Below are 71314 nucleotides of genomic sequence, written 5' to 3'. Positions count from 1 at the left end.
TTCAAAAGTGAAACCGAATTAATTCGATTTCAACATTTCTTCAAACCGGATCGAACCGCATTTTTCGATTTTACTGAATTTTCGGTTCGATTCGTTTTTTGCAGTTTGAATGATCACTCCTAAATATAAATAACCATGGTAAACTCTTAGTTACATGTTCATTAGGTTGTTCGTTGTTCTTTACTCACCTCTTACTATGACTATTCAAGCTATTGTTTAAATTAAATTAAGAAACGTTGCCTTTTTAATTTTGTCTTTTGCAGTGTAGCTACGATGTTATTTCTTCTGACTTTTTAATGGCCTTTTCATCTTGTCATTGTTGTCTTTCTTTTGTGTAGTCTTTATTTTCTAGCCATTCTATAGTCTCATCCTATGATGTTTTCACGTCATGAGGTTTCATCGTGAATATAATTACGATGTATTTTTATCAATTCATACATTTTTCTCCTCAATCTCTTATTCAGGTTAATCGGATCACTAACCATTGTCTTTTTCTTATCCTATAATGTCGGCTTTACATTACATTAAATAACCTAGACACGTTATGAAAGCGTCTCATTAATAATTATTATATGAAGAAACATGAACTTTTAGTTACCTTGAAATTTATTTTAGCCCTTTTAAGTGCTTCGTTTACAACAATGGTTGTTTCTAGAGATGTCCAAGGGACCATGAATGGCTTCCCTTCTCCCATTTTCCTTCCTCGTCCCCGTCAAAGTCACCAAGGATCGGACGCGTGGATTTTTCACGGAGAATTTGCAGGAATCGAATTCCCTATGTGAAATTTTTCCCATTTGATTTTTTTTAAAAAGAAACCAACTAACATAAATCATTATTATGGGAAAGTTTTAATTAAATGGTTAACTTTTATATGGTTTGTTTCACATTGACAATTAAAATTTGAAGAGAAATTACTCAAAAATTTCAAGTTGAAGGAAATAATTATTTTAATAAAATCATTCATATGCATGATCTAAATTTATTAGAGTTCAAACATATCTTTCTTTTACATTAATTCAAACGTATTAATTATTTTGACTATTAAACAATAAATCTTGAAAGTTAAATATAATATTTATATAATAAAAATAAATAACATAAAATTAAATTATTATAATAAATATAAGAAAAAAAAGCCTTACAAGCGGGGGTGGGGAACGAGGCGGGGGTGAGGACGAGGAATTCCTCGTCCCCTTCCTCATATAGCTTTTGGAGAATTTTTTTCCTCCCTTGTTTGGGGTGGGGCTCCATAGGGAAAGTGGACATCTTTAGTTGTTTCACTCTTTTCTCTTTCTTGATCGTTTGTTCCTTGAATCGAACCACTTGTCATTGTGTTACTTGTTCTATGTATCAATTTGAATATACAACTCAGATAATATATAACTTTCAGTTTAACAATCACACTTCGGTTGTATATAATTCTTTATATATCCAATCGCCTATAACATGTAATAAATAACATTCCTATTAAAAAGAAACAATATACCTTGTCGTCACTATTTAAAGTGATCAGTGTTTCGATTTTTTTTAGGCATTCTTCTAGTAATTTTTGCAATACATAATCGATGACTGCTTCTTGTATTTTTATCTGTCTTATCCTTTATCACACCTTTTTATTAACATGAAGAGGAATTGAGTAGTAGTAAGGGTTAACTTGCCTTTAAAGGAATATAAATATTCGGTTTTGAATCTCTTAAATATCGACCATTATCAGTGTTTTTTTATTTAAAATGATACAAACAAATATTCAGTATTTTGAATCTCCAAAATCTCAAAGATAAATACTCCCCATCTTCTCCAGTTTCTTTATAACCCCTCATTTCAATTTTCTGTCAAATACATTTGGCAAACATATGTAGATTAAATGAAAAATGAATGCATGCGATACATTTCTTTTTGTAAGGCTTCTCGGTTACTTTGTAATTTGTAGGAACTTCGATTTGTCTTTCAACCCCTCATGAATATGTTTTAAAAATTTGAAGGTTTTATATTAAAGATTTCATTGAAAAGAATGATCGGAGCACGTCTAGTTAACAATCTCACTCTTTGGATTGTGGATTTTTATTATGAAGTTTACAAATATCGCTTGGTTTCCTTTGCGGTTTGGGTGGATCCAGCTTTTAGTTTTTTGGTTTATCGTGGAGTGGCTTTAAGGGTGTTCAAAAAATCTGATCAACTCAATCAAAACGCGTTTGGGTTGAGTTGGGTTCAAATAAATGAAATTTTTGTGGGTTGGGTTGGTTCATGGGTTCACCTAAAATGACATGAACCAACCTGAACTTATTATTAACTTTACAATATATATTTTTTACTTATGATACAATCATATATACATATATTTATTTAAGTTTTATCATTTTTTTTGGATAATTTATTCTCCAACAATTCCTAAAAACAGTTTTTTAGCACTTTGTAAATAAAATATTCATTATATAAATTAAAATTGAGTTGTTAATCTTAATTTAATATATAAAAATAATTAAATCAATTTTTTACATATTAACAACTTACTTTCTTTTAGAACAGAAATAACTCGATCAACCCGAACCAACCCAACCCAAATGTTTCATGGTTGGGTTGGGTTCATCTTTTAAAAAGGGTTATTTGGGTTGAAGAAATTAACAAACCGAACAATTGGGTTGGGTTCAAAAAGTCCTCCAACCCAACCCAAGAACACCCTTAAGTAGCTTGATAATCGAAAGGTAATCTATTTTGGGGATTATCTTAATACAAATCGAAGAGGGGGTAGTGGAGAGCTTTTGGTTATCCATTCAAGGATGGAAGTGATTGATGTGAAATAAAAAATTTGTTTCTTAGGAGGATGAATCGTCCACGGGGGTTTCAAATTTTGAATATCTTAACATATGTCCCGACCCATTACAGGTATGTTGATAATTTTAGGTAGTTTTAATTAAAATGTATTTAAGAATTTATCTTAATAAGGGTGATAACACATGACCGGATACTTTGGACTTTGCAGATTCATAATAATAAATAATTATTTTTTTAATTGAAAGTTGTTTCTATTTGGTTTTTATTTTTCCAAATGTAACATTAAAATTTGTCATTCATCTTGTCAAATTTGAAATCCTAGAAAGAATATTATTTAGATCTAAATGGAGATTTAAAACTAAGATTTGTACCGAAATATCTCCATGGAAAGAGAAAATTGATACAACCCTAATTATGAGTTAGATAGATTAATTACATGAGTTGTAACGGCATTTTAAGATTAATAAAAAAATGGATTTACGTGCATCCCATGCGTTTTGTTGTAATTATAAAAAAATTTGAGTTATTTTTCAAATGTAGGAAAATGGTTAACTTATCTACAAATATAATAAAATGTCAGTATCTAATACTATCTATGTCGATCACTGGTACTAATAAATGTCTATCAGTGTCTATGTTTATTAGTGATATTTTGCTATATCTGAAAATTTTTCTAGTAATTTTACCATTTAAAATCAGGGGTTTCTACATAAAAGACCTTAAAAATAAGTCTATATTACATTGATGTCTTGAACATTTCATTTTTTACAAAAATGATCTATTGGTCTTCCTATTTTCACTGATATCAATGGCTATTTACAATATAGTCTTCACTTATATATATATATATTATTCTCTCTCCACTATGCATTTTCTCTTTCCCTCGTGAATATTATCTCTCTCGCATTCATATATTCTCTCTTCTCATGTTTTAATCTCATTTCTTCCTCTTCCCTCTCTTTTCTCCTTCTATCGGTATGAGTTGCAGGTGGATGATGGACGGCGTGGGACGATCCAACGACGAGGCGAGCACAGGACGACACGAACGATGATGGTGGACTTAGATTGAACGAACGACAGCGGTAGACATAGAGCGGACAAAAGATAATGGTGGACTTGGAGCAAATGAACGACGAACCTGATTCAACTTTTAGTTTTTTTTTTTCCTTTTTTTTATATATACTGTGATATATATGTATTTTTTTTAGCTTTGGTAGGAAATTTGATATTACTATGGTATATGTATTCCTTTATTTAATATAAACGATAGTTTTTTAAAAAAAAAAAAAAAAATTAGACTTCATGTATTATGATATATACAAATTTTGATTGTTGTGATTTTTGACTACCTAAATGGTATATATGATATATATACTGTGGCGTAAATGAAATTTATGAAGATTTATATACTGTGATATATTTCATATATTGGTTTATAACGTGATTGTCAAGTATTGAGTCAATCTCTAATTTATAAACAATAGTATATTTAAAATATTGGTTAGAATTTTTTTAAATACCTAACAAAATATTATAAGGTATATTTAAAATAACCATGAATCTATAAAAAAACAAGTAAGTTGATACGTGAAAACCAACGTAAATAGAAAATAAAATTTCATTAAATAATTTTTTTTCTAAATTGGAAAATGGAAAAATATTAAAATAAGTGTATTTCCTCTCTTCAATTGATAAATGAGAAAACTCATATTAAATGCATTTTCTCTCTCTATGATAAATGCATATATCATCTCCCTCGTGAAAGTAGCTTCGAAACTAGGAAAAAATATATAAAAAATCGAATATAAATAAATGAAAAAAAGGTATAATTGTCCAAAATTAATCCTAAAAATCATCTTTGAAGAAATTTAAATTTTAAGAGGTCATTTTGATTAAGGTTTTGTAGATGCACGGGAATAAATGATGCTTGAGAATAGAATATCTTGAAATAAGATGTCTGAGAATCAAATATGTGTTTGGTTATGTATGAAAATGAGAATACGATATAAGGGAATGCGTTATACTTTTATGCAATTATAAAGTATTAAATTAATTAAAAAAATTAATTTTCGTTAAGTTAATTTATTTTTATCACATTAATTCATTAAATCAATTTTAAGCCATTAAAATTTAATGAAGTTTACCCACTCACCGTCCAGTTTAGTATATTTACTATTAATTAATTTTTTATTGCACATTTATATTATCATTTTTTATTAAAAAATATTAGTAATGAAAGAGTTAATTAACTAATTATTTAATGTCTATTATAAGCCCCATATATATATATATACACACACAAAAGAAGTTGATATAAACTAATTGATTTTAAATCATCAAATTTAATTAAAAAAAATAACTATAATTATAGATTAAAACTAGATGTATAAAGTGTATAAGATTCTTTTAATTGAAAAAAAAAACTTATTTTATTATTATTTAATTAAATAATATCTTTTAAAAACTAATTAATAATTTTAATAATAGTTTATGAGGTAAATATATATTATCATTTAAATAAATATAATTATGATTATTCATAATTTTTTTAAGAAAAGATTATGATATTCATATTAATTCACAATAATAGAATAAATTATTAAATGAGCATTATTATTAATAAAATTAATTATATATGTCAATTATAAATTTTAATTTAAATATATTTATAAAAGAAGAAAAATAAATAAAATGAAATGATAAAAAGCAAGAGAAAGAAAAATTATTGAAAATAGAGAAAATTCATCTATTTGGATGGTTAAAAAAAAATCGAATATAAAATGTCTTGTAATAAGATAGTCATTTAAGGTAAAAAAATGTGTACTAAAAAAGTTTCGGAGTTTGCTATATTTTCGAATGAAACGGTAATTTATGCTGGAGGACCCAATTTCCCAAGGGAAGGAAGCCCAAAATGTCCTATGTTTGTGGGCTTTGTTATTTTTTCTCTTTGGCCCAATCGGTTAGGATTCTACAGATTTCAGAATCCACGGCGAAAACTCCGACCGGCGAACGGCTCCGACTCCAAGGCTTTGGTGGACGCTTCGAGAAGCTCTTTCGATTACCAGCTGCTACAATTTTCCATTTTCTCTTTCTTTATCTTCACTTCTGCTTTTTTTTTCTGCTCTTCCATGGCCGATTCCTCCGGCAAGCACGGGCGCGATCAGCCTATGGTATTGCCATTTTTCTCAATCTGCTGAAATTCAGAGATTAAACGCTCTATTTCCTTATTTTTATCTTTTTTGCTTTTAAAACGAGGAGAATGAAGTTTTTTTCCAATTGGTTATAGCACTTGTAGCTTTGAGTTGAGTTTCCAATTGCTGCATAATTCATTGTCTGTGGAAACGAGGCGGACTCGCTAAGTATGCAGCTGCCTTGGCTATTACCACGTGGTTTGTTGAACATCGGGATTCTGTGGGGTTTGATTATGTGCAGTTCTGTTCACTTGCATTGGAGTGATTAATGAGCTGAATATATTTAAATAGGGATTAGGAATTGTCGTTCTTGGTGTGTTAAGTTAAATGCACGGTTGCTTTTGTTGGCTTTTCTTATTGAGTTGTATGTGTTTTGGGGTCATTCTTTTTCTCCAGGATTTCCAGGGATTTTTGAATGACTTGCAGGATTGGGAACTCTCCTTTAAGGGAAAAGACAAGAAACTGAAGCCACAGGCCATTAGTAAAGAAAAGGAGGTATTACTCTTATCAAATTTTCAGCTGCATAGTGAACTGCACATTTTCAAAAACAAGAAACTGCTATCTCGGATGTTTATATTTATATTGGTTTACGTTTTGAAGAAAAACCTGGTGCTCAGTTCTAGTGTTTTGGTACATCTTGTTAAGTTATAATTTTTAGATTTAGCTGCTTATTCTTTAAGATGTTTAAATTTTGTTACAAGTGTGCATATGTAGATAATAATTTTAATTATCTCTTCATGAAATTGGCTTCATGCTTGGTAGAGATGCTCTCGAGAATAGTTTTGTTACATTTTCTGAGAAATAATATTAGTACTGTTATGGATTATTCGAGGGTCACCTTAAGTGATGTCATAGCCAACCAGGGTAGAAGGCAGACAGAAAAAGCTTCAGCAGCTGATTACTTGAAGCACTATGATGCTGTTAACCGTCTATCAAGAAATTTTCAGACTGATCAGAGTTTTGTTGATGCCGCTTCAGAGAAAGAACAGGTAGGTTATATTCTTTTGTTCATGTTTTTATGATGGAGATATAATTGGTGTAAACCATGAATGAACTTGACCCTTGACTGCACAGTGTGTATGATATATCTTTGTATTCCAGGGCAATGAGTATTTTAAGCAAAAGAAGTTTAAAGAAGCTATTGACTGCTATTCAAGAAGTATTGCTTTGTCCCCAACAGCTGTAGCCTTTGCAAATAGGGCTATGGCCTACCTAAAAATCAGAAGGTAAGTTTCAGCCCATAGATTCTAAGCTTTCTTCATTTAGATGCATAGGTATGGATCTGTTTTTGATTTTCCTTGAAAATGGGTCTTTGCTTTTTGTCTGTCTATAGCTTACATTTCTTGGAAACAAAATAATACACCTATGTTTTCAAGTTGTTTTTTTCTGCTATAATCTGTTTTGCCAATAAAATAGTGCTCTTAATATGACAAGCTATGAGTCTATGACTGTTAAATGTGTTAAATTGTTTGTTTCTTTGTTATCCTCTTGTTTCCACCTCCATTGAGTCAGATATCAGGAGGCTGAGGATGACTGTACAGAGGCCTTAAATTTAGATGATCGATATATTAAAGCATACTCACGCCGAGCAACAGCTAGAAAGGAACTTGGGAAGGCTAAAGAAGCCTTGGAGGGTAAAAAAATAAGCATTTTAATTGCATGTGGATCTTTCTATGCTTTTTATTTGACTGATGTATTTGACTGATTGCAGATGCTGATTTTGCTCAGAGATTGGAGCCTCACAACCAGGAGATCAAGAAGCAACATGCTGAGCTCAGAGCTTTTGTTGGGAAAGTAAGTTTTGCAACATTAGTATTTCAGATGATTTTTTTAAATACTGGGCCTCTCTTGAACTATGTACTGGTGAATGTGGGAGAGGGAGTTATGATTTTTCAGATGAGTTATGTTGACAAGATGATTTCTTTAATTTTTCTTGTACATGTTATCCATCTCGTAGGCAATTCTTGAGAAGGCATCTGGTGCTTCGAGAAGCTCCACAAAAGATAAGGAGACAGTTAGAAAATCTGACTCTGAAGCAAAAATCAAGGACATCCCTCCTGTCTCTAGCAGCACACCAAGGACAGGATTATCGGCAGCTCGAGAACGTGTTGATGTAAAGGTTTCTAATTCGTTATTGCCCATGGTATCCTGAATTTTCCTTTTTAAAAAATGTAGAGAATAGTTGAGGTGCATCTAAATGGAGCAAAACACTCACGGATTTATTTTTTAAAAAAAAACCAACAGAAACAAATGATTATCATGTAACATTTCAGTGAAGATCCAACTGGCCTATATTTTTAATAATTTATTCAACAGATTTCTCGCTCTATCTTGTTTCTTAAGCTTTTTAGAAACTATATTTTGCTATAATAAACTAATATATTGCTACTTTATAACCCCGTCGTCCTATTTGTCTTTTTCTAGGACTGCGGTGTAGTGTAGTGTATTACTTTGTTGAAATTCTCACGGAGAGAAAATTTGCTGATAAATCACTTATACTGCTCATATCTTGACTGTGGTGTCCTTTTCTGTATTTGTGTTAATTTTCTTTCCTCAAATTTGACCAAATATGATGGAGCAACGCCCCCACCCCTTGGCAATGAATCTAAAGATGATAATTCTTATTCTGAAGCTTGGTATCAGCCATATGATGTTTGAGGCTTTTGACTCTGTTCTTAGGAAAATGGTGGGGAAAATGCCGCCAAGACATCAGCGTATTTAGAAGAAAACGAGGACAGAAGCACAGGAGCTGAAATCGCTTACAAAAAAGTAGCAACTAATGGTTTTCACAAAGACTCAAGTTCATATGCGGGGGAATTGGAGGTCTCTAAATATCTGTTTGAACTCTTTTTCCTGCCTTGTACACTGCCGTTTGATTCTTTCCCATTTTTATGTTAGTTAAGTATATACCATATTTTGTTCCAAAGAAACGCAATAAGATTGCACCATCGGTTTCTTGTTTGCAAACCATTGCAGGATCCATCTAAAAAACACCATTGAAATCAAATAGAAATTTGCTTATTTTTCTATTTGGGCTGTTCCTATCACATCCTGTGCTTTGTGCAGCTCATTCTATAACTCTTCCTTTAATCGTTCTATACTAAGAAAAAAAGAAAAGGGTAGAAGAAGTTCTGAAGTCCTAATGCTTATATTGATCTATTTAAGAAATCTGTGATATTTGATGAGAAGTTCATTATCATAAGAGTTCACATTCTGATTCACATTTTTTTTTTCAATGAAAGAAAAAAGAAAAAAAAAATCTATAATAATCAAGGCATGCTAGGATATGGAATTAGACTATTGGAATTTGAGTCATCGAAGAGGCTTGGGTCGATTGTCAAAGGGTGACTTAAGTAAGCCCCTCGTTTGGTAGTTTGAAAAGAGCTCTCTCGAGTGTAACATAACAATTGACTGAATAGGAGACTTCTAGCTCTGAAATTCACTGATGCAGGCCAGATATATTATATAACCAATTCTCTCACAAGTTCGGGTGTAACATAACAATTGACTGAATAGGAGACTTCTAGCTCTGAAATTGACTGATGCAGGCCAGATATATTATATAACCAATTTTCTCACAAGTTATGTGCAAAATGAGCTTCAATGCCAACTGTATGTTTAGTTAGGAATGAGGGCTAGGAATAAGAGTGCTCTCTGTCAACTTTCTTTGAGGGATTATTTTGAAGGTGATCTCTCACTGACAAGCTCAAGCCTTATTCAAGGAAGATTCAGAGACAATAGATTACCTTCATGATTATTGACTAGTCAAATTGAAGCTCGTCCATTCAACGTCCTAATGTTCCTAAAGGACTTTAAATCATAGTGTGAGTGGATGGGAAGGTAAAAGGCTTCTACTTAACCTTTTCTCTCACCCTTTACCAATTTGTGAACCATGTTGTCAGCTCACGGTCGTTTGGATGCCATAGCCTATTCCTAATCCCTATGTAACTTTGCTATGGTTTGTTTTTGACACAATGATGTCTAAATTCTTTTGTTTTCACACCTATTCCACTCCTGCCAATGTTTTACAGAGAGATTGTGTTCCAAGAAAGCAGGAACTGAAGCCGTCAGTGCAGGAATTTGCTTCTCTAGCAGCTTCTAGAAGCATGGTTGAAGCTGCAAAAAACATTATAGCCCCAACGACTGCCTATCAATTTGAGGTTTCTTGGCGAGGATTCTCTGGTGATCGTGGACTGCAGGCTCGTCTTTTAAAGGTATCTAATCTAATATAGACAGACTATGCTGTCCTTGGTGTTGTGTTCATTTGGCTATCCAAGATAATATGAACATTTGTAGACTAGTTGCATATATATAAAAATTGTTTGATAAATATTAGAAGCGTGCTGCCATCTGAAAGGCTGTTTGTCAGTCAGTCAATTGTTTGATTTTTATTCATCATATCATCAATTTGTTTCCCAATGGAGCCCTGGAGCCACTTGCCGAGTGTATTAATTTACACGCTAGTTTTGACTACCTGATATAACATATGATATAGGTGTCTCTGCGTTTTCTTCCTGTTGAATATTCAAATAGCCGATATATCTGGGTATTAGAAAAAGACTTCTCACTTTTGTGGCGGTGAGCACTCTGCATGTTGGCATGACATTGGCAGCAAAGAATTCCACTTTGATAGCAGTAAATAAGTGTGTTGGGAAATCCGTTGAGCACAACATACTTGGCAATTAATTAGCACCCCCCCGCCGCCCCCCTTTATTTATTTATTTATTATTATCTGTTTTTATTTCTTCTTTATTATTATTTTTTAACGTAATTGTTTTCCTTATTAGGCCATTGCTCCAGCCAAGTTGCCCCAGATATTCAAAAATGCATTAACAGCTCCAATTTTAGTAGACATCGTCAAGTGTGTGGCTATGTTTTTCACGTAAGTTGAAATTTTCAAACTTGTCCCGAGGAACAGTTAGAATATGATTTAAAACATCAACGGTTAACAGACCATACTGGCTACCAATTTGCAGTGAAGAACCGGCTTTGGCTATCAGTTTTTTGGAAAATTTAGCCAAGGTCCCAAGATTCAGCATACTCATGATGTGTCTTCCATCCTCTGAAAAGTTTGGTAAGTTGTAGAAACCCTTCCCTCTTTACCTCTTCTTGATTGGTAACCTTCGTTTGGTATTTACTTTTTCCCCATATTTCTAACCTTCTTGGTTGAAAGTTTAGCATCTACGTTTGCAAGCAAATTTGTTAGGTAAAAAAAATTGGTTAAGATTGATCCGGTGTATCTCACTTACTATGTCCTTAAACAACATAGGCGTTCACTCTGAAGCCTTCTGGTCATTTTATTACTCCTCTTTCTCTGATATATGTCAATTTTGATAGGTTTTTTGTATTCTTTATGGCTCCGTGGGTGGACTCCTTCCTTTTGCGTTTGCTCCTTTCTTTCTCTTTCTTTTCTTTTCATAATAATTTTTCTCAAACAATAAAAAGAAAAACAATATCCTGTGTGGCACCGCGATGCTTCAGGCTGAATATGGGCTATGCAGCCATATCGATTCATGTTTGAGCTGTGAATTATGATTACCCCCTATTGTTTTGTTATCAGCTGTATGCTGGTCTTGAATAAGTAATGACATGTCTGAATTCTAGCCTGTATCTTTATATTTAAAACCAATCTTCAATATAGGGTGAAGACGGTAAGCATGAAAAACATTCACTGTGAAGAGGTGAATGCAAAATGCTCTAATTTATATTTTATTGGATAAATTTATATAGAAACTTGAATGTTATAGAGCTTCCTGACATTTCGGCCCATAGACTTTGAGGTCCAAGACCGTAGATTTTGTTAGGAACTGAAAGGTATATCCACGTAGTTACCCCCAAATAATATCAGAGATCTGAGGGCTTATCATGGCGAAATGTTTCGTTGATTTGCACTAATTTTAGTGCTTTGTGAAACAGATCTCCTCAAGATTTGGGATGAAGTATTTTGTGATGAGGCTGTTCCAATTGAGTACGCAGAAATGCTCGACAGCTTGCGTTCAAAGTACTTCCTTAAACAATGACAGACGTTTCTTTAATGAGAAGAAGCACTTCACCTTCAAACTCTGCCTTCTTAAGCCAACCCAGCTGCTTATCTTCACTGTAAAGTATCCAATTATTCTGTTTTTGGGATCATAATATGGCATGTTGACATATCTTACTCACGCAACGAAGTTAAATGTGTCCTTGAGTTCTAAGATTAGTATATTGACTCCTAGGTAGTAGGGTCCTTGGAAAGGTCTCAGTTATCCTATGATGTATGTTGTTTTAGTGCACTGCCACATGCTGGAGGATAGTTGAATGGTCCTTTCTACTCTTCTACTGGACCATCCTCAACTCAAAAGTCTTTATGTGAATGTGATTTGCAATTTTCATTGGTACTTAAGATTTGCTGTTGCATCACAATCTAGTTGGGGTCCAGAGTTTAAAATGGCCTTGGACAAATCATATGCTCCATTTTGCAATCTATGATATATAGGTGTCTACATTGCTGTCAATCATCTTTTTGTTTCTTATGACTTTATGAGTACTTATTGATGTTGATCCTCTCTCTATTTTTCGCCATGTCAATATAAATTTGATGTTTAAGACTTCTTTACTCATTTTAACAAATAATTTTTTTGGACCCTACGGGTCAATTTGGTGAAGAAGTTATTATTTTATCAAAATTGGTTAAATGAGAATAACAACTTCTTTGCAAAAGAAAAGACCTAATGTGAACATATTTCTAAACTTTATATAAGTGACTAAATAACCAAAATGAGTATAGTTTAACTAGTGTAAAGTTTGTGATATCGACTTTGAGATGAGGTTGGAATCCGTTGCTCCACCTATTGTCAATTTATATATGGAAGTGACCATTTTTTAATTAAAAATAAGAACTATGAATTAATTTTCAGCTTCATTTTGTATATTTTGAATTATAAGGATCATAATAATATTCTCTCTATAAACTTCTCCAAAATAACTATTTTGCTCCTTATTCTTATTAGTTCTTATTTTTTTAAGTATGACAATGGTGGAGTGGGAGATTCAACCTCCGATCTCTTTGATCAGAGTGTATGTCAATATCATTAAACCCATTTTGACTTATTCCTATTGGGTGGTAGTAAGTATTCTTATTAGTTAAATAGTTCGGTGGTAGTGAGTTAATATTGATTTTCTAATTTATGACCTTCGTTTGTTAAATGGTTGGTGGTATTGGGTTTTTCCCCCTCGTCTCTTTCTTCCACTATTCATTAATCTAAAGAGATTTTTGAAACTTCAATGAATAAAAAAAAACATAATAAACTAATCTATAAAGTAGTGGTATTTGGTATGATAAAAATGATTAATATGGTAAAGTTGATTGGGTAGGATTTTGTGGCTTCAACAGGAGTAATAAACTAAAATCCTTAAGGAGGTGTTTGATAAATGGGTATGAGTTATTGAGTTGGATGAGTATTTATTACTCATGTTTGTTAAACCCATAAAGAAAACCCCTGGATTATTAAAATCTCTTTTTTACCCACTCAAAACTCTCATTTTTTATCCCCTCAAAACTAGGACCTTTTATATTAATATGGTGTTTTCAAAACTTATTACGGAAATAAGGTTGTTTTGAAACTTATTAGAGAAATATTGTTGTTTGGCTAGAAGTCGAGGGTTGAGAATTCGATTAATGTAGAGGTCGAACGTCGAGAACTCGACAAATAAAGAAAAACTTGGAAACAATATGTATATTAGGGTTGTCGAAGGTTGAAGTTTCAACATACATAGGTCGAACATTAATTGAACGTTGAGAACTCGACAAACAAAGAAAAATTTGGAAACAATATGTATAAAGGGTTGTCGAAGATTGAAGTTTCGACATACATAAGTCGAAACTTCAACCCTCGACAAGTGAAATCTCGCTAATTTTGTGATGAGGATCTCGCTCTAGAAGGAAATCTCGTTAATTTTGTGATGAGAATCTCGCTCTATAAGGGAATCTCGCTAGAAATGTGGGTTGAATTTCGCTGGTAAGTTGAGCATCGCTAGGAAGACAGTTTGTTAAAGAAATGCTTGATCTCGCTCATGAGGAGGATCTCGCTCACCCTAATCTGATTTTCATTTCAAATTTGGTAGCTAATTTAATAGAGTTTTTGTGTTATATTACATAAATATTTTTTTCCAGTTCATAGCTTACTTTTTAGTTTTACAAAAATTTGATATGATGATTTGGTTCATTGTTTTTGTTGGATTCTTCCAAGGACCGATCTTATCTTATATGTTCAAATTCATTCTACTGTCATTTTTGTTGGTTCAAATATTAATAATGTGTATGTGTATTAATGCAGAGTCATCCCAATGCGAAGGGGATGTGGAACAAGCCATTCCCACATTACGATGACCTCTCCACCGTAGCAATAGGGCAATCAAGTGAAGACCCATACGTGATGGCGACGAATGCACTCAGAGAGTTTGAAGATGAGATTCGACTTGGATCACAGGACTGTCACACACCTGAGGTTCGCTAGATGGAATCACCATTAAATCAAGATGAAATAAATGAAGAGCCAGCAGAGCATTCTACAGGTAAAGCGAGTGTACTTGCCGAGTCATCTCGAGGCATAAGAGGAAAAGGCCATCATTCCAAGCTGAAATGAGCGACATCATGAGATCGACTGTTGAAATGCAGAGCACACACACAGGTAGACTTGCATCGTGACAAAAGGAGAAGTATGAGTTGGAGTTCAGACGTCTGAAGGAAGTAGTAAATGCCATATACAACATTGATGGCCTAGATGAGGATGATCAGGTCACCCTTATTGACCTCATTGTCACAGACATTCAGAAGACAAATTGCTTCTTTGTAGTACCAGAACACGCACGGAAGAGGTACTGCCTCTGTCTACTAGGAAGAAACATGTAGACTGACCACACCCCTATACTTTGTTTATAGTTCTTTTGGATAACAACAAATGGACAATGGACTATCATGTCGAAAAGAATGATAACTTTTGCATACGTCATTACATGTAATTTTTGTGTTTGATTTATGACACGGATATTATAAGTATCGAAAAGAACATATATTTTGTGAATTTTTTTTAGAAACGGCCATATGTTCGGTTGGTTCATATTATTTTTGTGATCTTATGAAAAATTTTAGTGTACTACATCACATTCTCACCATTATAATCAAATGAAAGGTAATTATCCTATGTACAATTTTAATTCCAAATATACTATCCATATTATATAAAAATAAACTGTATGATATGTGAAATAATAAAGTTAAGTTAGCAAGATTCAATATATACATACAATATATAATATACCAATTAATTGAGCAACAATATGAAATATATTTTGTTGGTATGTTTTACCGATTGAAGAAAATTAGAATTATTACAGTTTTTGAAAAGAATATATGAAAAATAATCTATTATGTTCTACAAATTGAGAAAAAAATTGTGATTGTCCCGTTTATGTCATGAATGATTTGAGAAAATTCGTATATATTTGAAAATTAATCAATAATAGCAAAGCATAAAACTAAAAATAAAAGAATGAAATAAAAAACAAACAGAAAAAAAAAATAGAACTAATCTCATTAACAAAAAACTGCCAACTCAACTCAACTCGATAATTTAACTCTCCAGATAATAATTACCAACTCAACTCAACTCAACTTTCTACTTTTATCACACACCAAACACACCCTAATTAATATTTTAACTAGTACTAGGCACTCATTCCGAAAAAATAAAAATAAAAACAAATAAATAAATGTACTAAGCTCTTTTCACAAGGGGACTATTATTGACATCCTCTTTATAGAATTATTATTAAATTTTAATAAATAAGGAGTTAGAATCATCTTCATTTAAAAAAAAAAAAAAGAAAAAAAAAATTAACTTATCTTTATACATGAAAATGAGTTTTTGTAACATAAAATTATTGAATCTAAGACTAGTCAATATTACTACAACTCGAAGGGACTGTATGGGGCGCTGAGATGATATAAGATGTGAGAGTTCTGATGTCTGGAGAGTTCTGATAGAATATGTTCAAGCACTGAAATGATATACGATACACGGAAGGAAAATGACGGTGAGATACGAAACACGTCTCGAAAATAGATCCACAAACAATTAAAATCGGTGAGATAGGATAATTGGCCTCTAAACACTGAGATGGTATATTCCCACATCCTATATCATCTCATGTTGGGCCCCAAACAACCCAAAATTTGAGAAGCACTATTTATGATTTAGCTTTAAAATTTTGGAGATAGCACATTTGTTTTATAATCATATCTACAATTTAAATAAATTATTGAATCAATTTTTTTTTTTTTTTAATTCTTTATCCCTATTTTATCTTTTGATTTGAGAGAATTGGTGCATTTTGTTTAAATGTATAATAAACTCAAAATTGTGAAAATTAGAGTATGTTTTATAAAATGTCTAGAGATTTTAAATATATCGACAAAGTCTTCGCTTATGAAATGTGTTATTTTATATTCTTTTCTACAATAAATATGAGGTACGAAGATTTGATGACCTAAAGGAGGAGAATATGCCAATAACCTTTTAATTGCGTTCATGTTTGTGTGTCATTATACTTTTCAATGTAGTGTATGGTGAAATCTCGTTTGTTTGTGGCAACTTTGAGAGGAATGACTAAGGTTATAGTATTAAATTTCTGTCGACATGTCAGGTTTTTTCATTGATATTTTTACATATCCATATGGGTTCAACATGGGTGAATCGATATTTTCATTATATCGTAGAAAGATCCATAAAACATAAAAAATAAGCAACAAAATGTCATTGGTGTAAATATAATAATAAATGATGTGCATGTTAACTAGTTTAAAAGTCATAAAATGTATATTTACTAATTTAAATTTATTTTTATAATTTCTTAGAAATATCCATCGAAATCGACATTTTATTGATCTTTCCTTTGATTTCTTTTGTAAAATTAATATATCGATATTTTCGTCGACATCGATATTTTATATCATGATCGAGACTATATCATCTCCTAACCTACATTTTTGGAAGGAGTGATTGAAGTTTTTTTTATATATTACTTTCTAATTCATTTTTCGAAACGTTTCTTAGATTGAATTGAGAGAATGTTTTTCTAGTCATTAACCTATATTTCTACATTTCTAAGTGAATCATTGAAATAGTTTATATTAGTGGGTTAATATTACCTCTCTAATTCATTTTTCGAAGGTCGATTGAATTGAGAGAATGTTTTTGAAGTCGTTATACATATTAATGTTGTAAAACCTTATAGTTTCTATTTTTTGTTTTGTATTATATACATAAACACATTGTTATTTGTTAATATGGTATTTTATGAAGAAAAAAAAAACAACTTGATAATTACTATATCAGCATTGACTTGAGTGGTTCCTAATCTTACCACCAAATGCAGATAGTTGTTGACCAGCAAATATGAGATAAATTATATTCTTAAAAAAATAAAAAAGGTTATTTTTTTCCTCATTTAAAATGTGCATAAAATAATAGCAAAATGATTAAATTATCCCAAAGTCTCATAGCTTATAGTTGATTCAATTGTTTAGATTCCTTGCTTTAAACACAACCATAAGTGGGACCTTTTATTGGGCCTTTCCATAAATCTTTTCTTTTTTTTCCCCTACAAAAATGGTTTTTATTGGCATTAAATTCCATAAAATATGATTCATATTTGGACAAACTTAGAATAGCATTAACTTAATGGGTTCTCTATGATTAATGCACCCACATACTTTTGCTGCAAAGATACTCAAAATACATTGAATTTTAGCCTAGTGGTGACCACATAGTATAATTCATGGGTAACTTTTCTTCATTCATTTTCTAGCACTTCTACTCTTTAAATGTTCAAAAGCATTTCTCCACTCAAAAACACTTTTTAAACCTTTAAAAAATTCAATTCAATAAGTTCATAACGGATTAGGTTAAGATATTTTCTAAAAATTGAATCTCTAGTTTATTTTAAGTTAATTAATTTAAAATACCTTTGAATTTTGAAATTTGTTTCAAAAGATATCATTGAAATTTCGATTTATTTTAAAATAATATTTTTTTTCTATTAAAGTGAAAGGTGAAAATCGATATGACAACTAATGTGTAAATATAAAGATATTAAGATAGCTCTTACTATTTATTTCATATGAAAAGATATCGCTAGAATCATTTTTCATAAATAAAGTTGTAGACATCGATTGTTATGCGAGTTTATGTGAGTGATGTTGTAAATGATATTACACGTGCCTTCCAATTCATATTAGATAATGTCGTGTCAATTTTCATATATTTCAATGAAAAAACTCTCAAAATGGTATTTTTTTTATAACATATTTAAAAAATGAAGGGTAAAAAGAGAATTTTTTCAACATTTAGTAGCATAATTGAAACCTATCCCAAAGTTTAAAGATAATAGTATAATTTAATGTTTTTATTTTATATTTTAAAAAACAAGTGAAATATAGCTTGCCAATTTCTACGAATGAATACGAGTTTTCATATATCGTCTGTAGTACTATAATTTATTATTATTATTATTATTTTTATCACGAGATCGTTTACAAATATCGACAAGTTTTGAAGGGAAAGAGATAAATAAAAGAACTAAAAAAGTGTCATTTTTAAGAGATTAAGAAAGGAAAATTTCAACTCACTGTCTCTTTCTTATTTTATACATGACTCATAAAAATGAAAGGGCTTCATTTTGGAAAAGGATAGGATGTTGTTGTTGAGTTTGTAATGTTGGCAAGTTTTGTCTTTTGTCTCTTGCCATTTTTTTAGCTAAAAAGTTGATGCCTTTGATTTTGCTGATTTGAAAACAAAAACAATGGATATATATATATATATATAACTTTGAGATCTTAACACTTCCTCGGCACACTATATGGTTTGAATGAAAAATTATCTTCAACAAACAAGAAAAAATGAAAAATAAAAAGAAAAAAAGATGTACTACAAATTCAACCATCCACATGCATTATTTAAAGAAAATTCTGTTGCATGACATTTTGCTATATTTAAAAATATTTTAAACAATTTTATCATTTAAAATAATTATCTAAAAATTTACCCTTTTTTAATTAAAAAATTAGCTTAATATTCCAAAATAATTAAAAAAAAGTGAATAACAAACAAAGAAAAGTATAGATAGAAATATGCTTAATTTACGTCATTAAAAACAAAAAACAAGTAGTTATCAAATGAAAAAGTAATGAAATTATTTTGCTAATTTTAATGAGACATTTTTAAATATAGAAAAATGAATAAAAACATTTATAAATATAAAAAAACTTTACTATCTATCTGTGATAGACCACGATAGACTACTATCTATTCACATATAGATTGTGATATTTTGTTATTATTTGAAATATTTTCAGTAGTCTTATCATTTAAAATAATTTTCCATTTTAACATTCACCTTTAGAAACCATGTAAATAAAAATGAGTAAACTTTAAGAGGTGCTTGGGACAAAGAGTTAGTTATTACCGTCCTATCACTTGGTGCAAATTATTTTAGTTTGAGTTAAAATAATATGTATTTGAGGTGTAAACTATTTTAGTTTAAAAGAAAATAATAAACACCATAACAAAAAATAAAAAAAATGATGCATATAAAATAGTACAAAAGATAGTAGTAAATGATAGTTTTGAAATGATGTTGACGATAGTAAATAAGAGTTTTGAAATAATATTGACGATAGCTAATTGAAGGTTTTTGAAATAGTAATTACGGTAACAAAATGTATAGTATTTACCCAAAAGATAAGTACAAATGCATTTAAACCAATTAAAGATTTTGACCTACAGCCTTCTTCAATCCCATCAAATTACAGTTTCTATTTCAATCCATAACCCACAAAAGCACTTCCGTTGGAAACATTTGGATCAACATTTTTGAGCAAAAAGCGTTTGAGAGTGATCTAATTTGAATGAAGCAAAAAGGGTTGAAGAGAGAAACCCTGTAAAAGGAAGTTCAAATTAAAGCTTTTTTTTTTTTGAAGCCAGAGACTGAATTACTAAAAGGGAATCCGCCTGGTGTTTGTTTTAGCCTTTGCCCAACACCAAAAAGTAGAGAAGAAGGAGGTTAGTATTCCAATTTCTGACATTTAAGCCACCAATCCACTTTCTTCAGTGTGAATACGCTGACACTTTCACGTGCTTTCTCTCTTCTCAAAAACTTCTCATGTCCTTTTGAGCTGAATTCATGCGCATTCTACTCTATTCTACTTGATTGCCATTTCTATTGTTACCGTTTGATTCTTCATTTCATTGTATTTACACAGAACAGAGGAGGTTTCATTTCCCGGATCTGGGTTCTGGGTGTTGGCCAGGTAACTTTGCTCTTCAATGTTGTTCTTGTTTTTCTCCTTCAAAAGGGAGTTATGGGGTTGTTTGAAATTCTTTCATTTTGTGTTTTCTCATGTAGTTTTGGGTTTTTCTGTGTAATGGGTTGGTTTTTTTTTTTTTTTTTTTTTTAAAACCTGTTTCTTGTTTCTGATATAGCTTTGTTTCTGCTGAGGATGTAGTGTTGTGTTCTGCTGCAATGTGTTGTTAGAATGGTTCTTGAACTTTGAGTTTTTCTTATTATGTAGCCTTACAGTGTTTTTAGCTTCTTCTAGGTGGGTTTTTTTTTTTTGTTTCCTTTGCTATTTGTTCTCTTTTGTACTTTGTCTTGAACTGTAAAACGTTTTCCCTGATTTCAAATTTGTTCTTTAGCTCCTTATTTCAACTTTACTGTTTTGCATTAGCTTTGATGTATATGTATCACCTCCTTTTTCTCTAGAATGCTGACCTCCACACTTGTCATTCTTCTCCTACGTTGCAAGATGGAAAAATTTTCCCCCAACTAGTAAACGAGTGTTTTTTATCTTTCTAAAAATGGATGTCTTTCCTTGTTAAATGGGTTCCACAGGATATTTCAGAACATTTGACCCCTTCTTTCTCATGCGCTTATGCGTATGGAAGCAAATCTTGGTGGAAGGAAGGCTCAAGTTTTCTTGTGCTTTCTTTTGTTGCAGGAAATGGGTGTAATCTCCAGAAAAATCTTCCCAGCATGCGGGAACATGTGCATATGCTGCCCTGCTTTGAGGTCAAGATCTCGGCAGCCAGTTAAGCGTTACAAGAAATTGCTTGCTGACATATTTCCTAAATCGCTTGTAAGCATTTGCTAGTCCTTTTTATGCCTAATCATTAGTACTGTAGGACCATTGATGTCTGAAGTTTTTGATCGTTTGTTGATCTGTTTGTTTAAATTTTATGTTGTCTTTGACTGTGATAATGGAATTGAACTAAGGATGACTTCATGGCCCTTAATTTTTGTTAGCCGTTTGGACCAGATTTGTTTGCCTTGATGTGTGGAATTTTGAATGGTTTGTAGATCTGTTTGAGTTTGGTGTTGTTCTTTGACCGTGTTAATGGAATGCGACGGATGATGAGTTGATTTTCCTTTCTTCTAGTTGTCTGGTGATCAAATGGAAAAGAACTACGATGTAATTCTTTTTTAACTGTTCTATTTCTAAATTTGGAGAAGATAGAACTTTCAATTGAACACAAACTTAACAATGAAAAGAGTCTGCATGGAACAACTCAGCATGTTTTAACTGTTGGCATTTTGGTAAACACGATTGATGAGATTTTCTTTTTTACTTTTAGTTTTACGAATCAATAGTTACATTGAATGAGCTTTGGTGGTTGAACCCTTCACAGGATGGCCCTCAAAGCGAGAGGAAAATTATTAAGTTGTGTGAATATGCTGCAAAAAATCCTTTCCGCATTCCAAAGGTATTCATGCTATATGCAGTTTTATAATCTTTGAAGCAGAAAGGTTTGATTAGTTCAGAAGTATGTGTTTCATTGCTGGGGTACTGATGCTTCCTTTTATTGTCCCTCGTCCCCAGATTGTAAAATATCTTGAAGACAGGTGCTGTAAAGAACTTCGCTGTGAGCAAGTCAAATGCATTACTATAATTGCAGATGCATACAATAAGTTGCTTTCCCTTTGTAAGAACCAAATGTAAGTGGTAACCTTTCATCTTCTGTTTGCGGTGTTGAACTGCATATGTGGTTCATGGGTTCTGCTTAAGCAGTTGCTTTTGTCATGTTTCTTAGTCCTGGTTTTTGCTTTTGTTCCGAGACCTTATAAAGCTCTAGTTGCTTCGCCTTGATACTTATTTTAGCAACTATTAGTCATTGAGTCTATCTTCACTTTTGAAGGGCATATTTTGCGGGTAGTCTGCTGAAGGTCATTGTTGAACTTTTAGACAACTCTAAGCACGATGATTTGCGAATACTCGGGTGTCAAACCTTGACAAACTTCATACACAATCAGGTGATTCTAGATCTCATGGCCTTATATCAAGGGAAGAAGAACACTGATTGTAGTGAGCAGAGATTTGTTATTTTTGTTATTTATGTATGTTCTCGCTTTTGATGTATAGTTTGATCTGTGTAATCTGTGCGAGACAAATCGGGTGAAGTATTCACTCATCTAACAACAGGGATTTAGCTTTCACATCCTCTGTGTTTGCAATCTAGACTAGAGATATATATGTGCCCGGTATTTTTTTCTACCTTGTGCATTTCCATAAACTAAGTGTAGCCATTTTGTTTTTGGTAAAGAATTGCAAACGATCAATATCCAAGCTTAAATGGATGGGAATATTTTTTTCTGTAGTCACGATTGACATGCCTGTTGGCGCCAGTTTATGGCCTTTCTATAAGTTGTTCCTACTTTTCTTCTTCGGACGGACATTTATCCTCTGATCACTGTAGCATCCTTGTATGCATGCAGGGGAGTTTTTAATATATTTTCTAGTTCTCTTCTCTTCTATTCACTTGTTTTTTTCTTCTAATTATTCTTTTTTTTTCCCCATTTATGATGGACAGGCAGATAGCATTACATGCACAATGTTGAGAACTTGGTACTAAAGTATGTATGCTGCGCACTGGAAAGAGGGGAAGACCATAAAAAGCAGTGCTTGAGGGCATCAAGTCTACAATGCATTTCTGCCATGGTTGCACGATGTTTCCCTTCAATGCTTTATTTTGTGGTTATCCCAATTGAGAAAATAGTCTTCTATCTTAAACAAATTTCCTTAAGGCCACATTTCTTAGTTCTTCATTGTTCTTATTTATAGTACATTAATACTGTTGCCTTTTCATATATTATTAAGTTTCATTAAATCATTATTTTCTGTATTGTGTACTTCAAAAAAGAAACCTTCACTTTTCTGCATTTTGTGCTTTAGTTCTAGTAGATTATTGCTGTTAACTCAATATAATTCACATGGACTAATAATGTTGGACTTTTCACTTTTTTTCATTCTAGCTGGCACTTTTTCTTCTCAGCAATTTCTCATCCTCTTTTTTGCCAGGTCTGGTTCATGACTGAGTATTCACACATTTTTCTTGACTTCGAGAGGTAAATTTTGCCTTCTCCTTTGCATTCTCCCCCCCCCCCCCAAATTTTGCCTTCTCCTAACAGATATGGTTAAACTGTGTCTTTTCTATCCCCCCTTCAGTGATTTAAGTACAGTTCTTTGTCTATTAAGGCAGATATAACTATAACTTTTAAGTAAAAGCTCTCCACATTACATGGTAACAGCTCATCTCCTACCACAGAGAAGAAGAGAAGGATATGGCTTAACAGTTAACAAGTCTCCTAGTTAGCCAGAAGTTACACGAATAACAACTAATGTGCTTTCTGTCATGAAGGTTGCATCATATGTATTACTTAATAATTCAATTACTATGCCACTTGATTTGAATGTATCTCTGGGCAAAATGTCTGGAATTATACAATGCATCTAAAATATTGACAACATTTGTTATAAAAAAGCTTTCCTTTCATACTTGACATTTTATTATTCATCACATAACTGCTGTTGAAATATCAGAGTGTTCGCGTGACTCTTGAAAACTATGACCCTGCCCATGATGGTAACTCTGATGATAGCTTGAGAGCCACATCATAATTGGCTTAATGAAGTTGTCAGATCTGAAGGCAGAGGTGGGTACAGTAGGTGGTGATGCTACTGGTTCCTGCACAATCATCAGGCCAAGACCAGAAAAGAAGGAGAAAGAGAAGGATCCTGCTTTACTCACTAGGTATTTTACATTGTGTCATATTCTCTTTTAAGTCAGCCAAAATTAGCTATAGGATTTTGTAGCTTATAATTCTTTTGCTTGTTCTTTAGGAGGTGGAGGTCGAGGCACCGAAAGTGTGGTCTCAAGATTTGTTTGCAACTGAATGGTTGATTTGGCCAAGGAGAGTACGACAATGCGCCGAGTGTTGGATCCAATGTTTATCTACTTCGATTCTGGAAGGCACTGGATTCCACAGCAAGGGCTTGCTTTGATGGTTTTGTCTGATATATTATACTTCATGGAGAGTTCAGGTGTTTTTCACTCCCTTTTGCATCAGACTTGGGATTTTGCTCTCTTGTTATAACGAACAAGGAATTGGGGTGGTATTTACTTCAATTTTGTTCCTCAGGTAACCAGCATTTAATTTTGGCATCTGTAATTCGCCATCTGGACCACAAAAATGTTTCACATGATCCTCAGCTCAAATCATTTGTCATTCAAGTTGCCTCAAATTTAGCCAGACAAATTAGATCGGGAGCTGTGCTGGCAGATATTGGATCTGTCTCTGACTTGTGCAGGCATCTTAGGAAGAGTCTTCAAGTCACAGTTGATTCAGTTGGGCAACAAGAACTAGATTTGAATATTTCACTTCAAAATTCTATTGAAGACTGCTTACTTGAAATTGCAAAAGGGGTATGGTTGAAGAGTATTTATAACATTGTTCCATACTTGATTTCGATGGTAGATTGAACTAAATCCGGGTTGTTGCTAGATTGGTGATGCCACGCTCTTTGTACGATTTGATGGCTATATCTCTCGAGAATCTGACTTCTGGAGTTGTTGCAAGAGCCACCATTGGATCCTTGATTGTTCTTGCTCATATGATTTCCTTGGCACCAATTTCTTCAGATTCAGATTCAAACAACGGTATGTAATTGTTAACAATGGTACTAGTTATTAGTTTTTTCATGCTTAAGAATCTCTCCTTGATTCTATTATATTTGTCTTGCAGGAGTGTTAATACATGAGGTTACTATTACCGTTAGGGGTGTTTTTTAACAGGAAATTCTTGATATAGTTTTGGATAATCTTTTTTAAGCATGACTTTTGAACAGGGTGAACAGGAAGTGCTTGTTATTGAACTAGATGAGACTCTAAAGAAACACATCATCGTTCATGGATGAAATGTTTATAGACTGGTTAAAATGTGGAGCGTGTTCAATTGCTTTAGCTTTTTCTTTGAGCTTCCTCTTGTGTTGCCTTTTAGAAAGATATGACTGGGGAACATAACATATTGTCAAAAACAAGGATATATGGGCTAAAAGCCACTTGTGCACTTTTATTAGTTTCTGCTAGAAACTCTCAAAAAATTCCTCTTATAATTAACTCATTTTTTGTCTAAAGGCTTTAATATGGCTTTGATTTTGCATAGTCAGCTGAGTCTGTGTTTGATTTTTTATTTGACCTTTGTTTACAGTCGGATCCATTTGAGGTTGAACTTGTTATCCTTGCACATTTTGTAGCCCTTATCTTTCTATACTGAAAATTTGTTGTCAATTCTCACGAGATGCAGCCATCATTTGCTCACCATTAAAGTACTTGTATATATATAGGTATTTACAGAAGCCCTTCTTGTCCAAATCCTGAAAGCAATGTTGCATCCCGATGTTGAAACCCGCGTTGGAGCTCATCAAATTTTTCTCTGTTCTTGTCTTTCCCAGTTCTAATTCCCACGAACATGAAACTGCTTCGGTGCAATCCGGTTCTCCTTACAAGCCAGTATGCAGGCATTCAAATGCAGCATCTGCATCAACATCTGCTTCTATTACTGCTTTACTGGATAAACTTCGACGAGAAAAGGATGGCTCGAAAGAAGAAAAAACTGGAAACAATGTTCATGATAATCTAAATTCTTTAGAAGAAGACTGCGAAGCATAGGCGGTACCACAGAAATTATCCTACTTTTCACAAGATTCACTCAATTATTGACAGGAAAGCTGGATCCTCGAGTTCCACTGAAGAAGTAAGCCAACTTGTAACATAAGAAATTATTTATTCATTCGATCCCCTGGTGATTTATTGAACTGAGTATTTGGTTTCGTGTTTCAGGAACTGCATATCATGAAATTTAGCGAGGATCAATTATCACAATTGTTGTCTGCATTCTGGATACAAGCTAATCTTCCAGATAATTTGCCCTCAAATATTGAAGCCATTTCCAATTCTTTTGTCTTGACACTAATATCGGCACGCCTGAAGGTGAAATCTAGATGCAATTATATGGCTTTAAATTCTAAACATGAACGAAACCCTTGTTCCTGATAAGATCAGATTAAAAGGAAGGATCATTCCTCGAATGATGTCTTTGATTTCTGAATAACTTTTCATGGGAATGTTCCTGCTTCCTTTTGATTCCTAAACCCTTCTTTTATTACAACTGGAATTTACTGTGAAATTACTTGGTATGCCTTGTTACAGAGTCAGCAGGACAATCTTACGGTCCGTTTCTTCCAGCTTCCACTGTCCCTGAGAAATATATCCCTGGAGCCCAACCATGGTGATCAGAAAATTCGAAATTAGTTTTTCAACTGTGACGATGACTTATGTGCGAAAGCTGTGTTATTGATAAGTCTCTTATTTATTGATAGGTACCTTACGCCCATCATCGCAGAGGTCGGTGTTTATTTTATCTATGGGCATGCTGCTGTTTGTTGCTAAGCTCTATCACATACCTCATTTGAATCATCTTCTGAAGTCATTAGTGGCTTGTGATGTGAGTGCATCCTGTCTGCTATGGAAAATAACTTCTACATATATTCTTTTTATCAATCTACGAAGAAAAATCAAATCTTTAAACAGCTAGATTATGATTTTAATTTTCATACACATCAGCTTATTGATATCGTAATCACGACTACACATTTACATGTTTAGGTGGATCCATATCTCGCAATTGGTGAAGATCTTCACATTTATTTAAAGCCTCAAGCAGATCTGAGAGAATATGGATCTGTTACTGATAATGAGCTGGCTCAGTCTTATCTCTCTGACCTGCGGAACAAAGTATATGAAGCGGACAATGTCATTATGGATATTTTGGCACAAAACTTATCTGTAATTACTGAGGTAACATGTTTTTGGTTGAAGCATATTTATATTTTTGTTTCGATTTGCTATCAGACTCTTAAAAGTTCTTTTCTGTTGGTTTAGCTGGACAAAAGTGTACTAGCTAAGCTGCTATTTGAAGCATTTACACCAGATGATCCATTTCTGTATGGCCCACAATCGATGCTTGATTTCCGCAAAAATAAATCAGTTACCCATTCCAAGGAATCATTATCATTTGATGGGGTACAATTATTCTTCTATAAGTCTTCTTTGTTGTCCAAGTTTTCTAGATGACTTGACTAAAGCTTATTGCTTTCTGGTACATGGTATCACTTTTAAAATGAACTTTCAATGCTTAAACCTTCTGTTTCAGCTCTTAAGCTCATCCATTCTACTAAATATATGCAACAAATGCGACATAATTTGTTCTTGCTCTGCAGGATCTTTCAAATTTACTGGTTGAGGATGAAGTGACGAGTGAAGCCTCTGTTGCTGATATTGCTCGGTTCATTCCTAGAGTACCTCCTTCGCCTTCAATATCTCACATAATGGGCATTGGTCAGCTTCTTGAATCGGTACCATTTTCCTTCCCTATGTCTATGTCAGAGGCTCAGCGCGTACTTCTTTTCGAAAAATGATCCAAAGCATTCTGAGCTCTTCATCACCAACATATGCTTCTTTGAACTAATGAACATCGCATTTCCAGGCACTTGAGGTAGCTGGTCAGGTGGCCGGAACATCGGTTTCCACATCGCCTCTTCCATACAATGCCATGGCGAGCCAGTGTGAAGCCCTTGGCACTGGCACTAGGAAGAAACTCTCCAATTGGTTGGCACATGAGAACCACCATACCAGAGCAGCTGATGGATATTGTCCTCCATTTCCTGTGAGTGGCAACTCTGCAGTTGAAAAGGTCTGCTTCATTACTTTCCTATGATTTATCATAGATCCAAAGATGATAACTAGAGATCATTTCCATTGAATCTATCTCTGAAACAATGCATGTTATTGTCTTTCTCGATTATCAATATCCCTTTGGACGACAATGTTAAATGGAAGTCATGTTAAAAAACTGATCGAGTCACTTCTTTCTTGCAGATATTGGCAGACGAACAACATCTTCCTGGAGTTGGATTGCAAGCAGATCGATGGTTTGGCATGAGGCTGCCTCCTGCTAGTCCATTTGACAACTTTCTCAAGGCAGCTGGTTGTTAACTGGAAAGTAAATAAAGTATATCGTCGACTCTTATAAAAGACATCGGTTATTAGGATTAGTAGATCAGCACTGTTAATTCTCTTAGGGTCATTAGCTAAACCTTTGATACATTCAGTAGTTAGGATTAACTTCCTTAACTTTAGATTTGATTAGCTTACCTGCATTGTACCATTCACTGTTTGCCTTTCTTATCAAAATGGGTCAGAGAGGAAGAATCTTTCCATTCTTTTGATAGGACGAGTTCAGCAACATCTGATGGGGACCTCTCAGAAAACTGCAAAACCAAGAGACATCAGGCTTGGAATCACCCAAAGGAGAGCAGTGTCTGGTATAAATCAGGTGGAAATTGTGTACTATTCCTCTGAGATTCATAGATAGAGGCTAACCTTTTAGTACTCATGCTGATGCATGATTCTTAACCCTCCTTTTGTGGCTTCTTCTAGTCATGGTCTATCTTCTTTCTAGCTTTGAATTTATGATATGTTATGTCACTCTCTATTGGCTGATTGATTGGCCCTTTGAATAGATGGATGTTTTTGTTTATGATGGTTCTGATACAATCCACATGTTCGTAGCTTAGTTCTCCGTAACCACTCTTTGAGTAGATTATGTGGTTGGGTCATTTCTTCGACCTACCATCTAAAATTTTTTAGTATTACGTTAGTATATTCGTATTTTATTCATTATTTGATATGTTATTTCATGAACTTCATAATAGATCTATGGTTGGGTTAAATAAGTGTGAATCTCTTTTTAGTTTAGGCATGCATGGTGGGAAAAAGAATAAAGTTTGAATTTCCTTTTAAAGCTGAAAAACATGTACCTTTACTGATCCTTTTTTTTTGGTTGCATTTCCAAAAGTTGGGTTCTTTTAAGTTTGAGATAGCTCAAGTTGGCCTGTGTTTCATTTTTCATTTTGTTTATTCTCTCAATTTCTTTGTTTTGATTTTGTGTCTTTACTTAGAATTCAAATGTGTGTTTTAAGGCCAATGAAAAGCTCACAAGAAATTTGTGAGGAAACCAACATATAATTTTTTTAAAAATAGAAGACAAAAAATAAATTTATTATCAAATGAGAGCCTTTTCAAAATGTACATTAAGATATGAATGCTATGAAGTGAAGCTTTCTTTCTCTTTATTAAAAAAAGATTAAGAATATGGAAAAAAAGGTTTCTTTTCTTTTTAATATAACAAATGAATTTTGTACATCTTAGATATCTCCAAGTGCACTCAACATTCAACAATATACTTTTCATGGCTATATAAACTTACACACAAAGTGGATACATACAAACTAAAAGTTGTGTTTTATAGATTATGATTTAAATAAAGAATGAATTATCATTAGGGGCGTTCAAAAAAATTTAATAACCGAGAAAATTGATCAACCCAGCTTAACCTGTGTAGTTTGAGTTGAGTTATCAACTCATTTGGGTTGGATTGGATTAAAATTTTATAGGTTGAGTTAGTTTATAGGTTTACCTCATATAACCCAAATCAACTCGAACTTATTGCTAACTTTTTAAAATGTATATTTTTCGTTACTTATAATACAATTATTTATACAGTTTTATTTAATTTCATTGTTTTTTGAATAATTTATTATCCAACATCTCTTAAAAATAGTTTCTTAGTATTTCGAGAAAAAACTTAGTCATTATATAAATTGAAATTGAGTTGTTAATCTTATTTCAATAGATGAAAATAATTAAATTAGATTTTTACTTATTTACATTTTATTTTTTTTAGAACAAAATTTTAAATAAATGACCCGAGTAATCCGAACCAACCCAATCCAACCCATATATTTTATAGTTGGTTGGGTTGGGTTCAATTTTTAATAAGGATTATTTGGGTTGAAGAAATTTACAATCAATTCGAATAATTGGGTTGAGTCTAAAAGACTTTTAACCCAATCCAACTCAGCTGACGAACACGCCGCGCCTAATTATCATCTCACCATTGATTTTCTTGAATCTCTTATACCTTTGCTGAACTCAAAAGGGATAAATAGCCTTTCATTTTATTCTTAGAATTACTAACTTTATCCAAGAATGATGTTAACAAATTAAATGATGTAACAAGTGTGTACTAGTATGCTAACCAATCCATGGCTACGCAGTTTAGTTCCTGTCAGTTTTGGTTCGTGCGACAAGAATAGAACTATGCTTCGCCGGAGGTTGGCAGTTCGTAATGAAATTGCTAATTTAGTTAAATGATCATTTAACTAAAAACCGAAGTTATATTAGGAAATATATAAATGAAAATAAAATTACAAAGTTACAAAGCGATAACTTAGCACGCTCGAGGTCAATACGCAAATGTTAATTTTGTTTTGGATACCCTATCAATACAACTCAACTCCGTTTTAGATAAATGACCACTTCGTTTTCATATATTTTTTCGTGTTCTTCTCGGCCATACTTATAAATCAAATAAAAAATTAAAATATTTTTAGGTTCTACAAAATTCAAACTTAGGATGTTTTTAAAGACATGTGAATGTTTAGGTAATATAACAAGACACACATGTAGGAGAAACCGATGTGGGAAGTGTTTCATTTAAACTAAAAGTGGGTATTTCGTATTTCCAAAAGGTTAAAAAAAAACATATTTGAAAAAAAAGGTCCATTTGATAGAAAATTTTGAATTTTGGGTTATTTTTGGTAATTTTTCAAATAAATTTCAAAGTCTAGGACTAAAATAAAATTAGGTGATTATCCCTAACTAGTATTTTCTTTTATAATATTTTTCTTTCTTTCTTGGTTTCTTTCCTTTGTTAAGTTTGTTGGTGTCTATTTATTCGTCTTTGTATTGTATTCTGATTAAAAAAAGCTAATTATTCAATAATATTTTACAAAATTAACATGATATCAGGGCCTTAGAGTCTTTTCATATCAAACTCTAACTGCCAAAGCCATGTCCGATCTCTGCCTCCATCGATCGATCGTCGACAAAGGTAGACCGTCATCTGTTACCAAAAGAGCCTAATGCATTTATGTTTTAAACTACCTATGTCACTGATTCTATTGTGTTTTCTGATCTACATTTGTGGGTCTCTGTTTCTGTTTTCAGATCTTCCAAGGTCTCTGTTTTGTTTTCAAATCAATGGTTCATGGATTATGTTTCTAGCCTAGAAATTATGTGTTTTAGTGCTTCGTGGGTATTCTCTCCAACCTAGAAGTTCTCTGTGTTTTAGTTCTTCGTGGGTACTCTCTCTAGCCCAGAATTTCTCTATGTTTTAGTTCTTCATGGGTACTCTCTCCAGCCTAGAAATTTCTTGTGTTTTAGTTCTTCGTGGGTTCTGTCTCCAACCCAGATCTGCCATAATTTTATTTGGGAGTTTTCTTCAATTTCCATCATTAGCTTCAGTCAATCGCTTCACAAACTCAAGTTGGTTGCCTTGAGTTTGAAGAAGGGTGTTAAAGTAAAGTAGGGGTATATTCCTAATTAGTATTTTTCTTTATAATATTTTTTCTTTCTCAGTTTCTTTCTTTTGTTGGGTTTTTCGGTGTCTATTTATTCGCCTTTGTGTTGTATTCTAATTAAAAGAAGCTAATTATTCAATAACATTATACAAAATTAACAAGGCCTTGGAAAAACAATATTTGCTTCCCAATGTTGCTATAAAATTAAGGAAGAAATAAAAAGGAAAAAAAAATTATACCCCTAAAATTTGAGAAGGGTATAAATTAAAACTCTAAACTAATTATATTATCGATTTAACTCATAAACTTTAATAATTGAATAAACTAGTATTCTTTTGTTTTTTTTAATAGAATAGAGGTAGAGGGATTCAAATCATAGACTTTATGGTCAACAACACTTGCATTCCTTTGTTAATTTCTAACTAGTTGTACTTTGATTTCATTTAAAAATTAAAACCAATTGAAAATCATATAAATAAAATTATAGTTCTCCCAAATCCTACTGAAATGGCAAGAAAAGTTATCATGTAGAATTTTCTAAACGAGTAAAAGAAAAATAAAAGAATACGAGAAGATGAAAAAACAACCATATTAATGAAAAATATCTATTACCCATTTGATTGCAATCCTCAATTCTAACTTTTTCCGAAGCATATAACCAAATTTGAAATTTAACAAAACAATAATGAGGAATTGTTATGGTGGGAATGTAATTTTGAGTAGAATAATAATTTCTCATTTACTTCAAAGAGCTATAAAGCCTTTTAAAGATACAATTAAGCTAAACTAGGGTTAGCTAGAAACTAAGAAAAAAAATCTAAACAAATAACAACTTATCTCAACTAACTAGATATACCTAAATAAAGATACAAATAAATATACAAAAGATAATAAATTAAATACACGACTCTTATAGAGACTGTGTATTTAATTTATTATCTTTTGTATATTTATTTGTATCTTTTATTTCGGTAGTATATCTAGTTAGTTGACGAGTTTGTTATTTGTTTGATTTTTTTTCTTAGTTTCTAGCTAACCCTAGTTTAGCTTAATTTGTATCTTTAAAAGGCTTTATAGCTCTTTGAAGTAAATGAGAAATTATTATTCTACTCAAAATTACATTCCCACCATAACAATTCCTCATTATTGTTTTGTTAATTTCAAATTTGGTTATATGCTTCAGGGGAAAAAGTTAGAATTGAGGATTGCAATCAAATGGGTAATAGATATTTTTCATTAATATCTAGAATTGGTTTTTTTCATCTTCTCGTATTCGATTTTATTTTTCTTTTACTCGTTTAGAAAATTCTACATGATAACTTTTCTTGCCATTTCAGTAGGATTTGGGAGAACTATAATTTTTTATTTATATGCATTTTCAATTGGTTTTAATTTTTTAAATGAAATCATCAGTACAACTAGTTAGAAATAACAAAGGAATGCAAGTGTTGTTGACCATAAAGTCTATGATTTGAATCCATTTCTAACCTCTATTCTATTAAAAAAAACAAAAGAATACTAGTTTATTCAATTATTAAAGTTTATGAGTTAAATATCGCATATTATAATTAGTTTTAGAGTTTTAATTTATTATCCTTCTCAAATTTTAGGGGGTATATTTTTTTTTCTTACTTTATTTCTTCCTTAATTTTATAGCAAATTGGGAAGCAAATATTGTTTTTCCAAGGCTTTGCTTAATTTTTTTGTATAATGTTATTGAATAATTAGCTTCTTTTAATTAGAATACAACACAAAGGCGAATAAATAGACACCGAAAAACCCAACAAAAGAAAAGAAACCTGAGAAAGAAAAAATATTATAAAGTAAAAAAACTAATTAGGAATATATAGTACTTTACTTTAACACCCTTCTCTCAAACTCAAGCGAAACACAACTTGAGTTTGTGAAGCGATTTTGACTGAAGAAACTAAGAAATTGAAGAAAACTCCCAAATAAAATTATGGCAGATCTGGGTTGGAGACAGAACCCACGAAGAACTAAAACACAAGAAATTTCTAGGCTGGAGGAGTCAGTTACCCATGAAGAACTAAAACACATAGAGAAATTCTGGGCTAGAGAGAGTACCCACGAAAAGAACTAAAACACAGAGAACTTCTAGGTTGGAGAGAATAGAAATACGAAGCACTAAAACACATAATTTCTAGGCTAGAAACATAATCCATGAACCATTGATTTGAAAACAAATACAGAGACCTTAAAAAATTCTGGGGGGGCGGGGGGGGGGGGGAAGATCTGAAAACAGAAACAGAGACCCACAAATGTAGATCAGAAAACACAATAGAATCAGTGACATAGGTAGTTTAAAACATAAATGCATTAGGCTCTTTTGGTAACAGATGACGGTCTACCTTTGTCGACGATCGATCGATGGAGGCAGAGATCGGACATGGCTTTGGCAGTTAGAGTTTGATATGAAAAGACTCTAAGGCCCTGATATCATGTTAATTTTGTAAAATATTATTGAATAATTAGCTTTTTTTAATCAGAATACAATACAAAGACGAATAAATAGACACCAACAAACTTAACAAAGGAAAGAAACCAAGAAAGAAAGAAAAATATTATAAAAGAAAATACTAGTTAGGGATAATCACCTAATTTTATTTTAGTCCTAGACTTTGAAATTTATTTGAAAAATTACCAAAAATAACCCAAAATTCAAAATTTTCTATCAAATGGACCTTTTTTTTCAAATATGTTTTTTTTTAACCTTTTGGAAATACGAAATACCCACTTTTAGTTTAAATGAAACACTTCCCACATCGGTTTCTCCTACATGTGTGTCTTGTTATATTACCTAAACATCGCGTCTTAAAAACATCCTAAGTTTGAATTTTGTAGAACCTAAAAATATTTTAATATTTTATTTGATTTATAAGTATGGCCGAGAAGAACACGAAAAAATATATGAAAACAAGTGGTCATTTATCTAAAACAGAGTTGTATTGATAGGGTATCCAAAACAAAATTAACATTTGCGTATTGACCTCGAGCGTGCTAAGTTATCGCTTTGTAATTTTATTTTCATTATATATTTCCTAATATAACTTCGGTTTAGTTAAATGATCATTTAACTAAATTAGCAATTTCATTACGAACTGCCAACCTCCGGCGAAGCATAGTTCTATTCTTGTCGCACGAACCAAAACTGACAGGAACTAAACTGCGTAGCCATGGATTGGTTAGCATACTAGTACACATCATTAATTTGTTAACATCATTCTTGGATAAAGTTAGTAATTCTAAGAATAAAAATGAAAGGCTAATCCCTTTTGAGTTCAGCAAAGTATAAGAGATCAAGAAATCAATGGTTGAGATGATAATTCGGCGTGTTCGTCAGCTGAGTTGGATTGGGTTAAAAGTCTTTTTAGATTCAACCCAATTATTCGAATTGATTGTAAATTTCTTCAACCCAAATAATCCTTATTAAAAATTGAACCCAACCCAACCAACTATAAAATATATGGGTTGGATTGGGTTGGTTCGGATTACTCGGGTCATTTATTTAAAATTTTGTTCTAAAAAAAATAAAATGTAAATAAGTAAAAATCTAATTTAATTATTTTCATCTATTGAAATAAGATTAACAACTCAATTTCAATTTATATAATGACTAAGTTTTTTCTCGAAATACTAAGAAACTATTTTTAAGAGATGTTGGATAATAAATTATTCAAAAAACAATGAAATTAAATAAAACTGTATAAATAATTGTATTATAAGTAACGAAAAATATACATTTTAAAAAGTTAGCAATAAGTTCGAGTTGATTTGGGTTATATGAGGTAAACCTATAAACTAACTCAACCTATAAAATTTTAATCCAATCCAACCCAAATGAGTTGATAACTCAACTCAAACTACACAGGTTAAGCTGGGTTGATCAATTTTCTCGGTTATTAAATTTTTTTGAACGCCCCTAATGATAATTCATTCTTTATTTAAATCATAATCTATAAAACACAACTTTTAGTTTGTATGTATCCACTTTGTGTGTAAGTTTATATAGCCATGAAAAGTATATTGTTGAATGTTGAGTGCACTTGGAGATATCTAAGATGTACAAAATTCATTTGTTATATTTTAAAAGAAAAGAAACCTTTTTTTCCATATTCTTAATCTTTTTTTAATAAAGAGAAAGAAAGCTTCACTTCATAGCATTATATCTTAATGTACATTTTGAAAAGGCTCCTCTCATTTGAATAATAAATTTATTTTTTGTTTCTTCGTTTTTAAAAAAAATTATGTTGGTTTCCTCACAAATTTCTTGGGAGTTTTCATTGGCCTTAAAACACACATTTGAATTCTCTAAGTAAATGACACAAATCAAAACAAAGAAATTGAGAGAATAAACAAAATGAAAAATGAAACACAGGCCAACTTGAGCTATCTCAAACTTAAAAGAACCCAACTTTTGCGAAATGCAACCAAAAAAAAAGGATCAGTAAAGGTACATGTTTTTTTCAGCTTTAAAAGGAAATTCAAAACTTTATTCTTTTTCCCACCATGCATGCCTAAACTAAAAAGAGATTCACACTTATTTAACCCAACCATAGATCTATTATGAAGTTCATGAAATAACATATCAACTAATGAATAAAATACGAATATACTAACGTAATACTAAAAAATTTTAGATGGTGGGTCGAAGAAATGACCCAACCACATAATCTACTCAAAGAGTGGTTACGGAGAACTAAGCTACGAACATGTGGATTGTATCAGAACCATCATAAACAAAAACATCCATCTATTCAAAGGGCCAATCAATCAGCCAATAGAGAGTGACAGAACATATCATAAATTCAAAGCTAGAAAGAAGATAGACCATGACTAGAAGAAGCCACAAAAGGAGGGTTAAGAATCATGCATCAGCATGAGTACTAAAAGGTTAGCCTCTATCTATGAATCTCAGAGGAATAGTACACAATTTCCACCTGATTTATACCAGACACTGCTCTCCTTTGGGTGATTCCAAGCCTGATGTCTCTTGGTTTTGCAGTTTTCTGAGAGGTCCCCATCAGATGTTGCTGAACTCGTCCTATCAAAAGAATGGAAAGATTCTTCCTCTCTGACCCATTTTGATAAGAAAGGCAAACAGTGAATGGTACAATGCAGGTAAGCTAATCAAATCTAAAGTTAAGGAAGTTAATCCTAACTACTGAATGTATCAAAGGTTTAGCTAATGACCCTAAGAGAATTAACAGTGCTGATCTACTAATCCTAATAACCGATGTCTTTTATAAGAGTCGACGATATACTTTATTTACTTTCCAGTTAACAACCAGCTGCCTTGAGAAAGTTGTCAAATGGACTAGCAGGAGGCAGCCTCATGCCAAACCATCGATCTGCTTGCAATCCAACTCCAGGAAGATGTTGTTCGTCTGCCAATATCTGCAAGAAAGAAGTGACTCGATCAGTTTTTTAACATGACTTCCATTTAACATTGTCGTCCAAAGGGATATTGATAATCGAGAAAGACAATAACATGCATTGTTTCAGAGATAGATTCAATGGAAATGATCTCTAGTTATCATCTTTGGATCTATGATAAATCATAGGAAAGTAATGAAGCAGACCTTTTCAACTGCAGAGTTGCCACTCACAGGAAATGGAGGACAATATCCATCAGCTGCTCTGGTATGGTGGTTCTCATGTGCCAACCAATTGGAGAGTTTCTTCCTAGTGCCAGTGCCAAGGGCTTCACACTGGCTCGCCATGGCATTGTATGGAAGAGGCGATGTGGAAACCGATGTTCCGGCCACCTGACCAGCTACCTCAAGTGCCTGGAAATGCGATGTTCATTAGTTCAAAGAAGCATATGTTGGTGATGAAGAGCTCAGAATGCTTTGGATCATTTTTCGAAAAGAAGTACGCGCTGAGCCTCTGACATAGACATAGGGAAGGTAAATGGTACCGATTCAAGAAGCTGACCAATGCCCATTATGTGAGATATTGAAGGCGAAGGAGGTACTCTAGGAATGAACCGAGCAATATCAGCAACAGAGGCTTCACTCGTCACTTCATCCTCAACCAGTAAATTTGAAAGATCCTGCAGAGCAAGAACAAATTATGTCGCATTTGTTGCATATATTTAGTAGAATGGATGAGCTTAAGAGCTGAAACAGAAGGTTTAAGCATTGAAAGTTCATTTTAAAAGTGATACCATGTACCAGAAAGCAATAAGCTTTAGTCAAGTCATCTAGAAAACTTGGACAACAAAGAAGACTTATAGAAGAATAATTGTACCCCATCAAATGATAATGATTCCTTGGAATGGGTAACTGATTTATTTTTGCGGAAATCAAGCATCGATTGTGGGCCATACAGAAATGGATCATCTGGTGTAAATGCTTCAAATAGCAGCTTAGCTAGTACACTTTTGTCCAGCTAAACCAACAGAAAAGAACTTTTAAGAGTCTGATAGCAAATCGAAACAAAAATATAAATATGCTTCAACCAAAAACATGTTACCTCAGTAATTACAGATAAGTTTTGTGCCAAAATATCCATAATGACATTGTCCGCTTCATATACTTTGTTCCGCAGGTCAGAGAGATAAGACTGAGCCAGCTCATTATCAGTAACAGATCCATATTCTCTCAGATCTGCTTGAGGCTTTAAATAAATGTGAAGATCTTCACCAATTGCGAGATATGGATCCACCTAAACATGTAAATGTGTAGTCGTGATTACGATATCAATAAGCTGATGTGTATGAAAATTAAAATCATAATCTAGCTGTTTAAAGATTTGATTTTTCTTCGTAGATTGATAAAAAGAATATATGTAGAAGTTATTTTCCATAGCAGACAGGATGCACTCACATCACAAGCCACTAATGACTTCAGAAGATGATTCAAATGAGGTATGTGATAGAGCTTAGCAACAAACAGCAGCATGCCCATAGATAAAATAAACACCGACCTCTGCGATGATGGGCGTAAGGTACCTATCAATAAATAAGAGACTTATCAATAACACAGCTTTCGCACATAAGTCATCGTCACAGTTGAAAAACTAATTTCGAATTTTCTGATCACCATGGTTGGGCTCCAGGGATATATTTCTCAGGGACAGTGGAAGCTGGAAGAAACGGACCGTAAGATTGTCCTGCTGACTCTGTAACAAGGCATACCAAGTAATTTCACAGTAAATTCCAGTTGTAATAAAAGAAGGGTTTAGGAATCAAAAGGAAGCAGGAACATTCCCATGAAAAGTTATTCAGAAATCAAAGACATCATTCGAGGAATGATCCTTCCTTTTAATCTGATCTTATCAGGAACAAGGGTTTCGTTCATGTTTAGAATTTAAAGCCATATAATTGCATCTAGATTTCACCTTCAGGCGTGCCGATATTAGTGTCAAGACAAAAGAATTGGAAATGGCTTCAATATTTGAGGGCAAATTATCTGGAAGATTAGCTTGTATCCAGAATGCAGACAACAATTGTGATAATTGATCCTCGCTAAATTTCATGATATGCAGTTCCTGAAACACGAAACCAAATACTCAGTTCAATAAATCACCAGGGGATCGAATGAATAAATAATTTCTTATGTTACAAGTTGGCTTACTTCTTCAGTGGAACTCGAGGATCCAGCTTTCCTGTCAATAATTGAGTGAATCTTGTGAAAAGTAGGATAATTTCTGTGGTACCGCCTATGCTTCCAGTCTTCTTCTAAAGAATTTAGATTATCATGAACATTGTTTCCAGTTTTTTCTTCTTTCGAGCCATCCTTTTCTCGTCGAAGTTTATCCAGTAAAGCAGTAATAGAAGCAGATGTTGATGCAGATGCTGCATTTGAATGCCATGCAGCTGGCTTGTAAGGAGAACCGGATTGCACCGAAGCAGTTTCATGTTCGTGGGAATTAGAACTGGGAAAGACAAGAACAGAGAAAATTTGATGAGCTCCAACGCGGGTTTCAACATCGGGATGCAACATTGCTTTCAGGATTTGGACAAGAAGGGCTTCTGGAAATACCTATATATATACAAGTACTTTAATGGTGAGCAAATGATGGCTGCATCTCGTGAGAAATTGACAAATTTTCAGTATAGAAAGATAAGGGCTACAAAATGTGCAAGGATAACAAGTTCAACCTCAAATGGATCCGACTGTAAACAAAGGTCAAATAAAAAATCAAACCACAGAACTCAGCTGACTATGCAAAATCAAAGCCATATTAAAGCCTTTCTACAAAAAATGAGTTAATTATAAGAGGAATGTTTTTTGAGTTTCTAGCAGAAACTAATAAAAGTGCACAAGTGGCTTTTAGCCCATATATCCTTGTTTTTGACAATATGTTTGTTCCCATCAATATCTTTCTAAAAGGCAACACAAGAGGAAGCTCAAAGAAAAAGCTAAAGCAATTGAACACGCTCCACATTTTAACCAGTCTATAAACATTTCATCCATGAACGATGATGTGTTTCTTTAGAGTCTCATCTAGTTCAATAACAAGCACTTCCTGTTCACCCTGTTCAAAAGATCATGCTTAAAAAAGATTATCCAAAACTATATCAAGAATTTCCTGTTAAAAAACACCCTAACGGTAATAGTAACCTCATGTATTAACACTCCTGCAAGACAAATATAATAGAATCAAGGAGAGATTCTTAAGCATGAAAAAACTAATAGCAGTCCATTGTTAACAATTACATACCTGTTGTGAATCTGAAGAAATTGGTGCCAAGGAAATCATATGAGCAAGAACAATCAAGGATCCAATGGTGGCTCTTGCAACAACTCCAGAAGTCAGATTCTCGAGAGATATAGCCATCAAATCGTACAAAGGACGTGCATCACCAATCTAGCAAAACCGGATTTAGTTCAATCTACCATCGAAATCAAGTATGGAACAATGTTATAAATACTTCAACCATACCCCTTTTGCAATTTCAAGTAAGCAGTCTTCAATAGAATTTTGAAGTGAAATATTCAAATCTAGTTCTTGTTGCCCAACTGAATCAACTGTGACTTGAAGACTCTTCCTAAGATGCCTGCACAAGTCAGAGACAGATCCAATATCTGCCAGCACAGCTCCCGATCTAATTTGTCTGGCTAAATTTGAGGCAACTTGAATGACAAATGATTTGAGCTGAGGATCATGTGAAACATTTTTGTGGTCCAGATGGCGAATTACAGATGCCAAAATTAAATGCTGGTTACCTGAGGAACAAAATTGAAGTAAATACCACCCCAATTCCTTGTTTCGTTATAACAAGAGCAGAAATCCCAAGTCTGATGCAAAAGGGAGTGAAAAACACCTGAACTCTCCATGAAGTATAATATATCAGACAAAACCATCAAAGCAAGCCCTTGCTGTGGAATCCAGTGCCTTCCAGAATCGAAGTAGATAAACATTGGATCCAACACTCGGCGCATTGTCGTACTCTCCTTGGCCAAATCAACCATTCGTTGCAAACAAATCTGAGACCACACTTTCGGTGCCTCGACCTCCTCCCTAAAGAACAAGCAAAAGAATTATAAGCTACAAAATCCTATAGCTAATTTGGCTGACTTAAAAGAGAATATGACACAATGTAAAATACCTAGTGAGTAAAGCAGGATCCTTCTTTTCTGGTCTTGGCCTGATGATTGTGCAGGAACCAGTAGCATCCATATATACCCAACTCCTTCTTTTCTGGTCTTGGCCTGATGATTGTGCAGGAACCAGTAGCATCACCACCTACTGTACCACCTCTGCCTTCAGATCTGACAACTTCATTAAGCCAATTATGATGTGGCTCCAAGCTATCATCAGAGTTACCATCATGGGCAGGGTCATAGTTTTCAAGAGTCACGCGAACCATCTGATATTTCAACAGCAGTTATGTGATGAATAATAAAATGTCAAGTATGAAAGGAAAGCTTTTTTATAACATGATGTTTCAATATTTTAGATGCATTGGTATAATTCCAGACATTTTGCCCAAGATACATTCAAATCAAGTGCATAGTAATTGAATTATGAAGTAATAATATGATGCAACCTTCATGACAGAAAGCACATTAGTTGTTATTATTAGTAACTTCTGGCTAACTAGCAGACTTGTTAACTGTTAGCATATCCTTCTCTTCTTCTCTGTGGTAGGAGATGAGCTGTTACCATGTAATGTGGAGAGCTTTTACTTAAAAGTTATAGTTATATCTGCCTTAATAGACAAAGAACTGTACTTAAATCACTGAAGGGGGGATAGAAAAGACACAGTTTAACCATATCTGTTAGGAGAAGGCAAAATTTACCTCATCGAAGTCAAGAAAAATGTGTGAATACTCAGTCATGAACCAGACCTGGCAAAAAAGAGGATGAGAAATTGCTGAGAAGAAAAAGTGCCAGCTTAGAATGAAAAAAAGTGAAAAGTCCAACATTATTAGTCCATGTGAATTATATTGAGTTAACAGCAATAATCTACTAGAACTAAAGCACAAAATGCAGAAAAGTGAAGGTTTCTTTTTTGAAGTACACAATACAAAAATAATGATAACTTAATATATGAAAAGGCATAGTATTAATGTACTATAAATAAGAACAATGAAGAACTAAGAAATGGTGGCCTTTAAGGAAATTTGTTTAAGATAGAAGACTATTTTCTCAAATGTGGGATAAACCACAAAATAAAGCATTGAAGGGAAACATCGTGCAACCATGGCAGAAATGCATTGTAGACTTGATGCCCTCAAGCACTGCTTTTTATGGTCTTCCCCTCTTTCCAGTGCCAGCATACATACTTTAGGTACCAAGTTCTCAACATTGTGCATGTAAGTGCTATCTGCCTGTCCATCATAAATGGGGAAAAAAGAATAATTAGAAGAAAAAAACAAGTGAATAGAAGAGAAGAGAACTAGAAAATATATTAAAAACTCCCCTGCATGCATACAAGGATGCTACAGTGATCAGAGGATAAATGTCCGTCCAGAAGAAGAAAAGTAGGAACAACTTATAGAAGGCCATAAACTGGCCAAAGGCATGCAATCGTGTACTAGAAAAAAATATTCCCATCCATTTTAAGCTTGGATATTGATCGTTGCCAATTTTACCAAAAACAAAATGGCTACACTTAGTTTATGGAAATGCACAAGGTAGAAAAAAAATACCGGGCACATATATACTCTAGTCTAGATTGCAAACACAGATGTGAAAGCTAAATCCCTGTTGTTAGATGAGTGAATACTTCACCCGATTTGTCTCGCACAGATTACACAGATCAAACTATACATCAAAAGCGAGAACATACATAAATAACAAAAATAACAAATCTCTGCTCACTACAATCAGTGTTCTTCTTCCCTTGATATAAGGCCATGAGATCTAGAATCACCTGATTGTGTATGAAGTTTGTCAAGGTTTGACACCCGAGTATTCGCAAATCATCGTGCTTAGAGTTGTCTAAAAGTTCAACAATGACCTTCAGCAGACTACCCGCAAAATATGCCCTTCAAAAGTGAAGATAGACTCAATGACTAATAGTTGCTAAAATAAGTATCAAGGCGAAGCAACTAGAGCTTTATAAGGTCTCGGAACAAAAGCAAAAACCAGGACCCAAGAAACATGACAAAAGCAACTGCTTAAGCCCAGAACCCATGAACCACATATGCAGTTCAACACCGCAAACTGAAGATGAAAGGTTACGCACTTCTACATCTGGTTGGCTTACCCAAGCAAAGGGAAAGCAACTTATTGTATGCATCTGCAATTATAGTAATGCACATTTGACTTGCTCAGCAGTGAAGAGAAGTTCTTTACAGCACCTGTCTTCAAGATATTTTACAATCTGGGGACGAGGGACAATAAAAGGAAGCATCAGTACCCCAGCAATGAAACACATACTTCTGAACTAATCAAACCTTTCTGCTTCAAAGATTATAAAACTGCATATAGCAATGAATACCTTTGGAATGCGGAAAGGATTTTTTGCAGCATATTCACACAATATCACATTAACCTTATAATTTTACTCTCGCTTTGAGGGCCATCCTGTGAAGGGTTCAACCACCAAAGCTCATTCAATGTAACTATTGATTCGTAAAACTAAAAGTAAAAAGAAAATCTCATCAATCTTGTTTACCAAAATGCCAATTTGTTAAAACATGCTGAGTTGTTCCATGCAGACTCTTTTCATTGTTAAGTTTTGTGTTCAATTGAAAGTTCTATCTTCTCCAAATTTAGAAAGAGAACAGTTAAAAAAGCATTACATCGTAGTTCTTTTCCATTTGATCACCAGACAACTAGAAGAAAGGAAAATCAACTCATCATCCGTCGCATTCCATTAACACGGTCAAAGAACAACCAAACTCAAACAGATCTACAAACCATTCAAAATTCCACACATCAAGGCAAACAAATCTGGTCCAAACGGCTAACAAAAATTAAGGGCCATGAAAGTCATCCTTAGTTCAATTCCATTATCACAGTCAAAGACAACATAAAATTTAAACAAACAGATCAACAAACGATCAAAAACTTCAGACATCAATGGTCCTACAGTACTAATGATTAGGCATAAAAAGGACTAGCAAATGCTTACAAGCGATTTAGGAAAATATGTCAGCAAGCAATTTCTTGTAACGCTTAACATGGCTGCCGAGATCTTGACCTCAAAGCAGGGCAGCATATGCACATGTTCCCGCATGCTGGGAAGATTTTTCTGGAGATTACACCCATTTCCTGCAACAAAAGAAAGCACAAGAAAACTTGAGCCTTCCTTCCACCAAGATTTGCTTCCATACGCATAAGCGCATATGAGAAAGAAGGGGTCAATGTTCTGAAATATCCCTGTGGAACCCATTTAACAAGGAAAGACATGTTTTTAGAAAGATAAAAAACACTCGTTTACTAGTTGGGGGAAAATTTTTCCATCTTGCAACGTAGGCGAAAGAATGACAAGTGTGGAGGTCAGCATTCTAGAGAAAAAGGAGGTGATACATATACATCAAAAGCTAATGCAAAACAGTAAAGTTGAAAAAAGGAGGCTAAAGAACAAATTTGAAATCAGGGAAAACGTTTTACAGTTCAAGACAAAGTACAAAAGAGAACAAATAGCAAAGGAAACAAAAAAAAAAAACCCACCTAGAAGAAGCTAAAAACACTGTAAGGCTACATAATAAGAAAAACTCAAAGTTCAAGAACATTCTAACAACACATTGCAGCAGAACACAACACTACATCCTCAGCAGAAACAAAGCTATATCAGAAACAAGAAACAGGTTTTAAAAAAAAAAAAAAAAAAAAAACCAACCCATTACACAGAAAAACCCAAAACTACATGAGAAAACACAAAATGAAAGAATTTCAAACAACCCCATAACTCCCTTTTGAAGGAGAAAAACAAGAACAACATTGAAGAGCAAAGTTACCTGGCCAACACCCAGAACCCAGATCCGGGAAATGAAACCTCCTCTGTTCTGTGTAAATACAATGAAATGAAGAATCAAACGGTAACAATAGAAATGGCAATCAAGTAGAATAGAGTAGAATGCGCATGAATTCAGCTCAAAAGGACATGAGAAGTTTTTGAGAAGAGAGAAAGCACGTGAAAGTGTCAGCGTATTCACACTGAAGAAAGTGGATTGGTGGCTTAAATGTCAGAAATTGGAATACTAACCTCCTTCTTCTCTACTTTTTGGTGTTGGGCAAAGGCTAAAACAAACACCAGGCGGATTCCCTTTTAGTAATTCAGTCTCTGGCTTCAAAAAAAAAAAAGCTTTAATTTGAACTTCCTTTTACAGGGTTTCTCTCTTCAACCCTTTTTGCTTCATTCAAATTAGATCACTCTCAAACGCTTTTTGCTCAAAAATGTTGATCCAAATGTTTCCAACGGAAGTGCTTTTGTGGGTTATGGATTGAAATAGAAACTGTAATTTGATGGGATTGAAGAAGGCTGTAGGTCAAAATCTTTAATTGGTTTAAATGCATTTGTACTTATCTTTTGGGTAAATACTATACATTTTGTTACCGTAATTACTATTTCAAAAACCTTCAATTAGCTATCGTCAATATTATTTCAAAACTCTTATTTACTATCGTCAACATCATTTCAAAACTATCATTTACTACTATCTTTTGTACTATTTTATATGCATCATTTTTTTTATTTTTTGTTATGGTGTTTATTATTTTCTTTTAAACTAAAATAGTTTACACCTCAAATACATATTATTTTAACTCAAACTAAAATAATTTGCACCAAGTGATAGGACGGTAATAACTAACTCTTTGTCCCAAGCACCTCTTAAAGTTTACTCATTTTTATTTACATGGTTTCTAAAGGTGAATGTTAAAATGGAAAATTATTTTAAATGATAAGACTACTGAAAATATTTCAAATAATAACAAAATATCACAATCTATATGTGAATAGATAGTAGTCTATCGTGGTCTATCACAGATAGATAGTAAAGTTTTTTTATATTTATAAATGTTTTTATTCATTTTTCTATATTTAAAAATGTCTCATTAAAATTAGCAAAATAATTTCATTACTTTTTCATTTGATAACTACTTGTTTTTTGTTTTTAATGACGTAAATTAAGCATATTTCTATCTATACTTTTCTTTGTTTATTATTCACTTTTTTTTAATTATTTTGGAATATTAAGCTAATTTTTTAATTAAAAAAGGGTAAATTTTTAGATAATTATTTTAAATGATAAAATTATTTAAAATATTTTTAAATATAGCAAAATGTCATGCAACAGAATTTTCTTTAAATAATGCATGTGGATGGTTGAATTTGTAGTACATCTTTTTTTCTTTTTATTTTCCATTTTTTCTTGTTTGTTGAAGATAATTTTTCATTCAAACCATATAGTGTGCCTAGGAAGTGTTAAGATCTCAAAGTTATATATATATATATATATCAGCAAAATCAAAGGCATCAACTTTTTAGCTAAAAAAATGGCAAGAGACAAAAGACAAAACTTGCCAACATTACAAACTCAACAACAACATCCTATCCTTTTCCAAAATGAAGCCCTTTCATTTTTATGAGTCATGTATAAAATAAGAAAAGAGACAGTGAGTTGAAATTTTCCTTTCTTAATCTCTTAAAATGACACTTTTTTAGTTCTTTTATTATAACTTTTTCCCTTCAAAACTTGTCGATATTTGTAAACGATCTCGTGATAAAAATAATAATAATAAATAATAAATTATAGTACTACAGACGATATAATGAAAACTCGTATTCATTCGTAGAAAATTGGCAAGCTATATTTCACTTGTTTTTTAAAATATAAAATAAAAACATTTAATTATACTATTATCTTTAAACTTTGGGATAGGTTCAATTATGCTATCTAAACATGTTGAAAAAAATTCTCTTTTTACCCTTCATTTTTTAAATATGTTATAAAAAAAATACCATTTTGAGAGTTTTTTCATTGAAATATATATGAAAATTGACACGACATTATCTAATATGAATTGGAAGGCACGTGTAATATCATTTACAACATCACATCACATACTCACATAAACTCGCATAACAATCGATGTCTACAACTTTATTTATGAAAAATGATTCTAGCGATATCTTTTCATATGAAATAAATAGTAAATAAATAGTAAGAGCTATCTTAATATCTTTATATTTACACATTAGTTGTCATATCGATTTTCACCTTTCACTTAATAGAAAAAAAACTATTATTTTAAAATAAATCGAAATTTCAATGAATCTTTTGAAACAAATTTCAAAATTCAAAGGTATTTTAAATTAATATAACTTAAAATAAACTAGAGATTCATTTTAGAAAATATCTTAACCTAATCCGTTATGAACTTATTGAATTGAATTTTTTAAGGTTTAAAAAGTGTTTTTGAGTGTGAGAATGCTTTTGAACATTTAAAGAGTAGAAGTGCTAGAAAATGAATGAAGAAAAGTTACCCATGAATTATACTATGGGTCACCACTAGGCTAAAATTCAATGTATTTTGAGTATCTTTGCAGCAAAAGTATGTGGGTGCATTAATCATAGAGAACCCATTAAGTTAATGCTTTTAAGTTTGTCCAAATATGAATCATTATTTTATGGAATTTAATGCCAATAAAAACAACCATTTTTGTAAGGGGAAAAAAAAGAAAAGATTTATGGAAAGGCCCAATAATAAGGTGCCCACTTATGGTTGTGTTTAAAGCAAGGAATCTAAACAATTGAATCAACTATAAGCTATGAGACTTTGGGATAATTTAATCATTTTGCTATTATTTTATGCACATTTAAATGAGGAAAAAAATAACCTTTTTTATTTTTTTAAGAATATAATTTATCTCATATTTGCTGGTCAACAACTATCTGCATTTGGTGGTAAGATTAGGAACCACTCAAGTCAATGCTGATATAGTAATTATCAAGTTGTTTTTTTTTTTTTCTTCATAAAATACCATATTAACAAATAACAATGTGTTTATGTATATAATACAAACAAAAAATAGAAACTATAAGGTTTTACAACATTAATATGTATAACGACTTCAAAAACATTCTCTCTCTTCAATATCAATCGACCTTCGAAAAATGAATTAGAGAGGTAATATTAACCCACTAATATAAACTATTTCAATGATTCACTTAGAAATGTAGAAATATAGGTTAATGACTAGAAAAACATTCTCTCAATTCAATCTAAGAAACGTTTCGATTTCGAATTAGAATGAATTATTATGAAAGATAAAAAAAACACTTCAATCATTTATGATCACTCCTTCCAAAAATGTAGGTTAGGAGATGATATAGTCTCGATCGGGATGATATAAAATATTGATGTCGACGAAAATATCGATATATTAATTTTGGCAAAAGAAATCAAAAAAGATCAATAAAATGTCGATTTCGATTTGTTTTTTGTGATATTTCTAAGAAATTATAAATAAATTTAAATTAGTAAATATACATTTTATGACTTTTAAACTAGTTAACATTCAGCATCATTTATTATTATATTTACACCAATGACATTTTGTTGGGCTTATTTTTTATGTTTTATGGATCTTTCACGATATAATGAAAATATCGATTCACCCATGTTGAACCCATATGGATATGTAAAAATAAAAATATCAATGAAAAAACCTGTACATTGTCGACAGAAATTTAATACTATAAACCTTAGTCATTCCTCTCAAAGTTGCCACAAACAAACGAGATTTCACCATACACTACATTGAAAAGTATAATGACACACAAACATGAACGCAATTAAAAGGTTATTGGCATATTCTCCTCCTTTAGTCATCAAATCTTCGTACCTCATATTTATTGTAGAAAAGAATATAAAATAACACATTTCATAAGCGAAGACTTTGTCGATATATTTAAAATCTCTAGACATTTTATAAAACATACTCTAATTTTCACAATTTTGAGTTTTTATTATACATTTAAACAAAATGCACCTAATTCTCTCAAATCAAAGATTAAAAAAAGGGATAAAGAATAAAAAAAAAAAAAAATTGATTCAATAATTTATTTAAATTGCTAGATATGATTATAAACAAATCCACACCCACACAACCCCCCCAACACAATGCTTATCTCCAAAATCTCTTATAAAGCTAAATCATAAATAGTGCTTCTCAAATTTTGGGTTGGTTTGGCGGGAGTTTGGGAACGCCGAGGTTGTCGAGGGCGGCTTTGAAACAAAACAAAAAAAAAAAAAACCATCAAACAACACCAAAAACAACTAAAAAAAATGGCCGACTTCTTCAACATGAGATAGTCCTAATGGTGGGAAATATTTATGATGATTTCTCCCAGTGTTTAGAGGCCAATTATCCTATCTCACCGATTTTAATTGTTTGTGGATCTATTTTCGAGACGTGTTTCGTATCTCACCGTCATTTTCCTTCCGTGTATCGTATATCATTTCAGTGCTTGAACATATTCTATCAGAACTCTCCAGACATCAGAACTCTCACATCTTATATCATCTCAGCGCCCCATACAGTCCCTTCGAGTTGTAGTAATATTGACTAGTCTTAGATTCAATAATTTTATGTTACAAAAACTCATTTTCATGTATAAAGATAAGTTAATTTTTTTTTTCTTTTTTTTTTTTTTAAATGAAGATGATTCTAACTCCTTATTTATTAAAATTTAATAATAATTCTATAAAGAGGATGTCAATAATAGTCCCCTTGTGAAAAGAGCTTAGTACATTTATTTATTTGTTTTTATTTTTATTTTTTCGGAATGAGTGCCTAGTACTAGTTAAAATATTAATTAGGGTGTGTTTGGTGTGTGATAAAAGTAGAAAGTTGAGTTGAGTTGAGTTGGTAATTATTATCTGGAGAGTTAAATTATCGAGTTGAGTTGAGTTGGCAGTTTTTTGTTAATGAGATTAGTTCTATTTTTTTTTTCTGTTTGTTTTTTATTTCATTCTTTTATTTTTAGTTTTATGCTTTGCTATTATTGATTAATTTTCAAATATATACGAATTTTCTCAAATCATTCATGACATAAACGGGACAATCACAATTTTTTTCTCAATTTGTAGAACATAATAGATTATTTTTCATATATTCTTTTCAAAAACTGTAATAATTCTAATTTTCTTCAATCGGTAAAACATACCAACAAAATATATTTCATATTGTTGCTCAATTAATTGGTATATTATATATTGTATGTATATATTGAATCTTGCTAACTTAACTTTATTATTTCACATATCATACAGTTTATTTTTATATAATATGGATAGTATATTTGGAATTAAAATTGTACATAGGATAATTACCTTTCATTTGATTATAATGGTGAGAATGTGATGTAGTACACTAAAATTTTTCATAAGATCACAAAAATAATATGAACCAACCGAACATATGGCCGTTTCTAAAAAAAATTCACAAAATATATGTTCTTTTCGATACTTATAATATCCGTGTCATAAATCAAACACAAAAATTACATGTAATGACGTATGCAAAAGTTATCATTCTTTTCGACATGATAGTCCATTGTCCATTTGTTGTTATCCAAAAGAACTATAAACAAAGTATAGGGGTGTGGTCAGTCTACATGTTTCTTCCTAGTAGACAGAGGCAGTACCTCTTCCGTGCGTGTTCTGGTACTACAAAGAAGCAATTTGTCTTCTGAATGTCTGTGACAATGAGGTCAATAAGGGTGACCTGATCATCCTCATCTAGGCCATCAATGTTGTATATGGCATTTACTACTTCCTTCAGACGTCTGAACTCCAACTCATACTTCTCCTTTTGTCACGATGCAAGTCTACCTGTGTGTGTGCTCTGCATTTCAACAGTCGATCTCATGATGTCGCTCATTTCAGCTTGGAATGATGGCCTTTTCCTCTTATGCCTCGAGATGACTCGGCAAGTACACTCGCTTTACCTGTAGAATGCTCTGCTGGCTCTTCATTTATTTCATCTTGATTTAATGGTGATTCCATCTAGCGAACCTCAGGTGTGTGACAGTCCTGTGATCCAAGTCGAATCTCATCTTCAAACTCTCTGAGTGCATTCGTCGCCATCACGTATGGGTCTTCACTTGATTGCCCTATTGCTACGGTGGAGAGGTCATCGTAATGTGGGAATGGCTTGTTCCACATCCCCTTCGCATTGGGATGACTCTGCATTAATACACATACACATTATTAATATTTGAACCAACAAAAATGACAGTAGAATGAATTTGAACATATAAGATAAGATCGGTCCTTGGAAGAATCCAACAAAAACAATGAACCAAATCATCATATCAAATTTTTGTAAAACTAAAAAGTAAGCTATGAACTGGAAAAAAATATTTATGTAATATAACACAAAAACTCTATTAAATTAGCTACCAAATTTGAAATGAAAATCAGATTAGGGTGAGCGAGATCCTCCTCATGAGCGAGATCAAGCATTTCTTTAACAAACTGTCTTCCTAGCGATGCTCAACTTACCAGCGAAATTCAACCCACATTTCTAGCGAGATTCCCTTATAGAGCGAGATTCTCATCACAAAATTAACGAGATTTCCTTCTAGAGCGAGATCCTCATCACAAAATTAGCGAGATTTCACTTGTCGAGGGTTGAAGTTTCGACTTATGTATGTCGAAACTTCAATCTTCGACAACCCTTTATACATATTGTTTCCAAATTTTTCTTTGTTTGTCGAGTTCTCAACGTTCAATTAATGTTCGACCTATGTATGTTGAAACTTCAACCTTCGACAACCCTAATATACATATTGTTTCCAAGTTTTTCTTTATTTGTCGAGTTCTCGACGTTCGACCTCTACATTAATCGAATTCTCAACCCTCGACTTCTAGCCAAACAACAATATTTCTCTAATAAGTTTCAAAACAACCTTATTTCCGTAATAAGTTTTGAAAACACCATATTAATATAAAAGGTCCTAGTTTTGAGGGGATAAAAAATGAGAGTTTTGAGTGGGTAAAAAAGAGATTTTAATAATCCAGGGGTTTTCTTTATGGGTTTAACAAACATGAGTAATAAATACTCATCCAACTCAATAACTCATACCCATTTATCAAACACCTCCTTAAGGATTTTAGTTTATTACTCCTGTTGAAGCCACAAAATCCTACCCAATCAACTTTACCATATTAATCATTTTTATCATACCAAATACCACTACTTTATAGATTAGTTTATTATGTTTTTTTTTATTCATTGAAGTTTCAAAAATCTCTTTAGATTAATGAATAGTGGAAGAAAGAGACGAGGGGGAAAAACCCAATACCACCAACCATTTAACAAACGAAGGTCATAAATTAGAAAATCAATATTAACTCACTACCACCGAACTATTTAACTAATAAGAATACTTACTACCACCCAATAGGAATAAGTCAAAATGGGTTTAATGATATTGACATACACTCTGATCAAAGAGATCGGAGGTTGAATCTCCCACTCCACCATTGTCATACTTAAAAAAATAAGAACTAATAAGAATAAGGAGCAAAATAGTTATTTTGGAGAAGTTTATAGAGAGAATATTATTATGATCCTTATAATTCAAAATATACAAAATGAAGCTGAAAATTAATTCATAGTTCTTATTTTTAATTAAAAAATGGTCACTTCCATATATAAATTGACAATAGGTGGAGCAACGGATTCCAACCTCATCTCAAAGTCGATATCACAAACTTTACACTAGTTAAACTATACTCATTTTGGTTATTTAGTCACTTATATAAAGTTTAGAAATATGTTCACATTAGGTCTTTTCTTTTGCAAAGAAGTTGTTATTCTCATTTAACCAATTTTGATAAAATAATAACTTCTTCACCAAATTGACCCGTAGGGTCCAAAAAAATTATTTGTTAAAATGAGTAAAGAAGTCTTAAACATCAAATTTATATTGACATGGCGAAAAATAGAGAGAGGATCAACATCAATAAGTACTCATAAAGTCATAAGAAACAAAAAGATGATTGACAGCAATGTAGACACCTATATATCATAGATTGCAAAATGGAGCATATGATTTGTCCAAGGCCATTTTAAACTCTGGACCCCAACTAGATTGTGATGCAACAGCAAATCTTAAGTACCAATGAAAATTGCAAATCACATTCACATAAAGACTTTTGAGTTGAGGATGGTCCAGTAGAAGAGTAGAAAGGACCATTCAACTATCCTCCAGCATGTGGCAGTGCACTAAAACAACATACATCATAGGATAACTGAGACCTTTCCAAGGACCCTACTACCTAGGAGTCAATATACTAATCTTAGAACTCAAGGACACATTTAACTTCGTTGCGTGAGTAAGATATGTCAACATGCCATATTATGATCCCAAAAACAGAATAATTGGATACTTTACAGTGAAGATAAGCAGCTGGGTTGGCTTAAGAAGGCAGAGTTTGAAGGTGAAGTGCTTCTTCTCATTAAAGAAACGTCTGTCATTGTTTAAGGAAGTACTTTGAACGCAAGCTGTCGAGCATTTCTGCGTACTCAATTGGAACAGCCTCATCACAAAATACTTCATCCCAAATCTTGAGGAGATCTGTTTCACAAAGCACTAAAATTAGTGCAAATCAACGAAACATTTCGCCATGATAAGCCCTCAGATCTCTGATATTATTTGGGGGTAACTACGTGGATATACCTTTCAGTTCCTAACAAAATCTACGGTCTTGGACCTCAAAGTCTATGGGCCGAAATGTCAGGAAGCTCTATAACATTCAAGTTTCTATATAAATTTATCCAATAAAATATAAATTAGAGCATTTTGCATTCACCTCTTCACAGTGAATGTTTTTCATGCTTACCGTCTTCACCCTATATTGAAGATTGGTTTTAAATATAAAGATACAGGCTAGAATTCAGACATGTCATTACTTATTCAAGACCAGCATACAGCTGATAACAAAACAATAGGGGGTAATCATAATTCACAGCTCAAACATGAATCGATATGGCTGCATAGCCCATATTCAGCCTGAAGCATCGCGGTGCCACACAGGATATTGTTTTTCTTTTTATTGTTTGAGAAAAATTATTATGAAAAGAAAAGAAAGAGAAAGAAAGGAGCAAACGCAAAAGGAAGGAGTCCACCCACGGAGCCATAAAGAATACAAAAAACCTATCAAAATTGACATATATCAGAGAAAGAGGAGTAATAAAATGACCAGAAGGCTTCAGAGTGAACGCCTATGTTGTTTAAGGACATAGTAAGTGAGATACACCGGATCAATCTTAACCAATTTTTTTTACCTAACAAATTTGCTTGCAAACGTAGATGCTAAACTTTCAACCAAGAAGGTTAGAAATATGGGGAAAAAGTAAATACCAAACGAAGGTTACCAATCAAGAAGAGGTAAAGAGGGAAGGGTTTCTACAACTTACCAAACTTTTCAGAGGATGGAAGACACATCATGAGTATGCTGAATCTTGGGACCTTGGCTAAATTTTCCAAAAAACTGATAGCCAAAGCCGGTTCTTCACTGCAAATTGGTAGCCAGTATGGTCTGTTAACCGTTGATGTTTTAAATCATATTCTAACTGTTCCTCGGGACAAGTTTGAAAATTTCAACTTACGTGAAAAACATAGCCACACACTTGACGATGTCTACTAAAATTGGAGCTGTTAATGCATTTTTGAATATCTGGGGCAACTTGGCTGGAGCAATGGCCTAATAAGGAAAACAATTACGTTAAAAAATAATAATAAAGAAGAAATAAAAACAGATAATAATAAATAAATAAATAAAGGGGGGCGGCGGGGGGGTGCTAATTAATTGCCAAGTATGTTGTGCTCAACGGATTTCCCAACACACTTATTTACTGCTATCAAAGTGGAATTCTTTGCTGCCAATGTCATGCCAACATGCAGAGTGCTCACCGCCACAAAAGTGAGAAGTCTTTTTCTAATACCCAGATATATCGGCTATTTGAATATTCAACAGGAAGAAAACGCAGAGACACCTATATCATATGTTATATCAGGTAGTCAAAACTAGCGTGTAAATTAATACACTCGGCAAGTGGCTCCAGGGCTCCATTGGGAAACAAATTGATGATATGATGAATAAAAATCAAACAATTGACTGACTGACAAACAGCCTTTCAGATGGCAGCACGCTTCTAATATTTATCAAACAATTTTTATATATATGCAACTAGTCTACAAATGTTCATATTATCTTGGATAGCCAAATGAACACAACACCAAGGACAGCATAGTCTGTCTATATTAGATTAGATACCTTTAAAAGACGAGCCTGCAGTCCACGATCACCAGAGAATCCTCGCCAAGAAACCTCAAATTGATAGGCAGTCGTTGGGGCTATAATGTTTTTTGCAGCTTCAACCATGCTTCTAGAAGCTGCTAGAGAAGCAAATTCCTGCACTGACGGCTTCAGTTCCTGCTTTCTTGGAACACAATCTCTCTGTAAAACATTGGCAGGAGTGGAATAGGTGTGAAAACAAAAGAATTTAGACATCATTGTGTCAAAAACAAACCATAGCAAAGTTACATAGGGATTAGGAATAGGCTATGGCATCCAAACGACCGTGAGCTGACAACATGGTTCACAAATTGGTAAAGGGTGAGAGAAAAGGTTAAGTAGAAGCCTTTTACCTTCCCATCCACTCACACTATGATTTAAAGTCCTTTAGGAACATTAGGACGTTGAATGGACGAGCTTCAATTTGACTAGTCAATAATCATGAAGGTAATCTATTGTCTCTGAATCTTCCTTGAATAAGGCTTGAGCTTGTCAGTGAGAGATCACCTTCAAAATAATCCCTCAAAGAAAGTTGACAGAGAGCACTCTTATTCCTAGCCCTCATTCCTAACTAAACATACAGTTGGCATTGAAGCTCATTTTGCACATAACTTGTGAGAAAATTGGTTATATAATATATCTGGCCTGCATCAGTCAATTTCAGAGCTAGAAGTCTCCTATTCAGTCAATTGTTATGTTACACCCGAACTTGTGAGAGAATTGGTTATATAATATATCTGGCCTGCATCAGTGAATTTCAGAGCTAGAAGTCTCCTATTCAGTCAATTGTTATGTTACACTCGAGAGAGCTCTTTTCAAACTACCAAACGAGGGGCTTACTTAAGTCACCCTTTGACAATCGACCCAAGCCTCTTCGATGACTCAAATTCCAATAGTCTAATTCCATATCCTAGCATGCCTTGATTATTATAGATTTTTTTTTTCTTTTTTCTTTCATTGAAAAAAAAAATGTGAATCAGAATGTGAACTCTTATGATAATGAACTTCTCATCAAATATCACAGATTTCTTAAATAGATCAATATAAGCATTAGGACTTCAGAACTTCTTCTACCCTTTTCTTTTTTTCTTAGTATAGAACGATTAAAGGAAGAGTTATAGAATGAGCTGCACAAAGCACAGGATGTGATAGGAACAGCCCAAATAGAAAAATAAGCAAATTTCTATTTGATTTCAATGGTGTTTTTTAGATGGATCCTGCAATGGTTTGCAAACAAGAAACCGATGGTGCAATCTTATTGCGTTTCTTTGGAACAAAATATGGTATATACTTAACTAACATAAAAATGGGAAAGAATCAAACGGCAGTGTACAAGGCAGGAAAAAGAGTTCAAACAGATATTTAGAGACCTCCAATTCCCCCGCATATGAACTTGAGTCTTTGTGAAAACCATTAGTTGCTACTTTTTTGTAAGCGATTTCAGCTCCTGTGCTTCTGTCCTCGTTTTCTTCTAAATACGCTGATGTCTTGGCGGCATTTTCCCCACCATTTTCCTAAGAACAGAGTCAAAAGCCTCAAACATCATATGGCTGATACCAAGCTTCAGAATAAGAATTATCATCTTTAGATTCATTACCAAGGGGTGGGGGCGTTGCTCCATCATATTTGGTCAAATTTGAGGAAAGAAAATTAACACAAATACAGAAAAGGACACCACAGTCAAGATATGAGCAGTATAAGTGATTTATCAGCAAATTTTCTCTCCGTGAGAATTTCAACAAAGTAATACACTACACTACACCGCAGTCCTAGAAAAAGACGAATAGGACGACGGGGTTATAAAGTAGCAATATATTAGTTTATTATAGCAAAATATAGTTTCTAAAAAGCTTAAGAAACAAGATAGAGCGAGAAATCTGTTGAATAAATTATTAAAAATATAGGCCAGTTGGATCTTCACTGAAATGTTACATGATAATCATTTGTTTCTGTTGGTTTTTTTTTAAAAAATAAATCCGTGAGTGTTTTGCTCCATTTAGATGCACCTCAACTATTCTCTACATTTTTTAAAAAGGAAAATTCAGGATACCATGGGCAATAACGAATTAGAAACCTTTACATCAACACGTTCTCGAGCTGCCGATAATCCTGTCCTTGGTGTGCTGCTAGAGACAGGAGGGATGTCCTTGATTTTTGCTTCAGAGTCAGATTTTCTAACTGTCTCCTTATCTTTTGTGGAGCTTCTCGAAGCACCAGATGCCTTCTCAAGAATTGCCTACGAGATGGATAACATGTACAAGAAAAATTAAAGAAATCATCTTGTCAACATAACTCATCTGAAAAATCATAACTCCCTCTCCCACATTCACCAGTACATAGTTCAAGAGAGGCCCAGTATTTAAAAAAATCATCTGAAATACTAATGTTGCAAAACTTACTTTCCCAACAAAAGCTCTGAGCTCAGCATGTTGCTTCTTGATCTCCTGGTTGTGAGGCTCCAATCTCTGAGCAAAATCAGCATCTGCAATCAGTCAAATACATCAGTCAAATAAAAAGCATAGAAAGATCCACATGCAATTAAAATGCTTATTTTTTTACCCTCCAAGGCTTCTTTAGCCTTCCCAAGTTCCTTTCTAGCTGTTGCTCGGCGTGAGTATGCTTTAATATATCGATCATCTAAATTTAAGGCCTCTGTACAGTCATCCTCAGCCTCCTGATATCTGACTCAATGGAGGTGGAAACAAGAGGATAACAAAGAAACAAACAATTTAACACATTTAACAGTCATAGACTCATAGCTTGTCATATTAAGAGCACTATTTTATTGGCAAAACAGATTATAGCAGAAAAAAACAACTTGAAAACATAGGTGTATTATTTTGTTTCCAAGAAATGTAAGCTATAGACAGACAAAAAGCAAAGACCCATTTTCAAGGAAAATCAAAAACAGATCCATACCTATGCATCTAAATGAAGAAAGCTTAGAATCTATGGGCTGAAACTTACCTTCTGATTTTTAGGTAGGCCATAGCCCTATTTGCAAAGGCTACAGCTGTTGGGGACAAAGCAATACTTCTTGAATAGCAGTCAATAGCTTCTTTAAACTTCTTTTGCTTAAAATACTCATTGCCCTGGAATACAAAGATATATCATACACACTGTGCAGTCAAGGGTCAAGTTCATTCATGGTTTACACCAATTATATCTCCATCATAAAAACATGAACAAAAGAATATAACCTACCTGTTCTTTCTCTGAAGCGGCATCAACAAAACTCTGATCAGTCTGAAAATTTCTTGATAGACGGTTAACAGCATCATAGTGCTTCAAGTAATCAGCTGCTGAAGCTTTTTCTGTCTGCCTTCTACCCTGGTTGGCTATGACATCACTTAAGGTGACCCTCGAATAATCCATAACAGTACTAATATTATTTCTCAGAAAATGTAACAAAACTATTCTCGAGAGCATCTCTACCAAGCATGAAGCCAATTTCATGAAGAGATAATTAAAATTATTATCTACATATGCACACTTGTAACAAAATTTAAACATCTTAAAGAATAAGCAGCTAAATCTAAAAATTATAACTTAACAAGATGTACCAAAACACTAGAACTGAGCACCAGGTTTTTCTTCAAAACGTAAACCAATATAAATATAAACATCCGAGATAGCAGTTTCTTGTTTTTGAAAATGTGCAGTTCACTATGCAGCTGAAAATTTGATAAGAGTAATACCTCCTTTTCTTTACTAATGGCCTGTGGCTTCAGTTTCTTGTCTTTTCCCTTAAAGGAGAGTTCCCAATCCTGCAAGTCATTCAAAAATCCCTGGAAATCCTGGAGAAAAAGAATGACCCCAAAACACATACAACTCAATAAGAAAAGCCAACAAAAGCAACCGTGCATTTAACTTAACACACCAAGAACGACAATTCCTAATCCCTATTTAAATATATTCAGCTCATTAATCACTCCAATGCAAGTGAACAGAACTGCACATAATCAAACCCCACAGAATCCCGATGTTCAACAAACCACGTGGTAATAGCCAAGGCAGCTGCATACTTAGCGAGTCCGCCTCGTTTCCACAGACAATGAATTATGCAGCAATTGGAAACTCAACTCAAAGCTACAAGTGCTATAACCAATTGGAAAAAAACTTCATTCTCCTCGTTTTAAAAGCAAAAAAGATAAAAATAAGGAAATAGAGCGTTTAATCTCTGAATTTCAGCAGATTGAGAAAAATGGCAATACCATAGGCTGATCGCGCCCGTGCTTGCCGGAGGAATCGGCCATGGAAGAGCAGAAAAAAAAAGCAAAGTGAAGACGAAGAAAGAGAAAATGGAAAATTGTAGCAGCTGGTAATCGAAAGAGCTTCTCGAAGCGTCCACCAAAGCCTTGGAGTCGGAGCCGTTCGCCGGTCGGAGTTTTCGCCGTGGATTCTGAAATCTGTAGAATCCTAACCGATTGGGCCAAAGAGAAAAAATAACAAAGCCCACAAACATAGGACATTTTGGGCTTCCTTCCCTTGGGAAATTGGGTCCTCCAGCATAAATTACCGTTTCATTCGAAAATATAGCAAACTCCGAAACTTTTTTAGTACACATTTTTTTACCTTAAATGACTATCTTATTACAAGACATTTTATATTCGATTTTTTTTTAACCATCCAAATAGATGAATTTTCTCTATTTTCAATAATTTTTCTTTCTCTTGCTTTTTATCATTTCATTTTATTTATTTTTCTTCTTTTATAAATATATTTAAATTAAAATTTATAATTGACATATATAATTAATTTTATTAATAATAATGCTCATTTAATAATTTATTCTATTATTGTGAATTAATATGAATATCATAATCTTTTCTTAAAAAAATTATGAATAATCATAATTATATTTATTTAAATGATAATATATATTTACCTCATAAACTATTATTAAAATTATTAATTAGTTTTTAAAAGATATTATTTAATTAAATAATAATAAAATAAGTTTTTTTTTTCAATTAAAAGAATCTTATACACTTTATACATCTAGTTTTAATCTATAATTATAGTTATTTTTTTTAATTAAATTTGATGATTTAAAATCAATTAGTTTATATCAACTTCTTTTGTGTGTGTATATATATATATATGGGGCTTATAATAGACATTAAATAATTAGTTAATTAACTCTTTCATTACTAATATTTTTTAATAAAAAATGATAATATAAATGTGCAATAAAAAATTAATTAATAGTAAATATACTAAACTGGACGGTGAGTGGGTAAACTTCATTAAATTTTAATGGCTTAAAATTGATTTAATGAATTAATGTGATAAAAATAAATTAACTTAACGAAAATTAATTTTTTTAATTAATTTAATACTTTATAATTGCATAAAAGTATAACGCATTCCCTTATATCGTATTCTCATTTTCATACATAACCAAACACATATTTGATTCTCAGACATCTTATTTCAAGATATTCTATTCTCAAGCATCATTTATTCCCGTGCATCTACAAAACCTTAATCAAAATGACCTCTTAAAATTTAAATTTCTTCAAAGATGATTTTTAGGATTAATTTTGGACAATTATACCTTTTTTTCATTTATTTATATTCGATTTTTTATATATTTTTTCCTAGTTTCGAAGCTACTTTCACGAGGGAGATGATATATGCATTTATCATAGAGAGAGAAAATGCATTTAATATGAGTTTTCTCATTTATCAATTGAAGAGAGGAAATACACTTATTTTAATATTTTTCCATTTTCCAATTTAGAAAAAAAATTATTTAATGAAATTTTATTTTCTATTTACGTTGGTTTTCACGTATCAACTTACTTGTTTTTTTATAGATTCATGGTTATTTTAAATATACCTTATAATATTTTGTTAGGTATTTAAAAAAATTCTAACCAATATTTTAAATATACTATTGTTTATAAATTAGAGATTGACTCAATACTTGACAATCACGTTATAAACCAATATATGAAATATATCACAGTATATAAATCTTCATAAATTTCATTTACGCCACAGTATATATATCATATATACCATTTAGGTAGTCAAAAATCACAACAATCAAAATTTGTATATATCATAATACATGAAGTCTAATTTTTTTTTTTTTTTTTAAAAAACTATCGTTTATATTAAATAAAGGAATACATATACCATAGTAATATCAAATTTCCTACCAAAGCTAAAAAAAATACATATATATCACAGTATATATAAAAAAAAGGAAAAAAAAAAACTAAAAGTTGAATCAGGTTCGTCGTTCATTTGCTCCAAGTCCACCATTATCTTTTGTCCGCTCTATGTCTACCGCTGTCGTTCGTTCAATCTAAGTCCACCATCATCGTTCGTGTCGTCCTGTGCTCGCCTCGTCGTTGGATCGTCCCACGCCGTCCATCATCCACCTGCAACTCATACCGATAGAAGGAGAAAAGAGAGGGAAGAGGAAGAAATGAGATTAAAACATGAGAAGAGAGAATATATGAATGCGAGAGAGATAATATTCACGAGGGAAAGAGAAAATGCATAGTGGAGAGAGAATAATATATATATATATAAGTGAAGACTATATTGTAAATAGCCATTGATATCAGTGAAAATAGGAAGACCAATAGATCATTTTTGTAAAAAATGAAATGTTCAAGACATCAATGTAATATAGACTTATTTTTAAGGTCTTTTATGTAGAAACCCCTGATTTTAAATGGTAAAATTACTAGAAAAATTTTCAGATATAGCAAAATATCACTAATAAACATAGACACTGATAGACATTTATTAGTACCAGTGATCGACATAGATAGTATTAGATACTGACATTTTATTATATTTGTAGATAAGTTAACCATTTTCCTACATTTGAAAAATAACTCAAATTTTTTTATAATTACAACAAAACGCATGGGATGCACGTAAATCCATTTTTTTATTAATCTTAAAATGCCGTTACAACTCATGTAATTAATCTATCTAACTCATAATTAGGGTTGTATCAATTTTCTCTTTCCATGGAGATATTTCGGTACAAATCTTAGTTTTAAATCTCCATTTAGATCTAAATAATATTCTTTCTAGGATTTCAAATTTGACAAGATGAATGACAAATTTTAATGTTACATTTGGAAAAATAAAAACCAAATAGAAACAACTTTCAATTAAAAAAATAATTATTTATTATTATGAATCTGCAAAGTCCAAAGTATCCGGTCATGTGTTATCACCCTTATTAAGATAAATTCTTAAATACATTTTAATTAAAACTACCTAAAATTATCAACATACCTGTAATGGGTCGGGACATATGTTAAGATATTCAAAATTTGAAACCCCCGTGGACGATTCATCCTCCTAAGAAACAAATTTTTTATTTCACATCAATCACTTCCATCCTTGAATGGATAACCAAAAGCTCTCCACTACCCCCTCTTCGATTTGTATTAAGATAATCCCCAAAATAGATTACCTTTCGATTATCAAGCTACTTAAGGGTGTTCTTGGGTTGGGTTGGAGGACTTTTTGAACCCAACCCAATTGTTCGGTTTGTTAATTTCTTCAACCCAAATAACCCTTTTTAAAAGATGAACCCAACCCAACCATGAAACATTTGGGTTGGGTTGGTTCGGGTTGATCGAGTTATTTCTGTTCTAAAAGAAAGTAAGTTGTTAATATGTAAAAAATTGATTTAATTATTTTTATATATTAAATTAAGATTAACAACTCAATTTTAATTTATATAATGAATATTTTATTTACAAAGTGCTAAAAAACTGTTTTTAGGAATTGTTGGAGAATAAATTATCCAAAAAAAATGATAAAACTTAAATAAATATATGTATATATGATTGTATCATAAGTAAAAAATATATATTGTAAAGTTAATAATAAGTTCAGGTTGGTTCATGTCATTTTAGGTGAACCCATGAACCAACCCAACCCACAAAAATTTCATTTATTTGAACCCAACTCAACCCAAACGCGTTTTGATTGAGTTGATCAGATTTTTTGAACACCCTTAAAGCCACTCCACGATAAACCAAAAAACTAAAAGCTGGATCCACCCAAACCGCAAAGGAAACCAAGCGATATTTGTAAACTTCATAATAAAAATCCACAATCCAAAGAGTGAGATTGTTAACTAGACGTGCTCCGATCATTCTTTTCAATGAAATCTTTAATATAAAACCTTCAAATTTTTAAAACATATTCATGAGGGGTTGAAAGACAAATCGAAGTTCCTACAAATTACAAAGTAACCGAGAAGCCTTACAAAAAGAAATGTATCGCATGCATTCATTTTTCATTTAATCTACATATGTTTGCCAAATGTATTTGACAGAAAATTGAAATGAGGGGTTATAAAGAAACTGGAGAAGATGGGGAGTATTTATCTTTGAGATTTTGGAGATTCAAAATACTGAATATTTGTTTGTATCATTTTAAATAAAAAAACACTGATAATGGTCGATATTTAAGAGATTCAAAACCGAATATTTATATTCCTTTAAAGGCAAGTTAACCCTTACTACTACTCAATTCCTCTTCATGTTAATAAAAAGGTGTGATAAAGGATAAGACAGATAAAAATACAAGAAGCAGTCATCGATTATGTATTGCAAAAATTACTAGAAGAATGCCTAAAAAAAATCGAAACACTGATCACTTTAAATAGTGACGACAAGGTATATTGTTTCTTTTTAATAGGAATGTTATTTATTACATGTTATAGGCGATTGGATATATAAAGAATTATATACAACCGAAGTGTGATTGTTAAACTGAAAGTTATATATTATCTGAGTTGTATATTCAAATTGATACATAGAACAAGTAACACAATGACAAGTGGTTCGATTCAAGGAACAAACGATCAAGAAAGAGAAAAGAGTGAAACAACTAAAGATGTCCACTTTCCCTATGGAGCCCCACCCCAAACAAGGGAGGAAAAAAATTCTCCAAAAGCTATATGAGGAAGGGGACGAGGAATTCCTCGTCCTCACCCCCGCCTCGTTCCCCACCCCCGCTTGTAAGGCTTTTTTTTCTTATATTTATTATAATAATTTAATTTTATGTTATTTATTTTTATTATATAAATATTATATTTAACTTTCAAGATTTATTGTTTAATAGTCAAAATAATTAATACGTTTGAATTAATGTAAAAGAAAGATATGTTTGAACTCTAATAAATTTAGATCATGCATATGAATGATTTTATTAAAATAATTATTTCCTTCAACTTGAAATTTTTGAGTAATTTCTCTTCAAATTTTAATTGTCAATGTGAAACAAACCATATAAAAGTTAACCATTTAATTAAAACTTTCCCATAATAATGATTTATGTTAGTTGGTTTCTTTTTAAAAAAAATCAAATGGGAAAAATTTCACATAGGGAATTCGATTCCTGCAAATTCTCCGTGAAAAATCCACGCGTCCGATCCTTGGTGACTTTGACGGGGACGAGGAAGGAAAATGGGAGAAGGGAAGCCATTCATGGTCCCTTGGACATCTCTAGAAACAACCATTGTTGTAAACGAAGCACTTAAAAGGGCTAAAATAAATTTCAAGGTAACTAAAAGTTCATGTTTCTTCATATAATAATTATTAATGAGACGCTTTCATAACGTGTCTAGGTTATTTAATGTAATGTAAAGCCGACATTATAGGATAAGAAAAAGACAATGGTTAGTGATCCGATTAACCTGAATAAGAGATTGAGGAGAAAAATGTATGAATTGATAAAAATACATCGTAATTATATTCACGATGAAACCTCATGACGTGAAAACATCATAGGATGAGACTATAGAATGGCTAGAAAATAAAGACTACACAAAAGAAAGACAACAATGACAAGATGAAAAGGCCATTAAAAAGTCAGAAGAAATAACATCGTAGCTACACTGCAAAAGACAAAATTAAAAAGGCAACGTTTCTTAATTTAATTTAAACAATAGCTTGAATAGTCATAGTAAGAGGTGAGTAAAGAACAACGAACAACCTAATGAACATGTAACTAAGAGTTTACCATGGTTATTTATATTTAGGAGTGATCATTCAAACTGCAAAAAACGAATCGAACCGAAAATTCAGTAAAATCGAAAAATGCGGTTCGATCCGGTTTGAAGAAATGTTGAAATCGAATTAATTCGGTTTCACTTTTGAAAACCAAATTTGAAACCGAACCAAACTGTTTTTAATATATATATATATTTTAAAAAAAGAGTAAAACCAATTTAAAGCCGAACCGCTTTTAATTTAAAGAACAAAATCGAATTTAAAACCGAACAAAAAAAAAAGAATATAACATGAGTTTTTTAAAAATGTAAAAATCGAATTTAAAACCGAACCGAACTGTATATATGTGATTCGGTTTCACATTTTAAAAAATCCGATTGAACCGAATCGTTTCTACCCTTATTTGTAGTCTAATTGATGAAATGTGAGGTTGAGTTCATGAATACATGTTTAAAACGAAATTATAATAAAAATAATGAGGAGAAGAATAAAAAAAAGGCCCACTAAGTGAGGAGCAGAATTAAAAAAAAAAAGGCCCATTAAGTGAGGAGCCCATGAGAAAAAGGCCCATGAAGGAGGAATAAGGAAAGCCAAAGAGAAAAGGGCACGTGGCGAAAGGAGAGGAACTATGGGGCAGTAAGTTAGTGAAATAATGAAATGAAACAAAGAAGCGTACGAATGTGGTCAGAGAGGATACGTGGATGACGCAATGAGATGGGAAGGTCCGCTGTCACATCCACAAACTTGAAACGACCGGTGACATTAGAAACCCCCATCATTTCAATTCACATCCCTCCCTTTCTCTCTCCTTTTCTTTTTTTTATCTCTACCATAAATCAATCACTCGCTGACGTGGCAGACAGATCAGACAGCTGCTGACACAGACCACCCCCATTTTCTTTTTCTTTTTTTTTTTTTTAAATAATATTAGTTAATTTATTTTACATTATTTACTTCCAATAAATCATAAATTCATTTTCTTGCGTAAAAGTCAGATTTAGATTAAAAATTCTTTTTTGCTTCTAAATTTTTATAAAAATAATTATTTAGTCTAAAAACTCTAATTTGTAACGATTTAGTTCTCGGACTCTCAATTTGACAACAATTTAGTCTCCTAACTTTACTATATGTAACAATTTGATCCATGTATTTTTAAATTCATAACAATTTAGTCCATAATACAAACAAATTTATCAGAATTAGATGTCATTTTTTATTATTTTACGATGCAAATTTTGTATTTTATAAAAATATTGAATCTCCAATTAGTTTATTGGTTTATTTATACATGAAATGTTATTAAATCTTAACTTTAATTTCTCATATATTGATTAAATTGTTACAAATTTGAAGATACGACGATGAAGTTGTCACATAGTAAAGTTTAGGGACTAAATTGTTACCAAATTGTAAATTCAAGGATTAAATAATTACAAACCAAAGTTCATGAACTAAATTGTTACTTTTATGAACGTTTAGGGGTTAAAAGTGATTTTTAACCTTAGTTTTATTATGATTAAAAATTATTTTGATCCATAAACTTTCATAGAAGTAGCATGTTCATGTACTTTTAAATTTGTAATCATTTAGGCTCCGTTTAGTAACCATTTGGTTTTTTTTTAAAAAAAAAAAAAATTAAGCTCATTTCATCCACAATTCTTACAATGATTTGCATATTTCTTGAGTACCATGGTTGAATTCTTAACCAAATTCCAAAAACAAAAGCAATTTTTTGAAAATTACTTTTTCTAGTTCTCAAAATTTGGCTGGTTTTTTTTTTTTTGTGGAAATAGTGTCTATAAACTTAATTTTTAAAAACAAAATTGTTACCAAAATAAGCCTTAGTCATTGAACTTTAGTATGTAAAGATTTAGTTTCTAATATTTTCAAATTTGTAATAATTTAATTTCTAATATTTTCAAATTTGTAATAATTTAATCACTATTGTGAAAAATCTCATTAAGCTTAATTGTTAATTGTTAATTATGTAATGACTTAGCTTTTATAATTTACAAACTTGATCATTAATTTATTTATTAATTTACATGTATAATAAATTTCATTCAATTTTAATAATATCTTTTATAACAGAGACTAAATCATTACAAATTATAAAGTACAAAATCTAAATTGTTATAAAGTTGGAGTTACAAAAACTAAATAATTACAAACGAAAGTATTGAGCCTAAATTATTACTTCTATGACAACTCAAAAACCAAAACTTATTTTTAAGTTTTAACCAATCAAATTTAAAATTTATCGAAAATACATGACTTATAATTATACATTCGAAAATATAAAATATAAAATAAATACCAAACAAAATAGTATTTTAACATTTTTATTATTATTTTCATATATATATATATGAAAAAGAGAAGCTTTTTGACACCTCGACAGTATCGCGCGCGATGCGCGGGAGGCCGTTGGGGCCCATGTCCTTCTCTTTGTTTTTTTTTTTTCTCCTTAAAAACCTTAATTCTTTTTCATTTTTATTTTCATTTATTACTATTAGTTTTCATGGGTCCCATCTAACTAACAGTGAATCAACGTCTTATTTCTATGTCCTAACACATCACACTTCCTTGTTTGCTTCTTTTTGGCCTTTTTCCCCTTTTATTTATTTTTTTAATATTAAATGTATTATTATTAGAAACAAAATTTAAATTTTAGTTTAGGTGATGCAAAAATTCTTATAAAACGTTAAATATGTATAAATTGAAAGTTGAACAAGGATTCAAATAAACTTGTCGAATCCAAGGATTTAGGAATTTATTTGACATTGCTTTAAATTTGAAATCTTATTTTATTTTATGTATAGTTTGTAACTATTTAATTTTTTTATTTTTATTTTGAAAATTAAACTTATAGACTATATTTCTAATTTTTTTAAACTAAAAAATGTAGTTTTAAAATTTTATTTTTATTTTTAAAATTTAACTAAGAATTCATCAATTATACTCGATGCAAATCATTGTAAGAAATATGAACAAAAAACGAAATGGTTCCGAATGAGATTTAAATTATTTTATTTTGTTTAGATGTGAAGAATATGACTTCAAATAAAGCTAAATGCATATTGAGTATGACAAATATCAAATGATAAAGATATGATCAGAAGGATTAGAACCATTATCCTTTTTAGTTTATAACCTAAAACAATTCAATTTAAAACTTAAAGTTAAGAGGCTACTTTGCCGAGTTCTCCGATAGGTCAATCTTTTTTAGTTCAATAATCGTAAGATAGAGAATTGTGATTATTATTATTATTATTTTTTTTGGTTTTCAAATAGAAACAGTCGAGAGAAATAAAGGATTCAAAATTTTAAATCGAAGTATGAAAATTACCAAGTAGATCCTTTTTAAATGTGATGATCCCTAAAATTTCAAGATACAAAACTGTGTTTACAAACTTTTTCTCATTCCTTTTCCTTTCTTCCAACATATGCCTTTACACATTTTTTTTTTCTTTTTTGTTTGATCTCATTCTCAAGCAGAGCCATTTCCAGGTCCTCCTAATGTTAAAAACATACCCTGAAGATCATCTCTAAGCTTGACTGGCAATGAAGATGGAGTTGGTTTTATGATTGGAACAGGAGGAGGACTGAGTTGAGCTTGCCTAAAGCTCTGAGCTGACTCGGGCATTGGAATCGACGGTCGTTGCTGCGAGTTCTTTGACTGTTCTACGTGATTTGAGATCGGGAGTGTGTTTGTCGAAAGAGGTGGACTCTCTGTAACAATGCTGGCTCTTGAGAAGACCCCAGGTCCCTGATTCAAGAGAACTTTTCAATACCTTTGAAAGGTTTGTGCATTTGTTTAAGTTTCAACTACTTGAAAAGAGTGAGGAAGAAAGTTCGAGTTCTTGGGGATGCTTACAGGTGTGAACAGGACACCTCTATATACTTTCCCATTGACAGTAGCAGTCATCAGGAAGCCAGAGTCGAAGGCGCCGTCAACTCTTCCTCGAACCTCTGATCCAATCTGAAACAAACGTGACGACAGAAGTATTAAAAAGTGATAAAAGGACGTATAAGCAGGAATGTTGCTTTTCATGATTAGTGTGTTTTGGTTTAAGCTACCAAGTTTTGAATGAGGCCAGTCTCCAAGGACTTGTGATCTTTCACCGGACGAACAACATGGAGAAGCTGCTGCTGTTCGGTCTTTAGTGGATTCTGGTGTCCGAAATATGAAAGATCTTGCTGTGGGGCGGTTTGGACAACATTTCGAAACTCAGTTTGTGTTCTAGAAATGCTGTAAGGTTCGCTAATTGAGCTATGATTCACACGCTTAAGAAGTCGTAATCCTTGGGTGCTTGTTACTGAATCAGAGACTTTTCGGACTGGGGTCTGTTCTTGATCTGATTGTGATGGAGATGAATGCTGGGATAAAGACAAAGAATGCTCCTCTTGCTCGGATTCAACCTCCCACAGTTTTGGATTCATGGTTCTCCTCCGTTTTGGATGTAATGTCTCTGGAAACATAATGAAAATTAGATCGTTCAAGCACATTTCGTAATCGAGAAAGATGACTCGACTTGAGAGATTAATACTGACCCGACATGAACTGAGTTGAGTGTTTTGTCTCCAATTTTGGTTCATGATCTTCCTTTCTAACTAACTCTATGTTGTTCCCCATAAGCTTAGTCTTCTGCTTCAAAGAAAAAAAAAACTAAATGATATAACAATTATAACTACATTACAATGAAATTAAAACTTCAGCATTCAAGCTGTCGTGTTTTCGTACCATGCCACTCTGATCTTCTCTTAAAGAATTCTTACTTTGATTATTCCAGTGTTTTCCAAAAATTTTGCACATCGAAACATTGTACCGGCCATTCGGGTGGTCTGCTCCGAGTTGCAAGACCAACAAATCATTGAGGGGTCGTTCATCCTCCCCACACCTATGAATTCCAAAAGAAAAACAAACAAAGAAAACAAATCAATCAAGGAACCTGAACCAGGAATGTCGCTCGATGTCTAGGAAGTTTTGCGCTAAACCTACCCTCCATATATGGCAATGTCTGAGTCTGCAACCACAGCTGTGTGAGAAAATCTCCCTTGAGGTTGTTGACCGCACGTATCGAGCTGAGTCCACGAGCAAGTACATAAATCAAGCACCCAAGCATCATTGTAGTATTGCCTATCTCCAACCCCACCAAGGATGTACACCTGCAAAGTGGAAAGATCAGTTGGGGCCTCGAAACGAAAGAAAAGGATGACATGGTACTAAGATTCTGATTGTTTCTGAGTGTCGTGTTCAAAGTTTCTGTCTTTTCAGTAGCAATAATATTAACTGCAGCATAATGACTCGCCTTCGTTGCGATATTAACCGCAGCATGACCGGCCCGAACACCAGGTGAAGATCCTTGAACAGATAACTATTGACAAAAAAGAAGATGAAAGAGCCATTGAGACACTAATCATTGCCAATTTCCAAAACAGTATAGTTGAAAGAAAGATCAATACTTTAGACCAAGTTAGTGAATGCACGTCGAGCATATCGACACCCCCTTGATAACGGTCTCCACAGTCACCACCATAAACAAACAGCTTGTGACCAACTGCTGTAGCAGAGTGACTATCCCTAGGGACAGGAATATCACCCCTAACCTCAATATTCATCCACACCATAGTCTTGAGGTCTAGAATGTGCAGGTCATTCAAGTAATTCGATTCGCCTTCTCCACTTCCCCCGAAAATAACCAGTTTGTCATCTCCAACGAGCGTAGCCGTGTGACTTTCTCGAGGTG

At 32.5% G+C, this 71314-nt stretch overlaps 6 protein-coding genes across 14 annotated transcripts in view; 2 read left to right on the top strand and 4 right to left on the bottom strand.

Moving 5' to 3' along the window:
• The first annotated feature begins 5745 nt into the window (after positions 1-5745).
• On the top strand, positions 5746-12457 carry LOC120080157 (uncharacterized). Of its 3 annotated transcripts, none has more exons than XM_039034725.2 (12): positions 5746-5942; positions 6360-6458; positions 6827-6952; positions 7065-7189; positions 7476-7597; positions 7675-7757; positions 7921-8106; positions 8643-8786; positions 9995-10177; positions 10751-10845; positions 10940-11037; positions 11880-12457. In XM_039034725.2, the coding sequence occupies exons 1-12, from the start codon at positions 5901-5903 to the stop codon at positions 11981-11983; spliced, it is 1407 nt and encodes a 468-aa protein (XP_038890653.1). In that variant the 5' UTR covers positions 5746-5900; the 3' UTR covers positions 11984-12457. The 3 variants fall into 3 exon arrangements, with proteins under 3 accessions (XP_038890653.1, XP_038890655.1, XP_038890654.1); XM_039034727.2 differs by having other exon boundaries at positions 5747-5942; positions 7921-8076; XM_039034726.2 differs by having other exon boundaries at positions 5747-5942; positions 7921-8082.
• Positions 12458-19812: 7355 nt separating this feature from the next.
• LOC120080155 (protein SEMI-ROLLED LEAF 2) lies at positions 19813-28931 on the top strand. Its single transcript, XM_090310199.1, is given in 27 exon segments — positions 19813-20062; positions 20263-20310; positions 20998-21135; positions 21686-21760; positions 21877-21992; positions 22193-22307; positions 22873-22992; positions 23353-23399; positions 23877-23937; positions 23939-23986; positions 23988-24085; positions 24177-24213; positions 24216-24375; positions 24474-24757; positions 24837-24848; positions 24850-24991; positions 25661-25761; positions 25763-25993; positions 25995-26087; positions 26174-26323; positions 26543-26621; positions 26713-26837; positions 26999-27190; positions 27275-27415; positions 27613-27747; positions 27879-28085; positions 28271-28931. Coding segments are annotated over 25 exon segments (3021 nt in total). The 5' UTR covers positions 19813-20062; positions 20263-20310; positions 20998-21000; the 3' UTR covers positions 28388-28931.
• A 7591-nt stretch (positions 28932-36522) lies between these two features.
• Positions 36523-41454, bottom strand: LOC150029990 (protein SEMI-ROLLED LEAF 2-like). Of its 2 annotated transcripts, XM_090310197.1 has the most exons (13): positions 41393-41454; positions 41108-41304; positions 40726-41009; positions 40504-40650; positions 39414-39821; positions 39178-39327; positions 38880-38958; positions 38664-38788; positions 38311-38502; positions 38086-38226; positions 37754-37888; positions 37416-37622; positions 36523-37230 (listed from the first exon to the last, which is right to left on the bottom strand). In XM_090310197.1, the coding sequence occupies exons 2-13, from the start codon at positions 41253-41255 to the stop codon at positions 37114-37116; spliced, it is 2133 nt and encodes a 710-aa protein (XP_090166323.1). In that variant the 5' UTR covers positions 41256-41304; positions 41393-41454; the 3' UTR covers positions 36523-37113. The 2 variants fall into 2 exon arrangements, with proteins under 2 accessions (XP_090166323.1, XP_090166324.1); XM_090310198.1 differs by lacking the exon at positions 41393-41454 and having other exon boundaries at positions 36556-37230.
• On the bottom strand, positions 41393-43302 carry LOC150029989 (protein SEMI-ROLLED LEAF 2-like). The gene is made up of 4 exons (XM_090310189.1): positions 43163-43302; positions 42489-42617; positions 42087-42134; positions 41393-41653 (listed from the first exon to the last, which is right to left on the bottom strand). Exons 2-4 carry the CDS (start codon positions 42600-42602, stop codon positions 41393-41395), a joined length of 423 nt encoding a protein of 140 aa, XP_090166315.1. The 5' UTR covers positions 42603-42617; positions 43163-43302.
• A 10066-nt stretch (positions 43303-53368) lies between these two features.
• LOC150029988 (uncharacterized) lies at positions 53369-60062 on the bottom strand. 6 transcript variants are annotated; one of them, XM_090310192.1, is made up of 12 exons: positions 59772-60062; positions 59256-59354; positions 58762-58887; positions 58525-58649; positions 58117-58238; positions 57957-58039; positions 57638-57793; positions 56928-57071; positions 55537-55719; positions 54869-54963; positions 54677-54774; positions 53369-53834 (listed from the first exon to the last, which is right to left on the bottom strand). In XM_090310192.1, the coding sequence occupies exons 1-12, from the start codon at positions 60027-60029 to the stop codon at positions 53731-53733; spliced, it is 1593 nt and encodes a 530-aa protein (XP_090166318.1). In that variant the 5' UTR covers positions 60030-60062; the 3' UTR covers positions 53369-53730. The 6 variants fall into 6 exon arrangements, with proteins under 6 accessions (XP_090166318.1, XP_090166316.1, XP_090166317.1 ...); XM_090310190.1 differs by having other exon boundaries at positions 57608-57793; positions 59772-60058; XM_090310191.1 differs by having other exon boundaries at positions 57632-57793; positions 59772-60058.
• Positions 60063-68921: 8859 nt separating this feature from the next.
• LOC150029987 (uncharacterized) overlaps positions 68922-71314 on the bottom strand; it is a 2623-nt gene continuing 230 nt past the window's right edge. The window contains exons 1-8 of the mRNA XM_090310188.1: positions 71031-71314; positions 70877-70942; positions 70567-70733; positions 70309-70465; positions 70119-70212; positions 69645-70036; positions 69442-69546; positions 68922-69333 (exon numbers count right to left, since the gene is read on the bottom strand). The exon at positions 71031-71314 is cut by the window's right edge and continues 230 nt beyond it. Of these exons, the coding sequence (XP_090166314.1) occupies positions 69055-69333; positions 69442-69546; positions 69645-70036; positions 70119-70212; positions 70309-70465; positions 70567-70733; positions 70877-70942; positions 71031-71314 (1544 nt within the window). The 3' untranslated portion in view covers positions 68922-69054. The remainder of the gene's footprint in view (positions 69334-69441; positions 69547-69644; positions 70037-70118; positions 70213-70308; positions 70466-70566; positions 70734-70876; positions 70943-71030) is intronic.

Source organism: Benincasa hispida, unplaced genomic scaffold, assembly GCF_027475165.1.
Source record: "Benincasa hispida cultivar pf3 unplaced genomic scaffold, pf3_genome.v1.1 HicScf717, whole genome shotgun sequence".
NCBI classification, from domain to species: Eukaryota; Viridiplantae; Streptophyta; class Magnoliopsida; order Cucurbitales; family Cucurbitaceae; genus Benincasa; species Benincasa hispida.
The sequence above is the reverse complement of the archived record's forward strand: the minus strand, read 5'-3'. Positions and strand labels throughout refer to the sequence as shown.

Bases quoted from the DNA above. Each gene is read 5' to 3' on its own strand.
- LOC150029989 (XM_090310189.1), bottom strand. From the start codon at position 42,602: ATGCACAATGTTGAGAACTTGGTACCTAAAGTATGTATGCTGGCACTG. The intron at 42,135-42,488 runs GTTGCACGATGT...CTTTTTTGCCAG, and splicing joins TACAATGCATTTCTGCCATG to GTCTGGTTCATGACTGAGTA. The intron at 41,654-42,086 runs GTAAATTTTGCC...TTGAAATATCAG, and splicing joins TTTTTCTTGACTTCGATGAG to ATGGTTCGCGTGACTCTTGA.
- LOC150029988 (XM_090310190.1), bottom strand. From the start codon at position 60,029: ATGTCCTATGTTTGTGGGCTTTGTTATTTTTTCTCTTTGGCCCAATCG. The intron at 58,650-58,761 runs GTAGGTTATATT...TTTGTATTCCAG, and splicing joins CCGCTTCAGAGAAAGAACAG to GGCAATGAGTATTTTAAGCA. The intron at 55,720-56,927 runs GTCTCTAAATAT...AATGTTTTACAG, and splicing joins CATATGCGGGGGAATTGGAG to AGAGATTGTGTTCCAAGAAA.
- LOC150029990 (XM_090310197.1), bottom strand. From the start codon at position 41,255: ATGGTTGATTTGGCCAAGGAGAGTACGACAATGCGCCGAGTGTTGGAT. The intron at 38,959-39,177 runs GTGAAATCTAGA...GCCTTGTTACAG, and splicing joins TAATATCGGCACGCCTGAAG to AGTCAGCAGGACAATCTTAC. The intron at 37,231-37,415 runs GTCTGCTTCATT...TCTTTCTTGCAG, and splicing joins GCAACTCTGCAGTTGAAAAG to ATATTGGCAGACGAACAACA.
- LOC120080157 (XM_039034725.2), top strand. From the start codon at position 5,901: ATGGCCGATTCCTCCGGCAAGCACGGGCGCGATCAGCCTATG. The intron at 7,598-7,674 runs GTAAAAAAATAA...GACTGATTGCAG, and splicing joins GGCTAAAGAAGCCTTGGAGG to ATGCTGATTTTGCTCAGAGA. The intron at 8,107-8,642 runs GTATCCTGAATT...CTCTGTTCTTAG, and splicing joins CTAATTCGTTATTGCCCATG to GAAAATGGTGGGGAAAATGC.